Source organism: Glandiceps talaboti, chromosome 3 (genome assembly GCF_964340395.1).
Source record: "Glandiceps talaboti chromosome 3, keGlaTala1.1, whole genome shotgun sequence".
NCBI classification, from domain to species: domain Eukaryota; kingdom Metazoa; phylum Hemichordata; class Enteropneusta; family Spengelidae; genus Glandiceps; species Glandiceps talaboti.
The window spans coordinates 11,826,670-11,889,378 of NC_135551.1; the positions used below are offsets into that span (position 1 = coordinate 11,826,670).

Below are 62,709 nucleotides of genomic sequence, written 5' to 3' on the forward strand. Positions count from 1 at the left end.
GTTTTCTGTTGGGAATGGCGTTCGGCAAGGTAGCACTCTTTCCCCTTACCTGTTTAACGTTTATATGGATGATCTTAGTAGTCAGCTGAAGTCATGTTATAAGGGCTGCAATATTGGTGGCCGAATGATAAACCATCTTATGTATGCTGATGACTTAGCTCTTATATGTCCATCAATTGCTGGTCTACGCTCTCTTGTATCTATCTGTGAAATGTATGGTGTTGACCACGACATTATTTTCCACCCAAACAAGTCGAAATGTATTTATTTTATGCCTCGTAAATGTTTAATTAGAGTTGAATGTTTACCTTCAGTCCGTGTTGGAGATAAACCACTTAGTATTGTTCATGAACATTCTTACTTGGGTTATACTTTGACAGACTCTATGTATGATGATAGTGCAATCAAGCGCCAAATGAAATGTTTTTACAGCCAAGCCAACATGTTACTCCGTAAATTTCCACACTGTACAATTGAGGTTAAGGCTACATTATTTAGAACTTTTTGTTCGAATATGTACTGCTCACAGCTGTGGTCATTGTACAACAAGAAATGCATTAACAACCTTAGAGTTGGTTATAACAATGCGTTTCGCATTCTGATGGGGTACTCACGTGACTGCAGTGCCAGTTGTATGTTTGTGCAGCACACAGTCCCCACTTTTGCGGCTCTAAGACGTAAATTGATGTACAACTTTTTTAAACGTATCGAAAACAGTCAAAATAGTTTAATTGCAGCAGTGCTAAATTCCGATACAATCCTCTATTCGGGGATTCATAAACTGTATAGAGATTTGTTGTATTTTTAAATGCTTTTATTTGTCCATGTGTGTTTTTGTCAGATTGTCTTTTTAAAGTCTTACTTGTTTTAAATTGCCGGTTTTTTAAGTATAGTTTTTATCTATGGGATGTTTTCGAGCGTGTTTGCGTTCCTTTTCTTTCCCGAAATAAAGTTTAATAATAATAATAATAATAATAAGTTCAACACCTGCAAAACCTAAAGAATGTTCAAGAAATGAGAATGCGTACAAGGTTAAGTCAGAAAAAGAGAAGAAAATCAAGCCGTACCAGGACTATAATTGGCTTGACTTAGTTGTGCATGGAAAGTTAAGCTCTCTTCAGGTTGCTGAATTAGACAAGTACTTGAAATATCAGCAACTAATACATACATGGTAGGAAGGATGACAAGTTGAAAGCTGTTACATGTGATGTGTTAAGAAGAACTTCAAGAGAGCAACAGAAGTCAGTGATTGAAAAGAACACAGGTGATGAAAGTGAAGAGGAACTGTGTGACAGTGAAGAAGGAGATATTGTTTTAGAAGAAATTCGTAGTGATAGTGACACCGATACATCAAGTACTAGTGACAGTGACAGTGAGAGTGACAGCGAATAAAATGAGTCTAGCCATCAAAAAGACCAGGATGGCTCTCTTATTGTTCAAACTAGATCAGGTAGACTGGTTGGATCATGGAAACTTGCCTTTATATAAATTCAAGATTATGAATAAAGGGATTGTATTGCAAAGGCTATTCATCATTGACACTGCACTTCAAGCTTAATGTGAATGGTTTAGAAAACTGTGAGTAATACTCATCTGATCACTGTACAGTGTATTGAATACAATTCTGAATTTGCTGTCCCCATCTTGAAGACACAAATGCCTGACACTATAGGTTTAAATATGTATGGTTTTGGAACTGGAAGCATATTGATTACATCTAAGTATTCCACAACATTCTGAATTTCTTTGCACTTTCATGAAGTCACAAATGTCTTACATTTACATGTGTATTGGTAATGCATTTGGTGTAGGAAAGTGAAAGCTATATTTGTCAGACCTCAGTGTGCATAAAATCCTTAGTTTGCTAGCACTTCATGACATCACAAATGTCTGATAGTTATTGTGTTATGAGTATAAATAGATATTTGAATACAATATGTAGGTGATGTGATGTCCTTCGATACTCCCCACAAATGTCCCCACTACAGTTTTTCACAAATCACGCATGTGAATGTGTGTTTACTCTGTGTCTGTGTTTCTGTGTATGTATCAGTGAATGACAGTTAAAACCACCACATCAAATGCCTTGGTATTAAGTGATGACTACTTATGGTGTCTAGTTGGGAAATAAACAAGATTATACCACATGTGTATGATTACATGTATAGTCAAAATGTTTTATTTGTTTTTGTTTTCTAAAAAACTTCCTCTACAACTACTAAGTTGTTTGGGCTGAAATAGTAACATAATAGTACTACCAAAAGAAATATTACAGTTGTGCTAAAGTAACAAAAAAAATTGTACTCTTTTTAGTTACTGTAAGGGGCAGGATATTGTGCACTTTTTTCTCTTTTTTTTTTGGGGGGGGGCCCATGAAATTTTTATACTTTTGAAAGAGGGGGGGGGCTGTGAAATTTTGGTCACGACTCACAGTGGATGGGGGGGGGGGGGCAGGAAAAAAACCAAGTCAGAGATAATTTCTCCCCAGGCCCACCCCCTGCCGTAAATTATGTCCGGTCCCTTAGGACAAGCGCCAGCGTGTACGAAAATGGCTTGGCTTAATATATAAAATGTAGTGAAAATTGTGAATACTGAAGTTAGGTCATCAGTAATCCGATCCTTTATGTATATAATTTAATTACAGGCACTTTTTTCTCGAGATATGTTTCAGAATACAATAAAATATCGATAAATTGAGATACTTGGCATATAAATGATATATACATGTATGAAAGGGGTAAAACAACACGGGTTTCTAGGATCGCGTAAGTCCACACACCACGAAATATAAACGTTAATATTTCTCGTTGTGTGGACTTCCGCGATCCAAGAAAGTTGTGTTATTTTACCCCTTTCAAATATTATTTGCCAAGTATCTCAATTTATTGATATTTTATTGTATTCTGAAACATATCTCGGGAAAAAAATGCCGGATGCGACATGTGAAAGACGATATGCCTACTACATGGTGATACTAAAACTGGACTTATGCCCTTTATCTGTCATAATGTTGACACATTGTTTGACATGTACGGGATTAGCAGTCCTCTACCGGAGCTGATATTAAAGTTTGTGTAGCGGGTTATAACCAACTCCTTGTCTGAGTTGCTGCTGAAGTCTTATCAGTATTGGATAGTGTAAGACAAAGGGGGATTTAGAAGGTGTGAATTGGGTTGACCTTTGTAGTTCAAGTAAAACCAGTCCAGCAAAGTCAGAAACCATATGCCTGCACATGGAAGTATATGGGAAGCCTCCATGGTCTCAAGAATGAAATGCAAGAGGACCAAAATAGTTTGCCAAAATTACGAGGAGAACTTAATTAATTAAAAATAGTTGTGGCTAGTATTAAAAATAAGTCATATGAATGGAGTATGTAGTGACTGCACACACTCATGAAGGGCACAACTGTTACCATTCAAAAGAAAGGTAAACATTTAAAAAACGAATTTTACACATATCTTCATATGAGCTACACTATAACATAAGACACGTCTCGTTGTTCAGCCCTATCAGGGCTTGTGAATGTTGCATGGCTTATTTGTTTCGCCGTGAACACTGCATGCTGTGTGTGTCCCCATCCGAATGTGTACAATTTTATCTCAGTATTATCATCACCTAGCCTGGCAAGGGGTGAGACAGTGTGTACTTTATCTTAATCTAGTCTAGCAAGGGTGAGATGGACTAATCCTGCTATCCTGTGAACTTGTCGGGCATAAGTACAATAGACACCGGTGGAAAGATAAACAACGCGGCTCCGCCTTGTTGTTTATCTTTCCACTGGTGTCTATTGTATACTTTGTCTCCGTTGCCATGGAATCAGCCTCTTGTATTGACATTAGTATGTGTGTTTATGAATCAGTTTGGGGTTGTAAATATAAAATTCAGCCAAGAGGATAGACTGTCGACAGTCGCTTGCGCCTTTTTTCCCTACGTTTTATCTAATAAACTTAAGAAGTCGTTGCCGCGCTCCGATCCGGCGCAATACTAGTACTACAATCGCATACTGATGTCGAGGATATTAGGATGCGATTATAGTAGTGTTGCGCCGGATCGGAGTTAAGATACTTGACGTAGGAAAAAAAGGCACGAGCGACAGTCTATCAAGAGGATCGTAGACAAGTGTTTATAATACAGATTTGTACATGGTATGTGTAATGAATAAAGGCAGCTGCGACTAGCATAGCGTTGCATCGTGTAACTTTTTATTTTTTGAAATCAGTTTAGAACTGTATTAACAATGAATGCAGCTTTAATATTCAAAAAGTAACTCCAATAACAAAGTACACGATTATACATTGTAGCGAAGTAGTGGTAGCACTAGCAGGGAGTAGTGTTGTTCAGCCACTCATACCAACCGTGGTGGCAAACTAGATAATGTACAAAACGTGGACTATGAAACTTTTAAGTTTTATTTACCAGGATGTGTGCATAAAGGTGATTAATTATACCTCTCGCCTGTCACCAATATCGCACTCCGATTGGTCAAGAGCTCTGCAAATAAGGCGTATTTTTCACCAACAGCTGTATTTTTGCTTGTTGTATCATGTGATCACTGCACGACCCCGGCCCCTGGTTTACAAACAAACCGAGCCACAGGCGCTGAATGGAGAGAAACACTTGCGTGACGTGGTTCTAATCACAGTGGCGTGTAATGTTTCATAGATTGTTGTTTTCCAGGTCTACAGACTAAATATAACAACCTTTTGACTATATATTCCTACCTCTGATACATTTGTAGCAGCAAGATTCGTACGATATTTTCCTACGACAACGGCATTCTAAGCAATAAGAAAACAACAATCTATGAAATATTACACGCCCCTGTGGTTCTAATGGGCTGTACAATTTTGTAATGTGACGTCAGAGGTCATCAGCTGGCCGTGTGCTCAGAATGGTCGCGACATGTGTGGATGCCTGGCCCAGCTGGCGTATTTCTCCACATTTCGGGATGTATGTGCAGTTATTAACGAAAGTATGATACATTATCCTTTCTACAACTTGTTACGGTATGTCTGCGTAAGTTACTTGAGATAGCATGTGCATTTTGTGTCATTTCACTGCCGATGAATACCGTATCATACACAGGTACTCGAATCAATGTGTTTAATTGTTTTAAAAAAATGTATAGTGAATAAGAGCACAGGTACTCGAATCAATTATGTGTATGATTTAAAAAAAAAAATGTATGTAAGATAAGACTTATTTATATACAATACATTTTTTTTCTACACATTGATTCGATGAGTACCTGTGAATAAGAGCCTTCTCTTATTCATATACATTTTTCCTCCCCAAATCATACAGATTGATTCGAGTGCCTGTGGTATCATATGTTCATGTTTATTTGTCACTACCTGAAAATGTACCAAAAAGTGACTGTTTGCAAACCAAAATGCGGTTATTTTCATGCATTTCCTGCCGTCCAATATTATTACTGGGAGAGGATTTATAATCTATACGATACCAGGTAAGTTGATGGTAAGGTGTTTGGATTAAGAATTGTTCATGACATGATGATCCCATCAGTGGTATAACCAGATTTAAACTGAATGCCTTCCGTAAGGATTTATGCAAGAAATTTAGCTGGTATTAGGACAGTGTTCTATGACATACATGTGTATATCCATTTTCGCCGTGATACGATCCAATATGGGTGCGTGGCAGCCATTTTGTTTGTGAATTTTCCATGTCCAAAGCCATAACTCAGACATGCTTAAACAGATCTCATTCAAAGTTGGTATTAGGACAGTGTTCTATGACATACATGTGCATATCCATTTTCGTTGTGATACGATCCAATATGGGTGCGTGGCAGCCATTTTGTTTGTGAATTTTCCATGTCCAAAGCCATAACTCAGACATGCTTAAACAGATCTCATTCAAAGTTGGTATTAGGACAGTGTTCTATGACATACATGTGCATATCCATTTTCGTTGTGATACGATCCAATATGGGTGCGTGGCAGCCATTTTGTTTGTGAATTTTCCATGTCCAAAGCCATAACTCAGACATGCTTAAACAGATCTCATTCAAAGTTGGTATTAGGACAGTGTTCTATGACATACATGTGCATATCCATTTTCGTCGTGATACTATCCAATATGGCTGCCTGGCAGCCATTTTGTTTGTGAATTTTCCATGTCCAAAGCCATTACTAAGACATGCTTGAACAGACCTCATTCAAAGTTGGTATTAGGACAGCGTTCTATGACATACATGTGCATATCCATTTTCGTCGTGATACGATCCAATATGGTTGCCTGGCAGCCATTTTGTTTGTGAATTTTCCATGTCCAAAGCCATAACTCTGACTCCATTTTCATTGTGATATGATCCCCCATACCCAACCAATCCTTTATTGTTGGAGGCATATTCCATGTCCAACAAGCACACACAACATATCTAAGTCTGTTTGTTTTAGGTTCACAAATGTTGTTGCGTGATCAGAGTAGTGATAATTCCTTAAAACCCAATTATAGCGGGGACTATGTCATTCTCAATGACTTGTTAAAATAATGTTTTCAGCACTTTCATAAGCTATCAACATAAAAATTAACATTTATTTCAACACTGATGTAAAATCTTTCTAAGTATTTCCTTTTCCACGATATCAATATATTTTCTTTCCTTCCTGATCCACACCAACTATTTTTCTCCCAGTATGATTTGTTTATATTTTCCTAGTAGTATTTTCAAATAAAATGACTGTTGTAAAATTTGCAGTTGATTCAAACACCCAAAACCTGAAAAATCATGCTGTAATTTACTATTGATGAACAATATTCAATGAGTCACTGGTCATTCCAGGTATGTTTTCTTGATAGAGTAAACAAAGTATGTCAAGGACAGCTGGTCCAGATTGTTTTGAAAAGTGATCAGTCAAGAAAGACATCTTCTCAATATTGATACAATGTTATAATTTTCCAGACTTGTTGGCACCATGGTTATACAATGTATCCAAAATCCTATCAGACATGTGCAGTGTCTGATAAGTACAGCATGAACACAGGCAAAAACATATCCCTGATCAATAATCATAAGAAATTCTCCTTGCCCCTTGGGACAAGTACTTTTCAAAACAACTTGCCCAAGCCTTGAAATCACTTGCCCGGGGCAAGTAAAAGGCCATTATTTCGACCCCTGTACCGGTATATCACATCAAAACTTATTGTGTATGTGTGTAGTCTATAACAACTTACTTATACCGGTATATCACATCAAAACTTATTGTGTATGTGTGTAGTCTATAACAACTTACTTATACCGGTATATCACATCAAAACTTATTGTGTATGTGTGTAGTCTATAACATCTTACTTATACCGGTATATCACATCAAAACTTATTGTGTATGTGTGTAGTCTATAACAACTTACTTATACCGGTATATCACATCTAAACTTATTGTGTATGTGTGTAGTCTATAACAACTTACTTATACCGGTATATCACATCAAAACTTATTGTGTATGTGTGTAGTCTATAACAACTTACTTATACCGGTATATCACATCAAAACTTATTGTGTATGTGTGTAGTCTATAACAACTTACTTATACTGGTATATCACATCAAAACTTATTGTGTATGTGTGTAGTCTATAACAACTTACTTATACTGGTATATCACATCAAAACTTATTGTGTATGTGTGTAGTCTATAACAACTTACTTATACTGGTATATCACATCAAAACTTATTGTGTATGTGTGTAGTCTATAACAACTTACTTATACCGGTATATCACATCAAAACTTATTGTGTATGTGTGTAGTCTATAACAACTTACTTATACCGGTATATCACATCAAAACTTATTGTGTATGTGTGTAGTCTATAACAACTTACTTATACCGGTATATCACATCAAAACTTATTGTGTATGTGTGTAGTCTATAACAACTAATACTTATACCGGTATATCACATCAAAACTTATTGTGTATGTGTGTAGTCTATAACAACTAATACTTATACCGGTATATCACATCAAAATTTATTGTGTATGTGTGTAGTCTATAACAACTTACTTATACTGGTATATCACATCAAAACTTATTGTGTATGTGTGTAGTCTATAACAACTTACTTATACCGGTATATCACATCAAAACTTATTGTGTATGTGTGTAGTCTATAACAACTTACTTATACCGGTATATCACATCAAAACTTATTGTGTATGTGTGTAGTCTATAACAACTTACTTATACCGGTATATCACATCAAAACTTATTGTGTATGTGTGTAGTCTATAACAACTTACTTATACCGGTATATCACATCAAAACTTATTTTGTATGTGTGTAGTCTATAACAACTTACTTATACCGGTATATCACATCAAAACTTATTGTGTATGTGTGTAGTCTATAACAACTTACTTATACCGGTATATCACATCAAAACTTATTGTGTATGTGTGTAGTCTATAACAACTTACTTATACCGGTATATCACATCAAAACTTATTGTGTATGTGTGTAGTCTATAACAACTTACTTATACCGGTATATCACATCAAAACTTATTGTGTATGTGTGTAGTCTATAACAACTTACTTATACTGGTATATCACATCAAAACTTATTGTGTATGTGTGTAGTCTATAACAACTTACTTATACCGGTATATCACATCAAAACTTATTGTGTATATGTGTATTATAAGGAGAGGATGTCAAAGGTGCAGGTGTTTTGATGGCATGAAGTAAATAACTAAAATCAGTTTGCAAGATCTTAGATCCATGGTGAAATTTCAACAGTCACTCACTGTGATCTTTATACAGTTAGATGTGAATGATAAAGTCATACGGTACTACCGTAGTAGCTGGATGGTCTCAGAATGAATCGTACTTACTGTTTATGAGCCCATTGAAAGTCTCAAATACGGTCTCAGATTCACTCTCATTCACTGTTTACAACCCCCTTTGAGAGTCTCAACAGCAGTCGCAATGACGGTCGCACTCAATGTGTACTTCAAATTGGGACTCTCAGTTTTAGTCGCATTTACCCAGTTGAGGGGGTTGTACATACCTGCTTTAATAAGAGGGTCAGCCAAGATGTGAAGTGGTTAAGGCAACAGATTGACAAATTATCAAATTTAACCCCCCATGTGCCATGACCACCCCTTTAACCTTCTTATCAGGTTTTGTGACAAATATGACTAAATGAAGGTTAGTGAAGGAAATGTGTAAATTTGTGTTTTTACAATTAGATATTAGTTTCCCTTGCTGAAAGGGGTATCCAATATAACTCGGGTAAAATGATGAGGACCACAAATAGCCTGATAATAGAGGAAAGAGGTTCAACCACACAGCCAATGCTAACCCTAATAGTATTTAATATTATTCTATGTTATCATTGTTTTCTCTTCTAGGCATGCCTTGAAGTATTATGAAGACAACCAGCATAGTCAAGTTCATACATTTGAACTATCATTGGAAGCTTCTATGGTCAGGAATCTGTATACTAAGTAAGTCTTACATGGTTTGTGGTCAGGAATCTGTATACTACTAGTGAGTCTCACATTGTTTGTGGTCAGGAATCTGTATACTAAGTAAGTCTTACATGGTTTGTGGTCAGGAATCTATACCAAGTAAGGTTTGTGGTCAGGAATCTGTATACTATTACTGAGTAAGTCTTACATGGTTTGTGTTCAGGAATCTATACCAAGTAAGGTTTGTGGTCAGGAATCTGTATACTATTACTAAGTAAGTCTTACAAGGCTTATGGTCAGGAATCTGTATACTAAGTAAGTCTTACATAGTTTGTGGTCAGGAATCTGTATACTACTAGTGAGTCTCACATTGTTTGTGGTCAGGAATCTGTATACTAAGTAAGTCTTACATGGTTTGTGGTCAGGAATCTATACCAAGTAAGGTTTGTGGTCAGGAATCTATACCAAGTAAGGTTTGTGGTCAGGAATCTATACCAAGTAAGGTTTGTGGTCAGGAATCTGTATACTATTACTAAGTAAGTCTTACAAGGCTTGTGGTCAGGAATCTGTATACTAAGTAAGTCTTACACGGTTTGTGGTCAGGAATCTGTATACTAAGTAAGTCTTACAAGGTTTGTGGTTTCAGAAACAGCAACACGTGCGAGTATCGAACGAAGTAAAAACAAGATTTTAAATTTTGAGATCGTATGAAATTATGTCAGTGGATTCTCCAGCATGATTGCCTGCAGATGTGATCTTACGGCCAACCATAACATGTAATGTGAAGATTTTATAGAACATTGTAGCATAGCTCACACCGTAGAAGGAGCTCCAATAGTCAAGTAGAAATTTATATACTAAGTGCATGCCCCAGACTTTTACCAGACATAGACATACGTTTCCCCTTGTTATCAGCATACTCAGAAGCTATTACGTCTGCCCGTGAATGGAAAATGTTGATGTTGATGGTGATGCCTCTATTTGCGTAGAGAAAGAACAGGTAATTTCATACCTTTTAACCTTCAAAGTCAGTATCATTATTATTTGTTTTGTCCTGTAGTATACAACCTAATGTATGGAGACTGGAAATGAGAAGTCCATCGGATAATATCAGTATTTGTCAGCTCAGTGCCAGACCAGTCTTCAATCATGTCACATTTACAGAATCACAGGGTAGGTACTCAGTCTCTTACGGAATCACAGGGTAGCTAGGTAGTCAGTCTCTTACAGAATCACAGGGTGGCTAGGTAGTCAGTCTCTTACAGTATCACAGGGTGGCTAGGTAGTCAGTCTCTTACAGAATCACAGGGTAGCTAGGTAGTCAGTCTCTTACAGAATCACAGGGTAGCTAGGTAGTCAGTCTCTTACGGAATCACAGGGTGGCTAGGTAGTCAGCCTCTTACAGAATCACAGGGTAGCTAGGTAGTCAGTCTCTTCCAGAATCACAGGGTAGGTACTCAGTCTCTTACAGAATCACAGGGTAGCTAGGTAGTCAGTCTCTTACGGAATCACAGGGTGGCTAGGTAGTCAGTCTCTTACAGAATCACAGGGTAGCTAGGTAGTCAGTCTCTTACAGAATCACAGGGTAGCTAGGTACTCAGTCTCTTACAGAATCACAGGGTAGCTAGGTAGTCAGTCTCTTACGGAATCACAGGGTGGCTAGGTAGTCAGTCTCTTACAGAATCACAGGGTAGCTAGGTAGTCAGTCTCTTACAGTATCACAGGGTAGCTAGGTAGTCAGTCTCTTACAGAATCACAGGGTAGCTAGGTAGTCAGTCTCTCATGGAATCACAGGGTAGCTAGGTAGTCAGTCTCTCATGGAATCACAGGTAGCTAGGTAGTCAGTCTCTTACAGAATCACAGGGTAGATAGGTAGTCAGTCTCTTACAGAATCACAAGGTAGCTAGGTAGTCAGTCTCTTACAGAATCACAAGGTAGCTAGGTAGTCAGTCTCTTACAGAATCACAAGGTAGGTACTCAGTCTCTTACAGAATCACAGGGTAGCTAGGTAGTCAGTCTCTCATGGAATCACAGGTAGCTAGGTAGTCAGTCTCTTACAGAATCACAGGGTAGCTAGGTAGTCAGTCTCTCATGGAATCACAGGGTAGCTAGGTAGTCAGTCTCTTACAGAATCACAGGGTAGATAGGTAGTCAGTCTCTTACAGAATCACAGGGTAGCTAGGTAGTCAGTCTCTTACAGAATCACAGGGTAGCTAGGTAGTCAGTCTCTTACAGAATCACAGGGTAGCTAGGTAGTCAGTCTCTTACAGAATCACAGGGTAGATAGGTAGTCAGTCTCTTACAGAATCACAAGGTAGCTAGGTAGTCAGTCTCTTACAGAATCACAAGGTAGCTAGGTAGTCAGTCTCTTACAGAATCACAGGGTAGCTAGGTAGTCAGTCTCTTACAGAATCACAGGGTAGCTAGGTAGTCAGTCTCTTACAGAATCACAGGGTGGCTAGGTAGTCAGTCTCATGGAATCACAGGGTAGCTAGGTAGTCAGTCTCTTACAGAATCACAGGGTAGCTAGGTAGTCAGTCTCTTACAGAATCACAGGGTAGCTAGGTAGTCAGTCTCTCATGGAATCACAGGGTAGCTAGGTAGTCAGTCTCTTACAGAATCACAGGGTGGCTAGGTAGTCAGTCTCTTACAGAATCACAGGGTCGCTAGGTAGTCAGTCTCTTACAGAATCACAGGGTAGCTAGGTAGTCAGTCTCTTACAGTATCACAGGGTAGCTAGGTAGTCAGTCTCTTATAGAATCACAAGGTAGCTAGGTAGTCAGTCTCTTACAGAATCACAGGGTAGCTAGGTAGTCAGTCTCTCATGGAATCACAGGGTAGCTAGGTAGTCAGTCTCTTCCAGAATCACAGGGTAGGTAGTCAGTCTCTTACGGAATCACAAGGTAGCTAGGTAGTCAGTCTCTCATGGAATCACAGGGTAGCTAGGTAGTCAGTCTCTTACAGAATCACAGGGTAGCTACAGGGCAGATTGTTCTGAAATTTGATAGGAACATTCTTAGGGGTGTTTGATTAAGAATTGTTCATGCCATGATGATCCCATCAGTGATATGCAAATTTGGACTAAAAAAGTGTCTTTTTGGTCAAAAATCTATAATTCCAAAACTACTGAGCCAGATTTGTCTGCAATTTGGTGGGAACATTCTTTGGGGTGTTTAGATTGAGAATTGTTCATAACATGATGATCCCATAAGTGATATGCAAATTAGGTAACAAAATATGCCTTTTTGGTAAAAAAAATCTATAATTCCAAAACTACTCAGCAGATTCAGCTGAAACTTAATGTTGATGCCCATGGAGATGTGTACGTGAAAATGTTATTCACAATGTGATGATCCCATCATTGGCAGGGTTTTACATGACACAATATATTGCGTCTTTTACGCATTATTATGACCTTGTGATCCTCATAAAAATCAGGACTGTGTCCTATCAGATGCAAGAATTTCGGCACAAGATTTAATATTCCTCTCCATTTGAAGTGATTACATTAGATTCTGATTACAAAATGTTTGCGCACCAATTGCAAGAGAAGTGCCTACCCAATGATCAAATATTAGCAATTGATGGAATATCTATGCCTTTTCCATTCCTCTGACGGTAGTATTCCCTGCTCAAATCACAAAAAGCGTTGAAATCAGACCTTTTCAAGTTCGAACTGCAACATTCAAATAACCCTCGTTAACACCGCCATATTTGATATCGTTGAGTGAGATGAATAATTACCCAGAGACACTTGCGCCGACGTACATAAGGAGAAGTGATTAAATTTACGGTAGAACTTGAAAAGTTCCGATTTCAAGAGTTTTGGTAACCCGCAATGGAAGTTTTGCAGTCAAGATGAGGTAAACAGACAAATAATTGATTTATTGCTAATATTTTACCTCCGGGCGATTTTAATCCTTAGTTACCAGAATTTTTAGTAAGCCTGTGTTTCACAGCTGACTCTTTGCAGGACGGAGAAATAATAGGGACAATTGTCAGAACCGAGTCCCGGATTACTCCATATGCAAGCAGGACTAGCATCATTGTAATTGCATCTTTTACGTATGTATTTTGTCTTCTGGGTGTTACTGCTTATCTCACCGGTAACAACCGGAAGTCAAAAGACGCATGTATAAGAAGCAATTATGAGGAAGTAAAGGTAAATAAATGAAATGTAGCCTATCTACACATTGGGTAACAAACGGGAGGAAATCTCAAGAGATGAGTGACAATGTAATATCATAGTCATACCCAACTCAACTGTGAACTGTTAACATGTTTATGTTATGATATAATGGCTTAAAAAGTTCTCCCTTGTGATCATGTATAAATACCGATTCCATGCATGTTCAAACATTGAATGGTTTATTGACTATTACAAACAGCCCCAGATTGTCAGGGAGTTCAAAGAATGCATTGAACAGGTACTTTCAAAATCTCTAGACGAATGATAAAAATGTAAATGCACGGTATATAACAAAGTTCCTATCTCATCATGGATGAATAAAGACTGGGATTAAACCTAATTATTTGTATTTTCATTTGCCCTCACAATTTCATTCAAATCAATTTAATTCTGTTCTGGCTTATTTCAATCGCTCCATTGTACTATTTCCCCATCTTACAGACATTAATTGCTTGGTTTTGTGATTGACCCCCAGATTTCCAGCTGTTACCCCAAAATTTTCAGACCCTGGGTCACAAAGAACCCCCCCCCCCCCCCCCCATAACCAAAAAATGAAAACCCTGCATCATCAGATATGCAAATTAGATCTAAAATGCTTCAATCTCAATGACAGAGATGCAGAATGCTAGCATCTTTCAACGGTACGTCATATGCGTCAAGCGAAAGGTACTAGGTCTACCGTCTCCTGAATAACTGTCCCTCGCTTTTGAGCTGCTAGGTTCATCGACTAAAATAAACCATTATTAGGTAGAAGACATCACAAAATACTATTATTAACTTTTTATCATTCGTTTTTGAAAATTCACAATGTTTCACCGTTATTTTCCATGTCCAAAGGCATAACTCAGACATGCTTGAACAGATCTCATTCAAAGTTGGTATTAGGACAGTGTTCTATGACATACATGTATATATCTATTTTCGTCATGATACGATCCAATATGGCTGCCTGGCAGCCATTTTGTTTGTGAATTTTCCATGTCCAAAGCCATAACTCAGACATGCTTGAACAGGTCCCCCCCCCCCATAACCCTACACATCCTTTATTGTTGAATGGTTTATTCTATCACATCATCTTGAAGAGTAGGTATGTCCCATGTCTAACGAGGAGACACAACATGAGTAGGTATGTTCCATGTCCAATGAGCAGACACAACATATCTAAGTGTGTTTGATTTAGGTTCACAAGTGTTGTTGTGTGATCAGAGTAGTGATATCAAGAAAATGACGACATAAACTGCCTTAAAACCCAATCATAGCGGGGACTATATGTCATTCTCAATGACTTGTTGATTGTGACTCTGTGGATTGCTTGACTGTCTTGCGTCTACTTTATAAGATCCCGGGTATTAGCACTATCATAATTGTAATTATTGACTACACAGGGTAAATATATTCCAAAAGGAGTTTAATAGCATCTTGACAGTGAAATGTGGGGTGTGGGGGGGGGGGGGAGCTTGAGAAGGGAATGTGTACATGTCTTATTGGGGGGGGGGGGGGAGACCCCCTAGAAGCCCTGGAGGTTTTTTACTCCGAAAAGTCAATTTTGAGACTATTCAGACCCTTTCAGACAATAATTTCCAAACTTTACAAGACAGCACCAACATGTAAAAAGAAAAAATATTTTTGAAATATTAAGTTTGATAGCATCTTGACAGTAAGCCAATTTTTATAGGCTATTCAGACCCTTTCAAGCAATAACTCAATCCATGCTTTACAAGACAGCACCATCAAGTATCAGAAACTATTCTTTATAACTTACATAGGGTTGAAATATGTTCTTAAAAAGTTAAATGGCATCATTATATACATGTAGTAAAGGTCAGCACATCTAATGGTAGTATATTGGTAGGGCAGATTTGGAGTTTAAGGCAATTTTAGACTATCTTGGCAAACATTTCACATCTTTAAAAGACAACATCATCTCAAATTAGAATTGGGTGAAAATATTTAAGAAAAGTTCAATACCATTATGACAGTAAAAATGTTGTTGGTGCATCTGATTGTTGGTGAATTGAATGCATGGGTGACCTCTGGGGGTGAGGGAGGCCTTGGGGGTTTTCCCCCTGGCAGATCTGCAGTTTTTTGCTTCTATTAAGGCAATGTTTAGGTTATTCATAACCTTTCAGGTAATATTTCCAAGCTTCGAATAGCTAACGTAAATGTTTTAAATGAGATTCCCATGTCACATAAAAATGGCCCCGTAACATTGGTACAGTGGCATTAATATTGCATGTATAGTAAAGTCACTGGTATATTAGAGAACTTTAAGTGGTCATACCTAGTGTATAATAGAAACTGGAATCTGATGAGATGTGGTGATTTGTAGTGTCAATAACATGTAGTGTCCAAAATAGAAAGTGTATTAATCCCTTCTGACAAGTTCATAGTAACGAGTAGGGAACATTATAGATTAACTCCTTTTATAAACTATCTATGAAGATTACCATTACGAAACCTTCAAGTTCACCTTTGCCCAAAAGTGCAATATAAGTGAAGCACTGATTGTGAAACAGCCAAGCATTTACATGACATGTTCTATAACTAGTGTGGTAGCTAGGTAATACATGTATATGTATATGTATAGTTATGTTTGAACTAATAAGTAATATTAAAGAATTCATGTAAGAAACAGGGACAAGAACAAATATTGACATGTACCACATTTCAGACAAGGCTATATATGCCATTGTAAAAAAAGGATTTTTTCTTCCATCACAATCCAAAACACAATGAACCCCCTATCCACAATTTTGAAAACAGCATGACACCCCTACTGCCAATTTCAAAAACAAGGTGACACCCCCTCCTAATTCCCCCCCCCCCTCCCCATCCGAAGAAACTGACCGGTCCCTAAAACAGGACCACGTCTATAACAATGTCTATTGGTATTAATTTTTTAAATTTTACAGTATCTAGAGGTCAAATGACAAAAGTTGTAGTCATTTGCATAATTACTTATTAATAATTACGCTATATTTTAAGAAAGCTTAATTTGATACATGCATTGATACACTTTACTGATGTAGTTTTTTAATTGCAATCAGTCATTTGTATAATTAATGATTTGAGAATGCAAGCTTTAAATTCCATGAGATTTGGTATACACGTTGATGATAACAAATTGCATCTGTCCCATAAAGCTAGATTATTCATTTGTATAATTAATGATTTTCAGTAATTAGGCAATCTATCTTAGTATTGTAAGTATACAAACTTAAGATTTTTTTTTATACTTTGATGTAACTATTTGTCAATTAAGGGGAATGATTGATAGCTGTAGCCAAGGTTTGCATTTCTACAATTATTGTGTGGAGGAATGAAAATCTAAAGACTTTGTCCTTATAGAAGGCATTCAGTTTAAATCTGGTTGATGAAGTACTGGTTCCATTCTATATGTATAAAGTGTGTTGACCATTGTCCTGAAACAAGTTCTATTGAAATAATTATATCATTTACATCTCTGAACAAAATTACATCACACAATTTATGTTTGATTTCACAGACAGGACATATCATTCACATAACTGAAACATATAGTCTGTTTGATTTCACAGACAGGACATATCATTCACATAACTGAAACATATAGTCTGTTTGATTTCACAGACAGGACATATCATTCACATAACTGAAACATATAGTATGTTTGATTTCACAGACAGGACATATCATTCACATAACTGAAACATATTGTCTGTTTGATTTCACAGACAGGACATATTCACATAACTGAAACATATAGTATGTTTGATTTCACAGACAGGACACATCATTCACATAACTGAAACATATAGTCTGTTTGATTTCACAGACAGGACATATCATTCACATAACTGAAACATATAGTATGTTTGATTTCACAGACAGTACATATCATTCACATAACTAAAACATATAGTATGTTTGATTTCACAGACAGGACATATCATTCACATAACTAAAACATAGTATGTTTGATTTCACAGACAGGACATATCATTCACATAAATGAAACATATAGTCTGTTTGATTTCACAGACAGGACATATCATTCACATAACTGAAACATATAGTATGTTTGATTTCACAGACAGGACATATCATTCACATAACTAAAACATATAGTATGTTTGATTTCACAGACAGTACATATCATTCACATAACTAAAACATATAGTATGTTTGATATCACAGACAGTACATATCATTCACATAACTAAAACATATAGTATGTTTGATTTCACAGACAGTACATATCATTCACATAACTGAAACATATAGTATGTTTGATATCACAGACAGTACATATCATTCACATAACTGAAACATATAGTCTGTTTGATTTCACAGACAGGACATATCATTCACATAACTAAAACATATAGTCTGTTTGATTTCACAGACAGGACATATCATTCACATAACTGAAACATATAGTATGTTTGATTTCACAGACAGGACATATCATTCACATAACTGAAACATATAGTATGTTTCATTTCACAGACAGTACATATCATTCACATAACTGAAACATATAGTATGTTTGATTTCACAGACAGGACATATCATTCACATAAATGAAACATATAGTCTGTTTCATTTCACAGACAGTACATATCATTCACATAACTGAAACATATTGTCTGTTTGATTTCATCATAAACAGAACATTCTTGGAATGGTATAGCTGATTCAACATATTCTATATCACAACAAAGGCAGAATGGGATGAATTGATGTCACGGGAATTGTCAAGCAAGATTTCAAAATGAAAACAGGTAGGTACACTCTGCAAGGACATTGTGATACTTCAAAATGGGTTTAAATCTACTCAAGCTGTAACTAGAATGTTTTTAGCACAACTGATCTGAGCTTCAGTAGTGCTATAGGCATGGTGTGGTGTCTGTCTGTCTGTCTGTCTGTCTGTAGATGTATGTATGTATATATGTGTGTGTGTGTGTGTGTATGTGTATGTGTGTGTGTAAGATTTAACTCCAAAACCACCAGACCGATTGACTTGTGAAATTTAGTAAGGATATTACTTGTGGTGTCTAGTTGGGAAATTGTTCAAAGTAAATGATTGCATCATTCTATTGGTTTGTGATTTGGGTATAAAATGTCATTTAAAAAATTAAACTAAAAAACTACAGGTTAGATTTGTCTGAAAACTTGGTGAGAACATTCCTAGAGGTGTGTAGAATAAGAATTGTTGATTACATTATGATACCATGAGTGACATGCAAATGAGGTATAAAAACATGTCTTTCTGGTCTAAAATCTTTAATTTCAAAAGTACTTGAATGATTTGGCAGACATTTTACAGGGATGTCTCTGGAAATGTCATGTTCAAGGGAATTGATTCCATGATGATCCCCTGAATGATATGCCGATAAGTGCTAAAAAACTGATGTTTTTGTGTCAGATTTCTCTCATGAATATTTAGCCAGATAGGGTTGTACAGAAATGTTATTGTTAATCTCATTAAATCATTAAAACTTTTATGGGGTACTTAACAAAATGTAACAAGTGTGCACGTTAGTGGCACTTGAATTATCCCTCCTTGAGGTTGCTTGGAAAAATTAGCAAAGTTTTAACACAAAGTGACCCAATGGCTCACATTAAAGTCTGTCAGTGAAGGAAAGGCAAGTGAATAAACATTCCAAAAAATGTATGCAGATATGCCTAGCATCAAGACCACACCCATAGCAATAGTTAAATGATAGTTAAACCATCGTGTATATTGTAGATATAACATGGATGGGTAGGAATGGGAGAAAATCTTCAAGTAATGTATGCAAATATGTCTTGCAACAAGACCACATAATCATAGTAGAATTTAGAAAATTGAAGTTTTTTCTTTTATTACTGTACATACATTTATATCCACAACACGCACATCTTCATCACAAGGACAATAGCTATACAATTACCAAGTTTTCTTTTTTTCTTTTATTTACACTGGACAAGAAACAATGGTTATTTTCATGTTCATGTTCATACACATATACACATACATTTACATGTTATAAAGTGAGTCAATATTTTTCTGATGCAGGAAGAAATTCAGACATTCATGATGTTAAATTTTCAAAATATATTTGACCAAAATAGTGCTGAAGCTATATAAATATTAGCAATCTCATCATATTGTTTACTTCCCATAGTTCCTTGTATCATTTTCCATTTGGTCTTTTCCTGGTCAAAGTTGCCAGTCTACTTTGGAGAGTACATGTGATACTAAGCTGGTTGAAATGAATTGTCTGGCTTTCCTACTTATGACATCACTGGATGTACATTTTCCCCCTTTGATGCTTCAGCTACCTCATTCAGGCATGAGAGAGTGCATTATATATAAGCATAAGGAATGCCTGGATATTTCAGGCTAGCCATTCCAGTAAATAGAGACATTTTTATAACCTCTGGGTTCTGGAGAGTCATTGCATGGCACCTACAATTATTTGGGATTTCAAAGAAACATCAAGTTGATCTTGTGCATTTACACGTATAGGGTATCTTTGCTATGAGACATTGCATCATGGGAGATAGCAGAAATACAATATTCATTGGTTGAACATTTGATATTCATGACAGCTGTTTCACACTGAAGTGTATAGCATTTTGTACTCATGAATATTCAGTGTTCAACCATTGAACAATCATGAATGTCTGCATGCTATCTCCCATGATGCAATAGCCTATAGCAAAGATACCCTGTAAATGAGTGCACAACATCAACGTGATGTTTCTCTGAAATCTAAAATAATAGTCAGTGATGTAAAATCTTGAAATGACTCTCCAGAACCCATGTCTTATAAAATTGTCTCTATTTCCCGGAGTGGTGTCCCACTTTAAATGAAAAAATAAACCCTGTATAGTAGTTTTCATTATATATGTCAGTAAACTTTCTGCCTCCCATGCACACTGAGTCTGAGAACTAATCATGATTGACTGCTTACAATTCTGCATGTTATTCTGCAACTACACAATGCTTGATTGGAGGGATAATAGGTACATTTGTTGGAAATACAATGATATAATATTTATATTGATAAAGAACTTGACAGTTGAATTTATCACATATTTCTGGACTGTACCAATAATAAGTTGTTTTGTTCTTCATGGCAACACATTTAAAAAATAACCACATTTCATTTCTAATAAAAGATGGAATAGAAATTCACAGTTTAGTATGATGTGGGAGGTAAGAAACCATTGGTCTAAGTGATAAAACTGATTTTTGGCACAAATGAACTGAGGTTCAGTAGTACATTGTAGTGCTATAGGCTTCGGTATATCATTGTGTGTTTATGTGTGTGCGGATGTGTATGTAAGCGACTTAAAGTCAAAAACTGCCTGACTGATTGCCTTGGTATTTGGTGGAGACATTACTTAGGGCATTTAGATGGAAAATTGTTGAAATGAAAATGATCACATCAGAGATATGTATTTTGGGTCAAATGTTTATATTTCTCGGTATGTGGATCTACGCAATCTTAGAAACCCATGTTATTTTACCCCTTGTAGCAGAATCACTGGTTCAGCCAGTAAACTGTCTATGACATATAAATACAGAAGTATTCAAATCCTCTACAGATGAGATGGTAAATATAATATGTACAATTTACATTACAATCCAGTGTAATAGGCCTACTACATAAAACTGGACTTTGTCTCCGTTGCCATGGAATCAGCCTATTGTATTGACATTAGTATGTGTGTTTAATAATCATAACATGACTAGAGGGTAAGCACAAGATGTCTTGGTTTCACATCCATGGTTTCACTTACAGCAATATATACTCACATATGCAACTCTGGTTGTGGCACTTGACATAAGAATTTCAACCCAAAGTCACAAAGCAACTACAAATGTACATGTATGCCATGATAGTTTGACCTTTGACCCTTGTGAAACAACAATGAGTATAGCTAGATGCTAATTAGTCTTGGTCTTTCAACCAATCAAAAACCTGGTAAATCTCAGTTTTCAACTTGAGAGTAAATGAAACATGTAAATGTACTATCTGCAAAGTACTTCTGGGTTAAAACCATTTGATTGGTGGGGGTGGCAGGGCTAGAGGATTTGAACCCAACAAATCAACCACCATGACTGTAAAAATGTTTTTGCTAAGTAGGTGAACAGCTGATTTTTTTTAAATATTTGCTTTAATTTGACTTTTCGTTGTGTTGCCTTACGTTGTGTCACGTCGTGTCACTTTTTATCTTTGAAATTGTACTTTCTCATAACAGAAGACATACATGATGAATGTAGTGTATTTCAAAAGTAAAAGCTAACAATGAATGTAGCTTTTAATATTCAAAAAGTAGTTAGTAAAAGTAGGTTTTCTGGTGGTATTTTAACATGTAGAGGTACTAATAATATGAGGTAACATTTGAATCAAAATACAAGAGAGCAGTGTAGGGGTGGGTACCCCTAGAAACTTTAAGAACTAAAAGATTGTTTTGTGGTGCTATTTAACATGTAGAGGTACTAATAATATAAGGTAAAATTTTAATCAAAATACAAGAGAGCAGTGTAGGGGTGGGTACCCCTAGAAACTTTAAGAACTAAAAGATTGTTTTGTGGTGCTATTTTAACATGAGGTAAAATTTTGATCAAAATACAAGAGAGCAGTGTAGGGGTGGGTACAGAGTAGAGACTTCTCCACTGTCTATGATCAAAGGTACATCTGAAATAAATCACCTAAATGAAAATACAAGGAAAACAAACTTGTTGACATTTATAATACTTTCAGGCCTTAATTATTAAATAATGAAGAAAGGTATGTGAATTTTATCATCTGTGCATATTTTTATCATAGACCAAAACAAATTGTTTGATTCTGGTCACCCGGCCCAACCTTGTTTTTTACTGCTATTCTTGACTTTTTTTGTAGGTAATTTGAAAAAAAATCAACATTTTTAAAATAATGAGAAATTGTGAGATTTGAAGATGTCATTGCCTCATGTGATCAAAACAACATGGTAGAATACAGCGTACCTCACAATTTCATGCAGAAAGTGTGATTACATTGAAGAGAAGGCTCTATTGACCTCTCTTTAAACATGAAGAGAACATCTGAACAGATCCACAAAGATAAAAATATATTATTAATAACAATGTGTGTGTGTGTGTGTGTGTGTGTGTGTGTGTGTGTGTGTGTGTGTGTGTGCGTATGTGTGTGTGTGTGTGTGTGTGTGTGTATATGTAACCCTACATGTACCTACTCACCCTATTTTGAAATTGGGCATTATTGGAATATCACAATTTTTCTTTTTGCCTCATATTTAGCCTTCCAGTAGTGGGCGTGCTGCAGAGCTCCTTGCCAGAGATGGTGGTGGTGCTGTAGGATTTGTTGGATTTGGTAGTATGGCAGGTGATCTGGGTTATGTACCAACACAAGGTGCTGATGATATCGATGTGTCTGTAGATGCAGATTTTAGAATGGTGATGAGAAAGATGACCAAGAAAGATGTCACCACAAAACTCAAAGTAAGTCAGAGATAAAATAATACAGGTGAATTAGAGTTCAAGGGGAATATGACTCCAGGAAATAAACTTTGGGTTCTGGAGGATCATTGCATGATTTTACATCACATACATTATGCATGATTGCAGAGAAAAACTGAGTTGTTTCTCATTATTTGTTCAGTACAGTCCTTGAAATTAGTATGCATTGTCTTATGGGAGTTATAACTGCTTAACATAGATATTCATTATGAAGAATCATACGACACTGGTAATCCAACCTTTGGTTTACTAAGATAGGCTCAAACTAAATATATTGTTCTTCAGTGTGGTAGATTACACAAGTGGAGGATTACAGTTCCTCTGTTGTGTGATTCTAATCACCCTGTGATCAATACACATAAGTGTAAACATTGGAAGTCCCAAAACAGCACTGCAAGTTCATGGAACTCTAAATAGACTAGTTTTCAGAGACACCTCCCTACTGAGACTATAGTATAATTAAACCAACGTCCATTCAATAGCTTATCACTGTTTTATCAACACGTTGCAACAATACATGTAGATTTAGTTTGTGTCTATCTTAGAAAATGAAAGGCTCAACTACCAGGGTAATATTATCTTCAGATAAAACAAAACATGGGATGAGTTCATTGTAGCAATATGTATTCTATGATATCATAATCATGCTGTCATTTCATTTCAAACTGTGTACAATTTTAATTTGTTAGGCTACTCAAGAGTTTACAGCAATGTGTAAAGAAAAAGATGAAGATATTGTCAAAGGTATACTACCATACTGGCATCGACTTTATGCAAAGATAGCTAATGTAAGTACTACTAGTTAATAAGTTATATTTGAAGTGCTTTGTTGTCAGTAAACCTGAATGTCATTCTCGTAAACCAGAGCTGTCATTTCTTCCAAAAACTTCGAAATAACAAGACCTGTTCAGACAGCATGTTTTGGACGGTGTCGTAAAAGAGGCCATGGTTTGCGACGATGCTGAATGTATGTCTTTTTTAAGTGTTCACTTCCAATGTCATAGATATTTGGGTACTAAATATGAATGTGATTACAAGTGATTTCCTGTAAAGACCAGTAGGACTACCCCACGATGATTGAACGCTAGATGGTTTTGTTACAAAGTTGTCTAAGTTACTTAGTACTAGTTTGTCACCTAAGATCATATTGATACAAGTATACTATATAGTTAGAAGTAAGTCTGACTGGACTTTTTTGATGACACATTAAGTTACCCTACACCAAGTGCATTGCCTAAACACTGCCACTAGAGGGCACTACTTATTTGAAAGGTGTATTATCATTGAGTTAATGGCAATATTTTATATTGATAGGACCATGATAGGAGAGTTCGGGAAGCCATCCAACAAGCCCATGAACAGGTTGCTGTCAAAGTCCGTCGTAATTTAGCTCCACATCTGAAATATTTGATGGGTCCGTGGTTAGTAGGACAGTGTGATACGTATGGTCCTGCTGCTAGTGCTGCTAAGTCCGCCTTCAATGCTGCATTCCCACCTACCAAACAAACTGAAGCTATTGCCTACTGTAAAGAAGACATTTTAGCTGTAAGTTTGAAACTCTTTGTTTTGTTGTGAGATATATTCCTGACTGAAAACTGACAAAAGGGGGACTGAGTCAGAAACAGCTGACTGCCTTACAGTCTGTGATACCCCAATACACCATATTCCGGTTATAGGAAAGATAAAAGATTTCATGGTTTGGCCACTAGGAGTGCTGTTCACAAGTTGTTCGATGGCAGCTCAGATCACTAAATATTGGTTAGTGGTCTGAGATGGCAGGGAGTGAATGCCAGCTTATTATAGCATAATGACAGCAGACACACACTACTGTAATACTCTGTTATGGACATTCAGAGTTCTTTCATACACATTTCATTCACTGCTAAGTGTCATGGCCACTGGTTGCATGAAGCACTGCTAGGGAGGGGTAAATTTAACATTGCACTTATGCACTACCACTCACTTTTGATCAACCTATAGAGAATTAATGTAATTGTTGTAAGGAAAATACATGTATAATGCATCCATTGATTGTTTTACTTTGATTCTATTGTTTTACTTTGCGTCTATTGTTTTACTTTGCTTCTATTGTTTTACTTTGATTCTATTGTTTTACTTTGATTGTATTGTTTTACTTTTGATTGTATTGTTTTACTTTGATTCTATTGTTTTACTTTGATTCTATTGTTTTACTTTGATTCTATTATTTTATTGCAGTACTTAAATGACAACCTGTTTAAACAAATACTGTCAACACTAAGTGATCCCAAGTAAGTGAATAGTCAATACACTAACTAACATTCTGGTAAGAGGTTTATTTTACTTACCCCAGGTGATAAGATTCAATACATTTTGCAGAAATCTGATTGAACATATGACATTCAATATTGTATATCAGGAATCATAAATTTTAGGTTTATAGTTAATAAGTTAGGAGTTTAACACATTTTAATAAGTTAGTATGGTTAGGGGCAGTGTGCCCTCTAAGTCAGTTTGATGTGCCACTGTTGCACACAATTTCTAGTGTCACACCAAAATTTGGTGTTCCCCTATCTCTTACTATGTGGTGACTCACAAGAAATGCCAGTTTTTATCATTTTGATTCCCAACAACAAAATTTGGCTATCACTAGAGGGCACACTGGTTAGGGCTGTGAATAACTGTCAAAACAAATCAATAGTTTTTGACCATTACTAATATTAGTGATGATGTGATTATTATTGAGGTAACAAAAAAGCAGAAATTGTCACATTCCTTCTGATAGTAATCATAATGAGAGCAAAGGGGTGGTTGGTAAAATATGGAAATTAGTCAGTAATATCAAGAAATGAGACTCATAAATCTGCCCAACGATGGAAATATACTTGTTAGAACAAAATATTTTAAAACAAATTCCTGAAAAAGTAGCCAGCAACATATTGCAGAGTAGGGGGTTGTGTTTGTTGGCTGTCAGCCCATATCGACATTCCTTGATCAGTCTGTTTTTCAGGATCACTCTTTTCTATAGCTCTAACAGATAACAGTTTTTTCACACCTAAATTGGAATACTAATCTGCATTATCACTAGGCCTGTAGTTTATCAGCACCTGTTACAGTGCATAATAAAATATTATGTGTTTGATTGTTGCACAGATCAACACCACCAGAAGAAATGGAAGCCAAGTATAACCGAGTGATAACATCATCACTGCTAGCATTCAGACATTTCCTCCTTGTCTTACCAAAACAAGAACATGAAAACCTACAAGAAACATACCGGGGCTTCCTTACAGAGCCAAAGTTGTGGAAGTATGCCAAGAACAAAGCACCACCAGTAAGACATTCTCTTTACATTGTCATATTTAAGCTAATAATGTAAGCCTTTCAAGTGATAAAATAGTGTAAGTAATGGTAAAGACAAACCAATTCAATACAAACAAGCTTTACTTGTGTGGATATGACTAAAGTACATAATTATACAATTATACCTGTAAGCTTTAACAAATTATGATACCATGGTATTTAACTTGAAAGTAAACAGTGTCTTGTACAAAATACAACTAAAACATTGAGGGATCACCAAACAACTGTGCCTATCATACACATTTTATGTTCCCCAAGAACAATTTAGATAGATAAGAAACAGACTTCCCACAGACCACTCAATACAAATATAAACACATCATCCGACCCCTACTGATACCCAGACACACACATTGTCCTTGGAACAAACAAGCTATTTAAAACCATCACATTGCAGGCTCAGATTTTGACACATACAAGTGTATTGATTCAAAGTTACAAGTGATATGTGTGTGCACATACAGTGCCTACTTGGCAGGAGTGTGGTGTTGTTTATATTTGTAATGAGTGGTCTGTGGGAAGCCTGTTTCTTATCTATCTTATAGTTCTTTGGGAACATAAAATGTGTATGATATGCACAGGTAATCCCTCGATGTTTTAGTTTTAATTTCATGCTGACACCTCCATTGTACTTCATACCATAGAGACCAAAGAGATCGATGAAACCAAGAAAATTTGAGGGGATTTACTAGCACAAACTACAATGGAAAGATACACTACAAACCGTTCTAATAGCTACCAGATACCAAACTGTAGTTATGTTCAAAAACTCGTTCTTCCCATGAACAATAATAGACTGGAACAATCTTGAAGATAGCGTAGTTAAAGCTGGATGTGTTGTATGATGCCTTCAAGACATCCATCCAGAATGATTAAGATAAGAGCCCTCTCTTTCCCTTGATTATATACCAGTTGTGTGGTCATTTGATGTATTTATACAGATACGGATACATATATATAGGATTTGTTCTGACTCTGATACACATTTTTGCATTTGACATATTTTCTTATTCCAGATCAGGGGAGCATTTTTCTCTGTCATTTCAGCAATGTGCCAGGCAATACCTCAAGTGGTTGATAATTATGCATGCAAACTTTGTCCAGCTGTTCTTGGTAATATTGATGACACAGATCCAGCTGTTTGTCAAACTCTTTGGGAGGCAGTGTTGTATGTAGTTTCCTCCATCACTGTAAGTTGTCATGCATAGACCTATCCAAATAAACACTGCCCTCATGTGGTAGTGTTGTTATTTCCTCATTGACAGTATTTAATAGACCTATCCAAATAAATGTGATAGTGTAGCAATTGCTAGTACCATCAAGGTAAGCTGTTGTAAATAGACCTATCCACATAAACACTGCCCTCATGTGATAGTGTAGCAATTGTTACCATTATGGTAATCTGTTGTGAATAGACCTATTCAAATTAAAACTGCCGTCATGTGATACAGTGTAATGGTTTTGTCCATCACTGTAAGCTGTTGTAAATAGACCTTACCAAATAAACACTGCCCTCATGTGATACAGTGTACATGTACATGTAGTATTCTATGGTTAATTCTGAAAAAATCCAAGTAAAATGTGCTTTATCTAGCTGGAAATAGGAAAACAGCATATTACACATATAAAAACAATGAAACAAGTTCACACTTCAAGACTAACTTCCATGTTATGTTTTATCACCTCAGGATTGTTGGAAACACATCAACACAAGGAAAGCCTTCCTATCAAAACTGTGGGTAATATTCCGTAATGCTGGTAATGGTTCCGCCACTGTCATCTATCCCAACTTACTACCACTACTTAGTAAAATACCAGTAGATGTCATTGGACAGGGAATAGGATTTTATAATGAATTCTTTACCAACATGAAAACAGGGTAAGTTATTTACAACTTTATTTTGGTTCATTTATATGCAAAGAAAAAGAAGTCAATAGAGAAAACATGAGAACGTAGTCACCTAAAGGTAGAGATATTACAGTAATTACTGAGGGCATTATGGCTAGCAATAGGTTCATATACAGATGCTGTTTATGTGGTCTCTATAACATCTGATTGGTTGTAGTGTTGATGTACAGAGCCGTTGTGATAAGTAGTGCATTTTATATGAAATGAACACCTCTTGGCTGGTACATTTCAGACGGTGCCGTACAGAGATCTGTGGTTCATGACATTGTAACAGCTGCTTGATTATGTTCACTTCATCAGCCCCCATGTTAAGTTTTGTTGCTTGGATCCTTGCAAAAATTGAGACTGTTTGAATTGGGTTAACTTTGGATATTTGGATTGTATGTGTATGGAGCTACACTGTATGTATACAGCGACACTGTATTATGCACTCATTGCGTACAGGTATGCAATCCAATATTGCAGTGTAGTGTAGTGCAGTGCAGACACCTAGTATGTGCACTTAATCATTGGTACATACTTGCATTCACTTTAAATTTGTATCTCATTTGTTTTTCTCTATTTAGGTTGACAACTGACAGAGTTCACAGCAGTAGTAGTGAATGTGGAGCTGTGATCACAGCATTCATGGAGTGTCTACGATTCTCAATACTACAACATTTACAAACTACAGAGGGCAGTATAACAATACAAGATCATCTCATTTTAGACCAGGTAAACTCAAAATATTTAAGATTCACACTCAAGTAACATTAAAACTACAGATCAGTATAGGAATACAGGATCAGCTCATTTTAGACTAGGTAAACTCTAGATATTAAAGATTTACTCTCACGTAGCATTTAGAGACTACAGTGTACAGAGAGCTGTATAACTCTACAGGATTATCTCACTCTGGACTAGGGTCCTCATAAAATATTGTTTATGTCATGTCATGTCATGTTGTATTTTGTCATGTTAGATTGTTGATACTGTTCTGTTGTATTTTGTCATGTAAGGTTGTATGGACTATTATGTTGAAATATGATGTCAAATTTATTCTAGCCTAGGGGAGGTTGAAATACTATGACAAATTTGTTGTAGCCTCGGGGAGGTTGAAATACAAATTTGTTGTAGCCTCGGGGAGGTTGAAATACAAATCTGTTGTAGCCTCGAGGAGGTTGAAATACAATGACAAATTTGTTCTGTTCCTTTGTGTTTTGTATTAATGTTTATTCTGATTTGAAACTTCATTCCCAAAATTTGGAAAGAAAACTATTGACAGTATTTCCCCTCCTTTATATTTCACCATCAGCTGATTCCATTACTGGAAGCCTCTATCCGTGAAGAGAAAACACAGCTGGCATCATCTCCCCTGTACAGTCATACTTCAAGTCTATTAAATCACATGGAGAAGAACATTCAGTCTGATCATCCACATAAGGAAACATACCTCAGGGTTTTAGATATATTCTGGACCAACTTTTCACCAATATGTATCAGTGTTGTTGATGAGTTAGATGAAATGTCCAAGGGACAACCATTGGAAAATATTGCATTCTTACTGGAATGTGTCAAGTCACCAAATGTTGTGCGAAAAGCAGCTGCAAAAAAATCCACCAGGGTTAAATTTACAGATGGACCAGGTATTGGTACTGGTGCTAGGAGTAAAGTGAAACCTGTTGTTGAACAGATGAATAGAGAAGAAACACCAATCAAACAGGAATTAGATGACTTAGTTGATATACAACCCATAAAAGAAGGACCACTACTTAGTCTTGTCTGCAAAGTATCCATAATGTCTCATCAATTTGCGCAGCAAAAACCATCTCAAATTCATCAAAAGTTTTTAGCAAAGCTTGTAAAAGACTTTGCATCTTCAGAGCTATTTAAAGCACTCACAGAAGTTGATACATCAGATGTCAAAGACAGTGAAGAAACAGAGGGAGAAATAAGCCATGGAGAAATTGAAAACAGAGCCTCATATGCTGGTAGTTTTTTCCACAAGATATTACTTCCATGGATAGAACAACTGGAAAACAGAGACTTGGCAAATTATGGGATAGACTGTTTAGTTGATATGATTCTTGCTGTGGTCCAGTCATGTGACAATGAAGCTGAGAAAATACCACTCTTGAATGAAGTGTTGGAGAAATGCAGTAATACCATAGTGTTACATAATTTAGTCAATAAGGTAATTGAGTCCTGGTAGATCTTCCAGAATCTGGTAAAAATCAGTTGAGAAGCTTTGTATTCTTTTGTTTTGTTTTGTATTCTTTTGTTTTGTTTTGTTTTGTTTTGTTTTGTTTTGTTTTGCAAGAATGAATGTTCTTTGACTTTGGGTTCATATTTACAAATGAAAATTTCTAAATTACAAACTTAGTAATTTACAAGATTTGTGGGTAGAAATTTTCATTTGATTTGCTTTATTTTTAACCTCTTTCATATCAACTGTGCATGGTCTGTATGTTCTCTTTGTAAATATGTTATAATACTAAGTTGCGTGTGCCTGACAACTGATCAATGTGATCTGGTTTGATGTGAAAATAAGAGATGGGGATGCAGTTGTATAATGAATGTCGTCAAATCAACTCCACAAAGAGCCATGGTATTAGTAGGATATATAACTCTGTATTAATTCGCCTCATCGCTAATGCCAATAGGGAACTTGCAATCCAGACTGAGCATGCTCAGACGCAAAGGACTATGGGATTATCTGTCGTTATCGTAATGCCTAATCTGGAGCTACCGATAAAATAAACCTCTCGCAATGGTTAGGGTGACTATGAATTGATTATTTGTGGTTACAAACAATGTAACATTATTGTTTATAATGCTAATTGATTAGTATTTATTATTGCATTTCCCATGATGCAATATTCAACATGGCGGGTTTGCAAGTTCCCTTTTGTGATAAAAAGGCTGTAACACAAAGTAGATTGATATCAATGACCTTATGTGGCCAAAGTATACTGGACATGATACAGAAAATTATCATTTCACAAAAAGTAGTGTTTGTAATTGTCCACATTTACTACATCAATAATTGTCTTCTTTTTTCAATCTTCAGGCTGTTTCCACATCAAGTGATGCAGCAATTATGAAATGGTTGAAAGGACCTGAGTTTGGAAGCAAACTAGTCCAAGTCACAAAACAGCTATGTCATGACAGTATGACCTCTGACCCTTCTGAATCAACCAATGAATGCAGCTGGATGTTAATTAGTCTTGGTCTTTCAACCAATCAAAAACTTGGTAGGTCTCAGTTTCAACTTGAAAGTAAATGATGCTTGGAATGAAAATGTTCATGTACCATTTGCAAAATACATAGTTGATCATAGATAAATTTTGAATAGTTGTTGATGTCATGGTCAATATAAATTAGGGGATCCAAAACCCCTCACCTAACCCAAACCACAGCTCCCTAGCTCAGATACAAATATGTATCTATTGTAGAGTTGGTAGAATCACATTAAAGCTAGGGAGTCTAACTCTATTCCCATCCCTAATCTAAGTCTAACCTTAACTCCCTAGTTTGAAGTTAAAAACAAAATATGTATCTATTATACAGCCAGTCCACTGCTGTACATTCTTGTCCAATCAGAAATACATGAACCTGGAAATTTTCCACATAAATTCTAGGTGACATATATTATGTAATGTCTTGAATCTTGTGCTTTCTGTTTCAAGTATTGCCAGTCATTTCCTAAGTAAACCATATCTACTACATTGTACATTTCAGAACCTGTCATAGCTGGTGAATACATGGAACAGATATTGAATACATTTCATCAGTCACTACCCAAATCAAAAGATGAAATGTCTGTCAATCAACAACAATTAGAGAGGTGTGTCAGTTTCATCTGTGATGTCATCAGTAACTTCTTCCATGCCCTTCAGGTTAGTAATAGATTTATGATGTCATCAGTAACTTCTTCCATACCCTTCAGGTTAGTAGTAATAGATTTATGATGTCATCAGTAACTTCTTTCATGCCCTTCAGGTTAGTAATAGATTTGTGATGTCATCAGTAACTTCTTTCATGCCCTTCAGTTTAGTAATAGATTTATGATGTCATCAGTAACTTCTTCCATGCCCTTCAGGTTAGTAATAGATTTGTGATGTCATCAGTAACTTCTTCCATGCCCTTCAGGTTAGTAATAGATTTGTGATGTCATCAGTAACTTCTTTCATGCCCTTCAGGTTAGTAATAGATTTGTGCTGTCATCAGTAACTTCTTTCATGCCCTTCAGGTTAGTAATAGATTTGTGATGTCATCAGTAACTTCTTTCATGCCCTTCAGGTTAGTAATAGATTTGTGATGTCATCAGTAACTTCTTTCATGCCCTTCAGGTTAGTAATAGATTTGTGATGTCATCAGTAACTTCTTCCATACCCTTCAGGTTAGTAATAGATTTGTGATGTCATCAGTAACTTCTTCCATACCCTTCAGGTTAGTAATAGATTTGTGATGTCATCAGTAACTTCTTTCATGCCCTTCAGGTTAGTAATAGATTTGTGATGTCATCAGTAACTTCTTTCATGCCCTTCAGGTTAGTAATAGATTTGTGATGTCATCAGTAACTTCTTTCATGCCCTTCAGGTTAGTAATAGATTTATGATGTCATCAGTAACTTCTTTCATGCCCTTCAGGTTAGTAATAGATTTATGATGTCATCAGTAACTTCTTCCATACCCTTCAGGTTAGTAATAGATTTATGATGTCATCAGTAACTTCTTTCATGCCCTTCAGGTTAGTAATAGATTTGTGATGTCATCAGTAACTTCTTCCATACCCTTCAGGTTAGTAATAGATTTGTGATGTCATCAGTAACTTCTTCCATACCCTTCAGGTTAATAATATATTTATGATGTCATCAGTAACTTCTTCCATACCCTTCAGGTTAGTAATAGATTTATGATGTCATCAGTAACTTCTTCCATACCCTTCAGGTTAGTAATAGATTTATGATGTCATCAGTAATGTCTGTCATGCCTGTCAAGTTAGTAATTGAATAGCTTTGTGATGTCATCAGTAACTTCCTTGTGTATTTGCAGATTCCTAATTCCCTTCTTGCCACTCAGAGCAATTCTTTTTACTCTGTTCCCCCTCTAGAGGGTGCTATATTACAGAAAGGTCCCTTCTGAGTTAAATTCACTATATTTTTTAGTGGTAGTCATTTTGTATTCACTTGTACAGAGTTTAATTACATGTGACTCAATATTTGTGTGGGAAACTGGAAGGACTTTATTCACCAAGGTAGAATGAGGTAGAACCATTGAGAAATTTCTACTCCATAGTCTGTGATAGAACCATTGCCAAATTTCTACTCCATAGTCTGTGATAGAACCATTGCCAAATTTCTACTCCATAGTCTGTGATAGAACCATTGAGAAATTTCTACTCCATAGTCTGTGATAGAACCATTACCAAATTTCTACTCCATAGTCTGTGATAGAACCATTGCCAAATTTCTACTCCATAGTCTGTGATAGAACCATTGAGAAATTTCTACTCCATAGTCTGTGATAGAACCATTGCCAAATTTCTACTCCATAGTCTGTGATAGAACCATTGCCAAATTTCTACTCCATAGTCTGTGATAGAACCATTGAGAAATTTCTACTCCATAGTCTGTGATAGAACCATTGCCAAATTTCTACTCCATAGTCTGTGATAGAACCATTGCCAAATTTCTACTCCATAGTCTGTGATAGAACCATTGAGAAATTTCTACTCCATAGTCTGTGATAGAACCATTGCCAAATTTCTACTCCATAGTCTGTGATAGAACCATTGCCAAATTTCTACTCCATAGTCTGTGATAGAACCATTGAGAAATTTCTACTCCATAGTCTGTGATAGAACCATTACCAAATTTCTACTCCATAGTCTGTGATAGAACCATTGCCAAATTTCTACTCCATAGTCTGTGATAGAACCATTGAGAAATTTCTACTCCATAGTCTGTGATAGAACCATTGCCAAATTTCTACTCCATAGTCTGTGACAGAACCATTGCCAAATTTCTACTCCATAGTCTGTGACAGAACCATTGCCAAATTTCTACTCCATAGTCTGTGATAGAACCATTGCCAAATTTCTACTCCATAGTCTGTGATAGAACCATTGCCAAATTTCTACTCCATAGTCTGTGATAGAACCATTGCCAAATTTCTACTCCATAGTCTGTGATAGAACCATTGCCAAATTTCTACTCCATAGTCTGTGATAGAACCATTGCCAAATTTCTACTCCATAGTCTGTGATAGAACCATTGCCAAATTTCTACTCCATAGTCTGTGATAGAACCATTGCCAAATTTCTACTCCATAGTCTGTGATAGAACCATTGCCAAATTTCTACTCCATAGTCTGTGATAGAACCATTGCCAAATTTCTACTCCATAGTCTGTGATAGAACCATTGCCAAATTTCTACTCCATAGTCTGTGATAGAACCATTGCCAAATTTCTACTCCATAGTCTGTGATAGAACCATTGCCAAATTTCTACTCCATAGTCTGTGATAGAACCATTGCCAAATTTCTACTTCATAGTCTGTGATAGAACCATTGAGAAATTTCTACTCCATAGTCTGTAATAGAACCATTGCCAAATTTCTACTTCATAGTCTGTGATAGAACCATTGCCAAATTTCTACTCCATAGTCTGTGATAGAACCAATGCCAAATTTCTACTCCATAGTCTGTGATAGAACCATTGCCAAATTTCTACTCCATAGTCTGTGATAGAACCATTGAGAAATTTCTACTCCATAGTCTGTGATAGAACCATTACCAAATTTCTACTCCATAGTCTGTGATAGAACCATTGCCAAATTTCTACTCCATAGTCTGTGATAGAACCATTGCCAAATTTCTACTCCATAGTCTGTGATAGAACCATTGCCAAATTTCTACTCCATAGTCTGTGATAGAACCATTGCCAAATTTCTACTCCATAGTCTGTGATAGAACCATTGCCAAATTTCTACTCCATAGTCTGTGATAGAACCATTGCCAAATTTCTACTTCATAGTCTGTGATAGAACCATTGCCAAATTTCTACTCCATAGTCTGTGATAGAACCAATGCCAAATTTCTACTCCATAGTCTGTGATAGAACCATTGAGAAATTTCTACTCCAAAGTCTGTGATAGAACCATTGCCAAATTTCTACTTCATAGTCTGTGATAGAACCATTGCCAAATTTCTACTCCATAGTCTGTGATAGAACCATTGCCAAATTTCTACTCCATAGTCTGTGATAGAACCATTGCCAAATTTCTACTCCATAGTCTGTGATAGAACCATTGCCAAATTTCTACTCCATAGTCTGTGATAGAACCATTGCCAAATTTCTACTCCATAGTCTGTGATAGAACCATTGCCAAATTTCTACTTCATAGTCTGTGATAGAACCATTGCCAAATTTCTACTCCATAGTCTGTGATAGAACCATTGCCAAATTTCTACTCCATAGTCTGTGATAGAACCATTGCCAAATTTCTACTCCATAGTCTGTGATAGAACCATTGAGAAATTTCTACTGATGTATAAGTATCCCATAACAAGTCATACTTTAGGGATTATCGCACACAAAGCTCAATAAATGAAAATACTACTGTATAACTGGAAACCCATCACTGTATCTCACAGAAGTAAATTTTTATAAAACTTTAATATCAAAATCTCAGTAGTATATACAGAAGCTGTAAGCATTGAAGATGTGAACTAAATTTGGTTAGAAGTGCGAAAATGAAGTTTAGCAATCGCATTTACACTAGACCCCCCCCCCGTCCAACAAACAAAGTTTACTTATTGAGTTTGTGTGACATTGTGTGATCATAATACATTCTAGTACTTGTAAATTAATCATACAACTTTCTATTCTGACATTGTATCTATTCAGGGTTGTTTTATGATACCAGCAGCTGAACATCTTCTGTTGACTTTATTTCAACTAAATTGTTGTAATAGTTATGGTTTGTCAGGTGAGTAGTGTACATATACATATAATTATTATTTCTGTTTGTTTTGTAATGTAATATGCACGGGATGATGGGACAGAGAAGAGATACTCTCCTGGTGAAATCTGTAAAGGCTTGGAGTGAATCCTACCTGATCTATTTTAAGTGTCACTTTGACATCTGAAATATCTCATCCACTTGTGTCTTTTTCCCCCAAAGATGTAGTAATGGAGAAATTAAAAGAGACTTGGCAAGTTGGTACAAAGTCATTGATAAGTCACAGAGGAGGTCTATTGAATGAGACAGGATTTCTATACCAGGCTGCTACTTGGATCAAACAGTCTACACTAACAACTACCTCATCTACCAGGTATAATGTGAAATCCCTATATCATAGTAGAATTTGGAATGATTCTGTAGTATTTTATAGTCTCTGGTATATCACATTTTACTTCAAGGAGAGAGATTGATAAGATAACACATTCTCACAAACTGGAGCTGATATTTCTTCTGTGACACTGTGAAATATCATCTTGATGGTGTGTGTCAGAGAGTGCTGTAAAAGGGGCTTTGGTCAAAGTTTATGAATGTGTGAATATCATTGACTTTTGTTGTCCACAGTTAAAGTGTATTTGGTCTTAAATAATTACCAGTAGTTTAAAACACCCACTAACAACAGTTATCATTATATTCTATATTACTGTCAAGTGTAAGTGCTTAGAATGCTAATATTTTATTCTTGTTTTCACAGTGTGAGGGCGCTAGCAGAATCAGCGGTTGAATTATGTGAAATAATTATTAACAGTCTTCCACAAGATGATAATGATAATGATGATGATGATGATGATAGTGATGAGAATGAAGAAAGTCTAAGAAGAAAGTCTCCTATCATTTATGCCTTACTAGAACTGATGATGCCAACAGATGATGAGTGGGATGAACATCGAATGCAGTTGCCTAGCAATGTAAGAGTTCTGTTTTTACCATTGATCATTGAAGTCAGTATACACAGTGTTTTTGGTATAGCTGACTCCACAATGTCATAGTTATTGTAATAATAGCCATGCGGTAATGGAGATAGTAAGATATTGGTGTTTCTTAGAACATTATATTGTGTACATTGCTTATTCAATATGAAAAATTTGTATTGAATAATTTCCATAATAGCATTGAAATCTTAAAATTGATGCCAACATTTGAGTGTAAATGTAATACTTGCAATTTTTTTAGCAATTTAAAAACTCTTTTTTCCATTTCTATTTTTTGCCTCAACTACAAGCTATATAGACTATTGACCTTACCATTAGGGTAACCCTATTTTTATAATGTTTCTCATTACTTTTTCATGGCAACTATGGGTTGGTTGGTTGATGTAAAAAAAAAATAAACAAACAAAAAATCATCTTCATGTTTCTCTGCCTCTCCTTTTCCTCCTCTCTATCTTCTTTTTATTGGATTCCTGGTAACAAGCCCTTTCCCAGCTTCTCTACACAATTGGCATGTTCTCAGACCCCCTTTCTTGAATAATTTCCATCATGAAAGAAATACTCTGTTCGTGAACAAGTGTCATCATCACTGCCATGACTGTACATGACATCGACAGTCTAGACACTTGCTTATTCTTGCCAGAGAGGGTGCTGTTCCATAATGAAGTGGGTGAAAATAATTTTTTTTTTTTAGATGATGATGTCAGAGCTGAAAATTTGGGTTGGTTGGGAAATGAGAAACAACAAAAATAGTGTTACCCTTATCAGTGTTTATCTAAAATATGTTATACAGTATTTGTACTAATTCTAGTAAACTCAAAAAATCATGAATTGATAGATGTATTCAACACTGAAAACTTGTTTTTTTTCTTATCCCTTATACAGTGGAAATCTACATTAATGTTGAAGAGGGTCATGACCTTTACTGATATCCCACAATCCTGTACAACTTCCTGTGCAATAGTACCAAGGCACACTTTACTTGCCATATTCTCATCTGTATTGTTGCAAAAGTGTTGTCATGGTAACAGCATACAGGATGGTCTGGAAGGTGGAGAAGCAAACCTGGAAGCTATAAATGATGCAATTCTAAAACTTGAAATGAAACATACTGACTGGACTATGGATATAGGAGATATGAAAACACAACTATTGGAGTGTGTGTATGGATTAATATGGTGTAGTAGTGAACTTGGTCTTGAACTTGGAGCAGGAGAACAGGTATTGTCAACATTTGGTAGATGAATCACAGGGGATTGTTATTGCAAAACAAGTGTAAATCTGGCATGGAACTATATACACAATGAATGAGGAACAAGTTTCAAAGTAGTATTTCTTGAAACTTTTCTTCAACTCAATATTTCTTAGATAATGTAAATGATATAAAATCACAAAATGACTCTATATTCATGGTTCCACTCCTGTCAATCAAACAGAACTCTTAGCCAATCACAACTCAGCAAAGTCACGCCTGCTTACAGCCGCCATTTTGTCCCACATTGATCGACACTGTACTAGTGAACGTACGACACGTACGTGATTGAGCTGCAGTATTGCCTTTCCAGTTTGTAACTGTGTTTTTGCGACAATTCAAACGAAAATGGTGAAAAGATGTGCTTGGGGTACTTGCAAATCAGATGAGCGGTATCTGGGCACCCAACCTACTATCCACTTTGTACCATTCCCCAAACCGAAAACGCAACTAGAAAAATGTCTGCGGTGGAGAAAGGCGTGTGGCAGACCACACTACCAACTAAATACCGACAAAATCAATAAACACAAGTATGTCTGTTCTAAGGTAAGAATTATATATCTATACAAATTTATAAATGGTTAAAATTAACTGTTACAGTGTTCTTATTTTGCATTTTTCGCCTCGTGCAAGATTGTTTGTACTGAACTTTCTGAAGCTGAACGACCCGGCGTTTGCAAAAATCGAACCATGGCCTCGATCCAAAGGGCAATGTTGTCTGCTTGAACTATTCTTCTTTTTGGTTAACATTTAAGTTCCTGGTTCAAATTTAAACTAACCCAGGGGTGTTTTCAGTAATTTAGACCCCTCAATCGACAGTTTACTCTAAAATTACTTGTCAAGATGTATGCGATGTGCCGTATTTATGGACTAATTAGAGAATATACTTCGTTCGTTGAATTAGATATTCAACTTACAGCTGTTTTTGTTTATTTTTAAAAACAGCACTTTCCGGGTTCTGATGGCCCAACTGATGTGTGTCCTGACCCGCTGCCAGCAGATGGCAGTTCATATACACCAACAAGACCACCACCGAAGCGAAAGGACAAGTGTGATGGTGATTTATCTATTGTGCAGCCGTCAAAGAGAAAATGTCTAGCGCACATATTCGACAATGATCCAGTGTAAGTGAATGTTTACATTTTCGTTTAGTAGACATGGTTTATGATGGTTCTGTTCGTCATTTGTAGTATATGTTTGTTTAAAAGTTTCAATAAAAATAAATTACCAGTGTATTAATATTCAGAACAATACAAACAATATAGATGAGTGAGTTGTATTTTCCAATGTAGAGAAAACATACATTGTAATTTGTACATCGTCATTCATTGACTTTGTGTCATTTTATGTATATAATGGACAATATATCTTATCTCTTCACTCCCCCCTCCCCATTCAATATGAATGCATATATGTAATATATACTATAAATCATTTTTTTTTCATAGTGTATCCATACATCCGCCATTGGTTAGCAGCAGTGGCCTTGTTACAGAGAGAAATGTAGGAACTCAGACAGAATGTGCTTGTAAGTACCAATGTTATTAGTCTAGTTCAAGTATAGTATACAACAGAGTTGTGATTACTACGATCATCTCCACTCACTACGTATAGTCAAAGGTACCAACAAACCTGTTATCTGGCTAACCCGCCTGCTGGGCCAAGAGTAAACAGTGCATGTCAGTAGTAATCCATCACAAACATACAGACAGTTGTAATTAGATACTTCCTTTAGACAATTGCTAATATCTACTATGGAACTCTTCATAACGTTGTCATGTTTACATCAATACTGTTGGGGTAGCACAGATTTCTTTGCTAGAGTAATGACCTCTATACATAGTGAGTGGAGATGATTGTGGTAATCGTAACTATATTGTATAGGAACTAGCCTTACAATGTTATTATATTGTGTATCAAACTGTACAATTTATAGCTCTCTTCTAAAAAAAAAACATGGAGTTGAGCAGGTGTCCTCTTACATTTGTAAGAGGACACCTACTCAACTCCATGTATGTCAAATCTATTTCAAATTTCTGTACCACCATACATTGACAAAAAAACTTGTGTCATAAGATTTCTACCCAACCGTAAATGTGTCAAAAGATAAACAGTACTTTCTTTACTGACACAAGTAGCATTCTAGACATCAATCTACACACATCATTTTTGTAAACTTATTAATCAGAAACAATCACAATCAGTTTTATTATTCATATATTTTATTGGGGCTGCAAACAAGTATGCCTGGGACACATACTATTGTGAAAGTCACACTATTACATACTATTATTACATATTACTTTTTGCAAAGGTATGGTTTTGCATACTTTTGGAAAAATGCACAGAGCTTCTGCAACATCTCCTGCATGTACTCAACATCTGGCAATATTCGTTGAATAAAAACATCTATCTGTGTAAATACAACAAAATCACAAAATTCTGCTCCTGTTACCATCAACTGGCCCTGTACTTGAGCAAAATATGGATGGGTTCTTTTGAGCACTATTTCACCATCAGGTCCTCGATGCAACATGAAATTTGGCACTTCATTCACTGCCTGGTCGATGGTAAGGTTTCTTGCACAGTATGGGCACTTACATTCCATAATTCCACACTTTCCATGGTCGCATACTTTTCCATCTGGGGTCCCACCTAAAAAGCTAAATTCTGTATTTACAACAAGACCACAGTCATGGATATGTCTGCATGTGTGTACTTCAAGGTATTTTGATTTTGCTTTTGGCTCATTGCGTTTTCCATATTCTAATGAAGCAGCTGTGATCGATTTATGTTGGAACAAACTATTCAGAAACTTTTCAGATGGAGCAGATTTCCTGTTTAAAATTCTACCAAAATTTGATGCTGTTAAACGACATGCTCGTGATTTAATCCAGGTTTCGTTGTTTGCTTGTCCCCTTGTCTCTATTTCAAGTGTCTCTGGGTCAATTTGAGAATGTTCTTTATTCAAGGTACGATACTCCTCTGGTAGCTTTATTGGTGCTGTTTTTGGGAGAGTTGTTGGTCCACAACCCATACCATCAGATACTTTAGAGGTTTTCATGTTGTTCATCTGAAAGAAAGGGCAATGACAAGTTCATTATAGATTACAAAATTAAATATTTGTGTGTTTTTATCTTACAGGGACATCACCTCTTGACCTACTTGTGCAAACTGCTGAAATGTCGAGATTAGAAAACAAACTGAAAGAAAAGGATGCCACAATAAAAAAACTTCAATCTGAGATAACAGAAAGGGACCTAAAAATCAAGAAACTTCAGCAGGATGTCACAAATAATTGTAAATTTGGTGTTGATTGTGTACTGAGAAATCAAAAGAAACTTAAGGGCCTTTTTAAATACTATACTGGAATTAGTTATGTTAGATTTTTAGCCTTGTTATAATTTCTTTTACCAAATGATACTGTGTTATCTTACAAGAAAGTTAGGACAGATATAAAAAACCTACCAGGTAAAGATTGTCTCTTGTTATGTTTGTGTCGTTTACGGCATAATTTTGGACTGCGAGACTTAGCAGTAAGGTTTGGTTTAGGACTACAGTCAGCTGGGGATGTCTTTAATACATGGATTGACCACATGTATTGGAAGTTAGGTCAAATTAGTATTTTGCCTCACAGGAGTATTATTATGAATAAAATGCCTGCAGATTTTAAAAGGGACTTTCCAAGAACTGTCATACTGATAGACTGTACTGAATTAAAGACACAACAACCCAGTGCGTTGGCCCTTAAAAGTCAGTTGTATAGTGATTATAAGTCAAGTACGACACTTAAGAGTTTAATAGGATGTGATCCGTGTGGATCATTACTATTTGTGTCTGAGTTATTTACAGGGAATATATCAGATGTACAAATATCTGAACAGAGTGGATTTTTAAAATTGTTGAAACAATTACTAGATAATGGATATCTTAACCCAGGTGATGCTATCATGTCTGATAAAGGATTCACAATTCATAAAGAAATATCTGAACTTGGCTTACAACTAAATATTCCTCCTTTTATATCATCATCTTCTCAGATGTCAGTGGCAGATACACAGATTACAGAAAAAATAGCAAAACACAGAATCCATATTGAACGCCTCATTGCTAAGATAAAGACTTTTAAAATTGTTTCAGATGTTATACAAGCCACTCTTTTTGAGAAGATCAACAGTATTTGGTCAGTGTGTTGTTATCTGACTCTATTTCAAGATGTCTTTGTGAAAGAGAAAACACAATAAACAAATAACTGTCAGGACTACTATATACACTCTGTTAATTTGTGGTGTCTTTTATTTACATATCACATCACATATTAAAATATATCCATCAAAGAGTTGTTGATTATTTCACATACCTGATAGGATAACATAGATCCCAGCTGCACTTCCCCAAAAGATGTATGTGTTGTTGGTACATCATCTGATAGAGTATATGCCAAGGGTGTTCCTTTCAGATTCTGTAATATACCTATGTCAGTTGAATTTACTTTTGGTAACCTGAAACATTTGCAAAACACAATTATAAGAGTTAATTACCCGAGTATTTAATCTGATAATACACATCCTCTTGAAGAAACCCACAAAATGTTTCTGTGTACTTGCATCAAATTATGTATTTGCTGCACAAGTGTGTGGTGTGATTCAATTAGTATTTGATGTGTTTAAACGAGACTGATACTATAGCATATTGTAAGACTTGTGGCTAGCAAAATGGCTATGACACACACATATATATGACAGATTTTAATAAATCATCCAATATTGACATATCCTTTCTAAAGAGATGCCCTCAGAAATGAAATCAAAACATTTTAACTTTTCCCAAGTATACAAAAGTTTGCAACATGAAAATGTAATGACAAAATCAAACCATAAATCATGATGGTGTACTGTTTCTTACTTCTTATTACTGTCAACCTGACAGACTATTGGTCTTCTCTTTCTTGTTTCAATGGTTGGTCTTGCAACTACAACATGATTTATTGGGACTGGTTTTATCTTTGGTCCCCTTGGAACACGCCACTGTTGTGGAATGCTGGTACAGCTCAGCTGTGCTGGTACATTAGTGAAGTTGTGTAGCTTCAATCCTTGTAGTGACTTTATCAAACCGATGACGTGAACAGTGGCCACTTAACCTGAAATGAAAATAAACAGCAGTCAGTGTTCAGTTGTTAACAAAATGTATAGACAGTATACAACGCAACGACAAGGATCGTGCACGTACAGGATCTAAGTACGGTGGCAGGATGTTTCGGATACGGGTAGACATGCAGTATGGTCGAGGTACTGGTACTTACACATACATACAGGCTGACCCTCCATGAAAATATCGACTTCATTCAACATACCGGAGTAATAATAAAATAATATCATGAAAAGTTTCCAACCAAAATCAACTCCTTTCATTAGTAGTTAGCGGAAACTATATTTGTATGATTCATGAATATGTCAGGCCAGGGCGAGATGAAAGTGATACGGAAGTTGCGTCTACGCAGTGTTTACACAACAGGCAAACACAAAGTTCAAAGTTGAAGTACGTTTGTTCATATACTTTCCTACGTACCGTAGAGGCTTACGTAGTTCTTTTATGATAACAGCTACAAATAATACAATTTTAGCAATACTGGTGAATTGTTTAAACATTTAAAAAAAATTAACTTACCCTGCCTTACAAGAACAGTTGGCATTCGTCACTTTCCTCAGTACTCGTGAAATGTCAACTTCAATTTTGTGCGGTGACTCGGACTTCCTCATTGATCGCCAGCAACGCGCCAACACTTTCAAATCATTACTAGCGTTATTTATCTTAATGTCATGAACATAACCTTGAGTAAAATAATTGAGTCCTTTATCCTGTGCCTTTGTGGAAAGACTTGAAACTCCAGGGAGGTAGGCAATTGAGATATCGTCGGGTACGCTCTGCAGACGAATTTGCCGCCATGTTTTATTACCAGAACAATGTCCCACAAACTCAAAGCTTGTGGGGCGTAGCAACAGTAACCATGGTGGGCGGGGCTTATTACGTAATGTGGAACCATGAATAGAACCCAAAGTTGACACACATTCCTTTCCCCACTATTGCTACATATAATATTATTAACATGAGAGATATTTATGGAAATACTTCATTTTATTTTGACTAGGAGCTGAAGAGAGTGTCTGAAAAACAACCTGAGATCTCCTCAGCCTGGAGATTACTGAATTCAAGTTTATCCAAAATGTTATCGGATCTAAAGGCAGGACACTGGGAAATACTGTTATCATCAACTCTGGAAAGGTAGAGTAGATCTTAAACAATTCTGTAAACACTGTGTTTTTGAATTTTATTCAACTGATATGATAGAATATGTTCAAATGTCAATAATTATACCCTTCTTGAGTTCATGTAGTTTTGTTTTGTTTTTAATTTCATTTTGAATTAACAGCTTGAATTTTTTTCTTCAACTTTCCCCTTTGTTACTGTGTTTGTAGACTATGAGTAGGCTGAAATATGTTTGCAAATGTTTTAATAAGTGTGTAAAGACGTGTGTGTGTGTGTGTGTGTGTGTGTGTGTGTGCATACATACATACAGCCAGCTGAGGTAGGTACGTACATGTATGAGCAAGTGAATGAATGAATTAAGTCGTGCACGTGTGTGTTTGTGCGTGTGCATGTGTGTGTATGTATATATGTGTGCGTCTGCGTGCATGCGCACGCACGCACGTGCATGTGTGTGTGTGTGTGTGTGTGTGTGTGTGTGTTTGTGTGAAATCATGTGCCTTTGACGTTGATTTAATTCAGAAAGTCTAACTTACTTTAATATTGCAATCACAACTTTTTCCAGGTCTCTGAAAAATGGAAGTCTGTGGTCCATGTCCTTAGGATACATGCTATCAAACTGTAAAACCCTGAATAAACTAGAAATAGATGTCTTACAGTGTGCTGGGTCAATGGATAGGTTAGTATTATAGTTACACTTTATATCATGATATGTGAACAGCTGGTGCATACAGAATACTAGGAATGTATTAAACCAATTACCAATGAATCACTCACCATGGTAAATACGGTAAAAAAATATTTCAAAAATTGATTTCTGATCATGTTCTTAGGTAAAATAAATGTTTTCAAAAAGTGTGCAAAAAGTAAATGGACACATGATCTTTTGATGGTAGATAAAGTTATACTAGTTTGTCTCAAATAGTGCTTGCACAGTTCCTTGTAGCGTTTGAGTTATGGTCAACAAACAGACATAACTATGAGAAAAGATTTCATATGTAAATGCAATAGTTCATGTATAGCAGCTTAACATAGTTGTAAGATTTTGCCTCTCTCTACTGATTACTAGGCATATTTCAGTAAATAGTAAAACATATACTGAGTATTTGAAGTAACTTTTCAAAAACAACAAAAATATGTACAAGTTCAGGAACATGTAGAAATGTCATGTGATTTGGTATTTGATGTAATTGGTCAATGTTGTGTTGTAGGACTGTCCAATCTAATCTCTAATTATATTTTACTGTGTAACCTACAGATTTGCTGTACTACATGAATCCAGTCTTCAAACACTTGAGTGTATTATTCCATATTTAAAGTCAGAACACATTCTACAACTAACTGAAATTAACACAGCTGGTATGCTGACCAGTACAGAGGATAACATATTGTCAGTATCAGGTAGGTGTTATGGTTTGAAATGTTATAGTGTAGTCAGTATCAGGTAGGTGTTATGGTTTGAAATGTTATAGTGTAGTCAGTATCAGGTAGGTGTTATGGTTTGAAATGTTATAGTGTAGTCAGTATCAGGTAGGTGTTATGGTTTGAAATGTTATAGTGTAGTCAGTATCAGGTAGGTGTTATGGTTTGAAATGTTATAGTGTAGTCAGTATCAGGTAGGTGTTATGGTTTGAAATGTTATAGTGTAGTCAGTATCAGGTAGGTGTTATGGTTTGAAATGTTATAGTGTAGTCAGTATCAGGTAGGTGTTATGGTTTGAAATGTTATAGTGTAGTCAGTATCAGGTAGGTGTTATGGTTTGAAATGTTATAGTGTAGTTAGTATCAGGTAGGTGTTATGGTTTGAAATGTTATAGTGTAGTCAGTATCAGGTAGGTGTTATGGTTTGAAATGTTATAGTGTAGTCAGTATCAGGTAGGTGTTATGGTTTGAAATGTTATCATAGTCTATCAGGTAGGTGTTATGGTTTGAAATGTTATAGTGTAGTCAGTATCAGGTAGGTGTTATGGTTTGAAATGTTATAGTGTAGTCAGTATCAGGTAGGTGTTATGGTTTGAAATGTTATCATAGTCTATCAGGTAGGTGTTATGGTTTGAAATGTAATTATCATAGTCTGTACTGTCGATTGTTAGTAAAAGCCTGGTGAAAATATAATTTATCAATAGTTTAGTTTTAAATATTTCATTCTCATACCCATAGTTGGTCTTACTACCCAACCACTACAACATTGAAATGTTTACAATTTGTCTATTTTGTCATACTTAGGTAGTCTTACTACCCTAGGTGTCCCCAATAAATGCTTCTAGCAGGATACAAACCTCACCAAAGTACATGTGAAATGTTCAAAATTTATCTATTTTGTCATACTTAGGTAGTCTTACTACCCTAGGTGTCCCCAATAAATGCTTCCAGCAAGATACAAACCTCACCAAAGTAGATTTGAAATGTTCAAAATTTATCTATTTTGTCATACTTAGGTAGTCTTACTACCCTAAGTGACCCAATAAATGCTTCTAGCAGGATACAAACCTCACCAAAGTATAGGTGAAATGTTCACAATTTATCTATTTTGTCAAACTTAGGTAGTCTTGGTGCCATTTGTGTCCTAAATAAATGCTTCCAGCAAGATACAAACCTCACCAAAGTACATGTGAAATGTTCAAAATTTATCTATTTTGTCATACTTAGGTAGTCTTACTACCCTAGGTGTCCCCAATAAATGCTTCCAGCAAGATACAAACCTCACCAAAGTAGATTTGAAATGTTCAAAATTTATCTATTTTGTCAAACTTAGGTAGTCTTACTACCCTAGGTGACCCAATAAATGCTTCCAGCAGGATACAATCCTCATCAAAGTAAATTTGAAATGTTCACAATTTATCTATTTTGTCAAACTTAGGTAGTCTTACTACCCTAGGTGTCCCCAATAAATACTTCTAGCAAGATACAAACCTCACCAAAGTACATTTGAAATGTTCAAAATTTATCTATTTTGTCATACTTAGGTAGTCTTGGTGCCCTTTGTGTCCTAAATAAATGCTTCCAGCAAGATACAAACCTCACCAAAGATCTTATGTCAAGTGTTTTAAATCTACTGAGTTCATGGAGAGAAGAACATGAAGATTTATTTTTGTTTGGTTGGTAAGTCCAAAATATAATCTCCTTTCTGATGAATAGTGCCCTCTAGTGGTAGAAAAGAGAATATTGCTAAAGCACCTTCAGCTCTATTAGTTGATGTAAACATTCTCAAATTTTATGCCCAAGGGTTCAGCAAAGGTCGTTCTCTTCTCTTCATACATAAGCGCATGCAAGAAAATTTCAAATGCCACCATTTTTTGAGAGACAACTGCATAATAATTAATAATACCACATAATGATGATATCAGGATTAAGTATATTATAAGAATCTTTATCATCAATAAAAAGTACTAAGGTGATAAAATTTGTTTATATAGTCACTTTATTATTTTTATCACCAACCATATTGTAAGCCTGTAGTTGATTCAAAATAATCATATTAATGGAATCATAAATTTTTAAAACTAATTCTGAAAACCCTTTTTCTTTCAGCAATGTGAATGATGCCAGTGTCAATAAAATCAATTTCAACATAGAAATAGTTCAGTTGATGTTAAATGCAGTGATGAATATACCAGAGTTAATAATAACCTCACACTGGGATTTCATGATGTGTAGTCTTGTATCATATATTCAGGTATGTATCAGGGTTCTCCCTAACTTAATAACCTCACACTGGGATTTCATGATGTGTAGTCTTGTATCATGTATTCAGGTACGTATCAGGGTTCTCCCTAACTTAATAACCTCACACTGGGATTTCATGATGTGTAGTCTTGTATCGTGGATTCAGGTATGTATCAGGGTTGTCCCTAACTTTAATAATAACCTCACACTGAGATTTCATGATGTGACAGTGTAGTCTTGTATCATGTATTCAGGTATGTATCAGGGTTCTGCCTAACTTAATGACCTCACACTCGGATTTCATGTGTAGTCTTGTATCATGTATTCAGGTATGTATCAGGGTTCTCCCTAACTTGATAACCTCACACTGGGATTTCATTATCTGTAGTTTTGTATAATAGAGTCTTGTATCATGGAGTCAAGTATCTTCAGCATTCTCCCTAATTTTCTTAGACTAGTCATTGAGGTACAGCTTGAAGTGTGACAGGGCTAGAAATTGAGGTTGTGTTTGCATGAATGAAGATATTTGAGATTTGTTTTCAGCCAAGGAAAAAGAAAATATATGAATGACCGAGTCAAAGTGAACTATCATATCATATACCATGTAAATAAATGAATGACTGATGATGATGACATTGATAATGATATTTTCACCTGTATTCTCACAGAGCTGCAGTGAAAGTCTTCAAAGTTCACCATCCCTAGCTACCCAATCATTTTGTTGTGCAGTGTTTGACCTGTTATCAGCAGTCAGTGATCATATGACAAGTAATTGTACAGTTGTATCAAGCGACCAGACAACAGAGTGGGTGGAATTCTTTAGTGATGGCATTTACACAACTTTGTTCCCAATCTTTATCCTAATTGTTGGTAAGTGAACATAAAACTATTTTAGAAATACTCTCCTGTGTGTGTTTAACAGCTTTAAATCTGATTCAGTGTGATTCATTGGCAGCAGTCATTGACTATATCACCTGTAAGTCTGTAGTAGCAGTCATTGACTATATCACCACCAGGTAGGTCTGTAGTAACAGTCATTGACTATATCACCACCAGGTAGGTCTGTAGTAGCAGTCATTGACTATATCACCTGTAGGTCTGTAGTAGCAGTCATTGACTATATCACCACCAGGTAGGTCTGTAGTAGCAGTCATATTGACTATATCACCTGTAAGTCTGTAGTAGCAGTCATTGACTATATCACCTGTAAGTCTGTAGTAGCAGTCATTGACTATATCACCTGTAAGTCTGTAGTAGCAGTCATTGACTATATCACCTGTAAGTCTGTAGTAGCAGTCATTGACTATATTACCTGTAAGTCTATAGTAGCAGTCATTGACTATATAACCTGTAAGTCTATACTAGCAGTCATTGACTATATCACCACCAGGTAGGTCTGTAGTAGCAGTCATTGACTATATCACCTGTAAGTCTGTAGTAGCAGTCATTGACTATATCACCTGTAAGTCTGTAGTAGCAGTCATTGACTATATCACCTGTAAGTCTGTACTAGCAGTCATTGACTATATCACCTGTAATTCTGTAGTAGCAGTCATTGACTATATCACCACCAGGTAGGTCTGTAGTAGCAGTCATTGACTATATCACCTGTAAGTCTGTAGCATCAGTCATTGACTATATCACCACCAGGTAGGTCTGTAGTAGCAGTCATTGACTATATCACCTGTAAGTCTGTAGTAGCAGTCATTGACTATATCACCTGTAAGTCTGTAGTAGCAGTCATTGACTATATCACCACCAGGTAGGTCTGTAGTAGCAGTCATTGACTATATCACCACCAGGTAGGTCTGTGGCAGCAGTCATTGACTATATCACCTGTAAGTCTGTAGTAGCAGTCATTGACTATATCACCACCAGGTAGGTCTGTAGTAGCAGTCATTGACTATATCACCCGTAAGTCTGTAGTAGCAGTCATTGACTATATCACCACCAGGTAGGTCTGTAGCAGCAGTCATTGACTATATCACCTGTAAGTCTGTAGTAGCAGTCATTGACTATATCACCTGTAAGTCTGTAGTAGCAGTCATTGACTATATCACCTGTAAGTCTGTAGTAGCAGTCATTGACTATATCACCTGCAAGTCTGTAGTAGCAGTCATTGACTATATCACCTGTAAGTCTGTACTAGCAGTCATTGACTATATCACCTGTAATTCTGTAGTAGCAGTCATTGACTATATCACCACCAGGTAGGTCTGTAGTAGCAGTCATTGACTATATCACCACCAGGTAGGTCTGTAGTAGCAGTCATTGACTATATCACCTGTAAGTCTGTAGTAGCAGTCATTGACTATATCACCTGTAAGTCTGTAGTAGCAGTCATTGACTATATCACCACCAGGTAGGTCTGTAGTAGCAGTCATTGACTATATCACCACCAGGTAGGTCTGTAGTAGCAGTCATTGACTATATCACCTGTAAGTCTGTAGTAGCACTAAGAAATGATGACATAATGATATTATTACTAATTACATTTTCATACATGTACACAAGTTGTCTTCTTCCACTTTTGATTCAGAAACAAATCACTTGCAATGGCCTTCTTTAGTGTCTAACTAGATCTGACAAAATGATCCAAAGGTATTGAGTAAACTAAAGGTGTGATTTTAAATCAATCAAAAGTGGAAGAAGAGAACTTGTATATGAATCCCGGTGCATACATAGTATTATAGTATATATTTAATTTGTTTATTGTTACTTTTGGGGAAAATACTCCCCTAACTCTGTATCTTCTTTAGCAAAGTATTTTTGGGAATAAAATTTTATGTCATATTTGGTAAAATTAATGTTAGGATTTAATATTTACTTTTCTTTTTAGACCCCGTCATGAATGGCAATAGGATATATTACTAAGGAAAGAGTTACATTTTCAATAAAGTCTAAGTGATGTTAAATTTGTTTGTTTATTTGTTTGTTTGTTTGTTTGTTTCAAAGGTGTAACTACTCCAAAGAGTCAAGCTACTGTTGAAGATCACCTATTACAGTGTCTTTGTCATGCAGTGACTGGAATCTCAGCAGAACAGATGAAATCATCAAAGATTGTTATCAAACTCAGAGCTGATGCATCGGTACATTTACCAGACAGCCTGCAATCTTTACTGAACTATTTATGTGCCATGGTGATGACACAAAACAAAACTGTACAAGTCACTGCATACACACTTTTATTAAGGTGAGTGATTTCATTGCCATGGTGATGATACAGAACAAACCTGTACAAGTCACTGCGTACACACTTTTATAAAGGTGAGTGATCTCATTGCCATGGTGATGACACAGAACAAAACTATATGTCACTGCATACACACTTTTATTAAGGTGAGTGATTTCAATGCCATGGTGATGACATAGAATAAAACTGTCCAAATCACTGCAGACGCACTTTTATTAAGGCGAGTGATTTCAATGCCTCATGGCATAGAAGACAGTTCAAGTCATTGTGGATAAATTTGATTATCTTATTGCAATGGTGATAAAACAACAAAATATCTGTATGTATGTATGTATGTATGTACAAATCATTGCATCTATACATTACACTTTAGATAAAGCCATGTTTTGACATTTCACTTACACAACAATTATTATCTATGGATATGTGATAAAAATAACATAAAACACACCCACCTATCACAACATGTGTTGATATTTCACTGTACAAAACAATTATTATCAATGGATATGTGATAAAAAATAACATAAAACACCCCCCCCCCCCCATCACAACATGTGTTGACATTTCACTGTACAAAACAATTATTATCTATAGATATGTGATAAAAATAACATAAAACACACCCACCTATCACAACATGTGTTGATATTTCACTGTACAAAACAATTTATTCTGTTATGGATAATTCATCACAAGCCTAATCTTGACATGGAAAGTTACAATAATGTTACTCAGTGTAAGTAAATTATGCAAAGTTATCATGTTTGTTTGTTTGTTTGTTTGTTTGTTTGTTTGTTTTCAGGTTAATATCAGAATTACCTAAATATGATGAACAACTGATAAAAGAAGATGAAGATAAAGAAATTATTTTGTAAGTTGTTACAACAAACTATTTTATCTTTAACTCTGCATATTAACCATTTTACATTACTTCTATTACATATTATGTTTATTCAATTCATATCATCCCTACGTGTTTGGTTTCAGAGGATTTGATGGAAGGCTGTATCAGAGATCAAATCTGCTAAAGTAGTACTAAAATCATAATTAGTGGTATTGGTATGGAAACACACTGAAGCAATCACTCCTAAAGTTTGGCAGAAAATTTCAAAATCTTTCATTCAAATGGGGGGAGTGGAATTTTGATAACCAGTTCCAAATACTTAACTAGTAACATGGGTTGTTGTGGATGGGTTGCTAATGGGACCACTTCACCATTACAAAATGGTAGACTGTAAAATTTGATAGTGACAGCCAAGTTTTGTTGTTATGAGTCAAAAGGAGAAATCTGGCATTTTTTGTTTAATAGTCACCACATAGTAAGAGATGGGGGAAAACCAAATTTTGGTGCATCACTAGAAATTGTGTGAGTCAGTGGTGCATCAAATTGGCTTAAAGGGCACATTGGTTTGGACCTAATGAGTTTTAATAACATATTGGTGGAAAGTTGTTTACATTGTGTTTGACAACATCCATGTTTAATACTAATACTAATAAAACTTGACATATGCTAAAAAGCTAACAAACAACATTATAAAACCAAAATAAAGTGTTATCTATTTTCTTTGTCATCAAATATCACCTTCCATATACATATAAATGTACAGTACTTGTATGATGGGCATAATAAAATCACCTTCCATATACATGTAAATGTACAGTACTCGTATGATGGGCATAATAAAATCACCTTCCATATACATGTAAATGTACAATACTTGTATAATGGGCATAATAAAATCACCTTCCATATACATGTAAATGTACAGTACTTGTATAATGGGCATAATAAAATCACCTTCCATATACATGTAAATGTACAGTACTTGTATAATGGGCATAATAAAATCACCTTCCATATACATGTAAATGTACAGTACTTGTATGATGGGCATAATAAAATCACCTTCCATATACATGTAAATGTATAGTACTTGTATGATGGGCATAATAAAACCACCTTCCATATACATGTAAATGTACAGTACTTGTATAATGGGCATAATAAAATCACCTTCCATATACATGTAAATGTACAGTACTTGTATAATGGGCATAATAAAATCACCTTCCATATACATGTAAATGTACAGTACTTGTATGATGGACATAATAAAATCACCTTCCATATACATGTAAATGTACAGTACTTGTATGATGGACATAATAAAATCACCTTCCATATACATGTAAATGTATAGTACTTGTATAATGGGCATAATAAAATCACCTTCCATATACATGTAAATGTACAGTACTTGTATAATGGGCATAATAAAATCACCTTCCATATACATGTAAATGTACAGTACTTGTATGATGGACATAATAAAATCACCTTCCATATACATGTAAATGTACAGTACTTGTATGATGGGCATAATAAAATCATGTTTTTAATACATTTAGTAGATTTACCGGTAGATGTAATAAATACAGTACATGTTTATTGTAAATTAAATCTTCCTTTTGCCTATTATTAGTCCCCGCCGGACGAAGTCCGAGACGGGGACTTATGGATTGGGTTCTGTCTGTCCGTGCGTCCGTCTGTCTGTCCGCAGCCGTTTCTTTGAGATGCCTGGACCAATTTTTTTCAAACTTGGTACAGGGGCAACATACAATGCCATACATATGCACGTCAATTTGTTTCATGAAACGATCCAATATGGCCGCCTGGCAGCCATTTTGTTTGCAAATTTTCCCTGTCTAAAGCCATAACTCAGACATGCTTGAACAGATCTCATTCAAAGTTGGTATTAGGACAGTGTTCTATGACATACATGTGTATATTCATTGTTGTCATGATACGATCCAATATGGCTGCCTGGCAGCCATTTTGTTTGCGATTTTTCCATGTCGAAGCCATTACTCAGACATGCTTGACCAGATATCTCATTCAAAGTTGGTATTAGGACAGTGTTCTATGACATACATGTGCATATCCATTTTCATCGTGATACGATCCAATATGCCTGCCTTGCAGCCATTTTGTTTGCGAATTTTCCATGTCCAAAGCCATAACTCAGACATGCTTGAACAGATCTCATTCAAAGTTGGTATTAGGACAGTGTTCTATGACATACATGTGCATATCCATTTTCTTCGTGATACAATCCCCCATACCCAACCCATCCTTTATTGTTGTAGGCATTTTCCATGTCCAACAAGCAGACACAACATATCTAAGTCTGTTTGATTTAGGTTCACAAGTGTTGTTGCGTGATCAGAGTAGTGATAATTCCTTAAAACCCAATCATAGCGGGGACTATGTCATTCTCTCAATGACTTGTTATTTTTGTCAACAGACAACCTCCTGCATCATTGATGGATGTGTATAACTTGACATCAGAATACATAGATGGTATTCTAACAGACGTCAGAGTTGGAGAATGTGTCCTCATTGAAGGCTACAGTGATGCTTACTACTACTCATTAGCATATTTGTTGTCATGGAAACTCTTACTAGCTTTCTTCAAAGGTGCCACTGCTGAGGTATGACAGCTGTCTCTTGTATATCATTGTTATTTCATAGGTGATAGTGAGGACTGGTATGAGATAATGATGAAGAGAATGAAGATATTGAATTTTGAATTTAAAAAATAATGACTTGATGAGTGGTAGTTAAACGTATGTACTGGACTGGACTACTATTCATTAGCATATTTGTTACAAATTTCCTGAGTCCCCTATTCTGACAGGGCCTGGAGCAATTCTACATGTAAACGGCATGTACACTGCATGTACACCTCATGTACCCTTCATGTACACCACATGTACTTTATATGTACCACATGTACATCACATGCATACCACATGATAATTATAAATTTCGTACAGATCATTCCTATTCTTTTCTGAAATCTTTATTGACTAATTCAGAGCTCCTCATGTCTCCTTCATGTACACAACACGTATACTGCATGTACAGCACGTGTACATCGCATGTACACCACATGTACTTTGCATGTACACCACATGTACACCACAATTTCCACAAATAATTAATATATAATTTATGTGTTCATTATACAATACAATATGGTAATACAATTTTCTGAAATTTTTATTGACTAGTTGAGAGCTGGGTATGCTGCCTATTTCCGTCAACACAAGATGGTGACTACATTACTGAAAAACTTGTTCCGATTGATGCCAGAGACTCCTGTTACTATGGACAGAAGTACATCAAAGACAGTTAATATGTTTACTGTCCAACCTCAATTCTTTAATACAGGTAAAGATAAAATATTTGGTTAATTTGATGGTCAGGGATGGAACGTTTAGGTGATAGAGAGGGGTTAGATGGAAGTCTACAAATACAGCAAAGAAAGTCAATCTGTTTAATGTTCAACTCTCCTGTATATGTGTGATAAGATAGAAATAGGAATGATGGATTTATAATAAGATGGAGGGGGGGAGGGGGGCTGTGTGGAGAATCGCAGGACTGTGGAGGGTGTGGGGAACTGTGTGGAGAGTGGCTAAATAGAGGTGGAAAGAATTACACCAAACCATAGACCCTCCACCAAGGGTCTATGACCAAACTAAAGAAAGTCAGATTTACGTACTAACTATTGTCTGTTGTTCTGTGCATGGATGTGTTACTCCATGGTCTGTTTAACAAAGTAGTAAACATCTGTTGTGAAAGAACTAGCTGTACATCCTAAATTGTGAATGTAAACTTGATATAAAAGAACTAACTGTATATACTAAATTGTGAATGTAAACTTGAAATGAAAGAACTAGCTGTACATACTAAATTGTGAATGTAAACTTGAAATGATTGCAAGTAGAGTTAGAGAGAGATTCTATTTTGATGAACCTTATATACCAACTTTGTCAATGTTAGTTACTGACTTGTTACTTTCTCTGATCCTTAGGATCTGTCCAGTCATCTCAAAACATATGTCATTTGAGTTGTTCAGTCTACTATAGTGCCTTAGAAGATATACCAGCTATGGTTAGACAATGGTGGAATAGTCAGGATAAAAGAGTGGCATCATATGTTGACAAGTAAGTCAGATACGTCAAGTATTTTAAATAATACATTCTTGTACCACAACCATGACCAAAGGTTCTAATTAATTACGAGTAACGTTTCGCCAGTTCACGTCAACAGACTTTGTCAAACTGTCATAAGTAATAAGAACCCTTGGTTGTGGTATATGTTGACAAGTAAGTCAAATGCCTCAGGTATTGCAATAATACATTATTGTACCATGACCATGACCAAGGATTCTTATTACTTACGAGTACCTCAGGTTTTAGAAATTGATAGTCTACATAAAGAATACATCAACAACGCTTTACTGTAAACAACAATTTATGATACATATGAAATTCTATAATCATGGTGAAATGTCATTTCTTGCTCACAACCATCATAATTGTCCTAATCATGGTGAAATGTCATTTCTTGCTTCCAACCATCATAATTGTCATAATCATGGTGAAATGTCATTTCTTGCTCCCAACCATCATAATTGTCCTAATCATGGTGAAATGTCATTTCTTGCTCCCAACCATCATAATTGTCCTAATCATGGTGAAATGTCATTTCTTGCTCCCAACCATCATAATTGTCATAATCATGGTGAAATGTCATTTCTTGCTCCAAACCATCATAATTGTCCTAATCATGGTGAAATGTCATTTCTTGCTCCCAATCATCATAATTGTCATAATCATGGTGAAATGTCATTTCTTGCTCCCAACCATCATCATGGTTAATTGGATAATCATCATGATATAGTTTTAGGTTTACTGAAAATAAATTTGAAAAGATGATCAATATGAAAGCTGTGTGTGTCAACTAATAAGTATGTCATCTGATATAAATGTTATTTCATTGATGAAGAAAGTACATAGAAATAAACTTTTTCAAATATGTTGGTCCCCTTGATAAGCTGAAATCTTCACTTACCAAGATAGTCCAACATAAGGGTCTACAATATCAAGAAATATAATTGTTGTGTATTTTGCTCCTAGTTTTACTTCAAAGTATGCCAGTCCAGTGCTGTGCTCACAAGAGATCCAGTCAGTTCAGAACACAGAACATAACATGGAGAATATGACAGTGAAAGGTAGACCTGTGACTAGAGAAGTCATTGCTACTTATACTATGGAGTTATCAGAAGAGGTGTCAGTAGAACTAGTTATCCAACTACCATCTAATCACCCACTTGGTATTGTAACAGTTGACAGTGGTAAGAAAATTGGTATCAAAGCAGCACAGTGGAGAACTTGGATGTTACAACTAACAACTTTCTTAGTCCATCAGGTCAGTAGTCAAGTTATGGCTTTTATTTGCCCATAACTTCCTCTACAGCCAGAGTTTATATTTTTTAAAGGGAGCACCACTCCAGGAAATTCAGATCAGGTCAGTAGTCAAGTCGTGGCTTTTATTTGCCCATAGCTTCCTCTACAGCCACAGTTTATATTTGAAAAGGGAATGCCACTCCAAACTATGGGTTCTGGAGATTCATTTCATGATTTTGCATCATCTACAATTACTTGTGATTTCTGGAAAACCTCAAATTGATGGTGCCTTTATAGGGTATATTTGCTATGGGCTATTGCATCATGGGAGTCAGCAGAAATAATGTGTCCAAGTTGCACACTGAATATTCAGGAGCTGTTTTTTATATATCTATTTCTTGAGTGGCATTCCCTTGTCTCTAAAATTATATTTAATTCTGCTTTATATCACATGAGTATGGTATGCAAAGAAGTCATACTTGAAGCCAGATTCAAGTAAATGCTTCCAGTATTTTTTGTATTCTGGTTTGCTTTACTTTCAACTCTCAAACTTTCACTGGAAGAGCTGTTCCAGTCTCACACCAAAATCAATCTTATCTCTGAGTCTGTTATTCAGACATCTGCACAATTTGACAATTATTGTCATTCTCATAATGTCATTCCCAAAACTATGGAACTCTTTGTCACTTTACACTTCACCAAGCCTCCAGCCTGGTTTTTTTAACAACAAAAACCCAGCATTCTTATTTGTTCACCAAAGCATATGGTGTACTTTATCCATTCAGCACTACTGAACAGAACATTGCATTGCAGATTATATAGAAATTTGATTGATTGATTGATTGATTGATTGATTGATTGAGTATAAGAGATTGTGTGCCAGTATTGACTTTTGAACTCACAACTTATACAAGTAAATTTCACAACTAACTCTGAAAGATGAAAAGTGATTAAATGTTGACTATTTGCTTCTTTCATAGAATGGTTCTATTCTTGATGGTTTAACTCTTTGGAAACGTAATGTAGATAAGAGATTTGAAGGCATAGAGGATTGTATCATCTGTTTCTCTGTCATCCATGGCAGTAATTGTTCTCTGCCAAGACTCACTTGTAGAACCTGTAAGAAGAAATTCCACTCAGAATGTCTGGTAAGTTTGACCTCATCAATTTCTTACTCTGAGGTTTTAGTTAATGTTAATACTTCTGATTGAAAGAGAAAGTTCAGAAAACTAAGATTTGTATTGTAGTTGTCAACTTTTTATGGTTAGCTCTGCTCTTGGTCTGGATATATCACAAACAAATTGCCAAAATATTATCGTGAAGAAAACCTACCACACTGTGTCTTATTTCAGAGTAGACAATAGACACTTCTCGTTTAGGATGATGTTGTTCTATTGACAATGTTTTCAAATGAATGCAGATACACACATTTTTTCACACTCATACAAAGTCCTTCTGTTTAAACTTTTAGCAAGTGGAACAGTACAATATAGTTACTTTACAAATTTGAAATGAATGCAATGTTTTAATCCGTCTAGTACGGACCTTGATCACGCAATTATTTAATTATTCAGTGTTAATGTTTCTTTGAACTGGAAGCCAACACACACCAACCAATATCTCAACTTCCAGTATATTGTACCGTCCTATTGATTCTTGGAACCATGAACAATATATTCTCCATTGACATTTCCTTTACAGTACAACTGGTTTAGTACCAGTAACCAGTCCACATGTCCAGCATGTAGAAATCTTTTCTAAGATTGAAGATGTTGTAAAATTGAAAATGCTGTGACATTTTTGTGACACACTTAAAGTAACACCATTGATATTCTTCTTTGCAGTACACATGGTTTAGCACCAGTAACCAGTCCACATGTCCAGCATGTAGAAATCTCTTCTAAGCTAGATGAGGATATTTACATGAAATGAAGGATTTTATATGAAATGAAGAAAGAAAAACCTGTATCCTGGAATTATTAGAGATCAGAAATGAATTGTATAATCAGAATCTTTAACTAAAATGTATCATCAGGTCTTTCCTTCAAATGACTGTCTTCAAGTGATGAGGTCAAATTTTATGTATTTTAATGTTTAGGATAATATGTCAATTTTTTCTCAGATATTGCAAACTTCCTTCAGACAGACATGTTATTTTAAATTGTACTAGATGAGTGCTTTGCAAATTGTGTGGACTGTGAAATCTGAGAGATTAACTTTATCGTATGTTTTAAATTTGAACATCAGAATGACCACTGGCATTGATTTACATTGACATTTGACCTGCAAGTAATAAACATTTCTTTGGACAAACAAAAACATAAGTGGATGAAATGAGTACGAGAATATCAACACTCACCTGTATAAATAAATAAAAGTGAATTTGAAATGATCACACACACACCAATGTCTAGCAGTTTCTTATTTTTATTGTATTCTCACAAGTCTTCTAAATCTACAATATGCTCCTAAAGTTATTACAAAGTAAAATATTTCTCTAGTCATATAACAAAATGTGATAAACACTTAGATCTGTTAATTAGGTAAGGATGAGTCTCCTGGTAAGTTCTGGACAGCCATCTGATTGCTTGGAATTCACATTGGCATATACAAAATTAAAGTTATTTTTTTTTTACTGTATTAATCTTCTTTACAATTTAACAAAGTATTCAGAAAAAACAAAAATAATATTCATTATGAAGGAAATATTGAAGTGAATACACTGACATGATTTGCCTGCTTGAGGAAAATAAATGTATGAATGAAAAACATGCCAATGTTGTTGTAGCACAACTGTACAGTTTATGTACAGATTCATCCCTGTTGTTACCTATGCAATGTAAACCATTGACTTACTTCAGTTAAAAGCAATTATATCTTTCTTTGTTTACTTTGGTGATTATATAGATTATTTCAATGTTGATCTCTTTGTATTATCAACCACATTGTCTTTGCCATCTATACCATCATTTAATTGGCTGTTGCTATGGACACAATCTTGTTGCTAACCATTTGGTATTAGACATTTTTTGAGTCAATTCATGTGCCTATCAAAAAATGTTATCTTTGCAAATATACTGCCATTTGACTGTTGCTAAGGCCATGGTCATTGTCATTTGGGCTAGTTGTGTCAATATTATCTCCAGAACAACTGTGGAAACATACCATCAAATTTAGTCCCATCCATACTTAATATACATATTACTGATGAGATCATCATTTGCTGAATAATTCATCTATAAACCCCTAGAAATATAAAAAATGACATTTCAGCCCATTCTGCTTTACAGTTATTGAATTAAGATTTTTGACTGAAATGACTCATTTTTATGCCTAATTTGCATATCACAGATGGGATCACCACATCATGAACAGTCCTTCATCTACACATATCAAAGAATATCCTTACCAACTTTCAGACCAATCTGACATCTGGCAGACAATTTGGGGGTTTATTGGGATGTTATATTTTTAACCAAAAATCACACTTTTTACCCTAAGAACATACCTATTGTGTGATCATTTTCATTTGAACAAAATCCCAACTAGACATCTAATGCAATATCCCCATCAAGTATCAAAATAACCTGCGCACCAGTTTTTGAGTTTAAGTTGTACACACACACACACACACACACACACACACACACAATTCACTATGCCTTTAGCACTATTAAACTAAACCCTATATTACAGTTGCACTAAAATAAACCCCTGATGAACCCCTATACATGTAATACTGAAAAGTCTAACTAACAAATGGCTTCTGCTATTGAAAACCTTACTCTATGCCTTGTATTACATTCACTTTTGTATTTAGTTTTGACAAATGTTGTACAGAGGAGTAAACATATAAGATAAAGTTTGATGCAAATTATACTATTTTCAACAATGTCAAACTGTTATAGTTGGTTTTTAATATGCAACTATTAAAGCACTACAATATCTAGTATTTCAAAAGATAAATGGAAGTAATTTTAAATCTACACTAGCTACATCTGGGACATTTTTACATCAAGCAACATAAGATAATACTAGCTAAGACTAGTATTCACCAATAATTGTTTAGTTACTTAGGAAATGACATTGTACCTAATAGTGGTTGACTTTATCCATATACATGTATACCTGGAGTAAAGTGACAGGCTTAAATCTTGAGTAGTGAAAACTTACTTTTCAATCATGTTAGTCTGACTTGGTTCGATACTTATATATGGGTGTGCTTATCAGGTATATAAGGGTCCCAAAATTGACAAAGTGAGAATAAAAGTTCTCAATGCTCACTTTTGCATTTCCATATATTCAATATCCAGTCGCAAGCTATGCCATGTAATTTCAGTCACAGCAATTGCCATGGATTCTTTCTAAAAATGGTCTCACTGCAACTAGTGTATCTAAAATCTTTCTATAAAGCAAACATAGATCAGAAAAGTGAATGTCATCCACTGACTATCATATTTAGTTTTCTGATTATAACATTGGTGTAAAACATGTGTACATGACTTTGTATAAAGTACACACCAGAAAAATTTCATTCACTGGACTATCACATTTAGTTAGTTATTCTGATTATAACATTGGTGTAAAACATGTGTACATGACTTTGTATAAAGTACACACCAGAAAAATTTCACCCACTGGACTATCACATTTAGTTAATTATTCTGATTATAACATCGGTGTAAAACATGTGTACATCACTACATGACTTTGTATAAAGTACACACCAGACAAATTTCATCCACTAGACTATCACATTTAGTTAGTT

The 62,709-nt window shown here is 35.6% G+C and overlaps 2 protein-coding genes and 1 long non-coding RNA gene across 4 annotated transcripts; 2 read left to right on the plus strand and 1 right to left on the minus strand.

Annotated features, from left to right (window-relative positions):
- The first annotated feature begins 10,034 nt into the window (after nucleotides 1-10,034).
- On the plus strand, nucleotides 10,035-18,293 carry LOC144432935 (uncharacterized). Its single transcript, XR_013480754.1, has 3 exons — nucleotides 10,035-10,056; nucleotides 10,499-10,611; nucleotides 18,279-18,293. It is a non-coding gene; the product is annotated as an uncharacterized LOC144432935 (long non-coding RNA).
- Nucleotides 18,294-18,298: 5 nt separating this feature from the next.
- Nucleotides 18,299-60,730, plus strand: LOC144432934 (E3 ubiquitin-protein ligase listerin-like). 2 transcript variants are annotated; one of them, XM_078121245.1, is made up of 30 exons: nucleotides 18,299-18,390; nucleotides 22,905-23,105; nucleotides 23,813-23,911; nucleotides 24,438-24,668; nucleotides 25,341-25,393; nucleotides 26,256-26,436; nucleotides 27,482-27,655; nucleotides 28,154-28,344; nucleotides 28,941-29,088; nucleotides 29,669-30,547; nucleotides 31,424-31,607; nucleotides 32,095-32,252; nucleotides 36,266-36,347; nucleotides 36,543-36,693; nucleotides 37,075-37,288; nucleotides 38,195-38,530; nucleotides 44,710-44,843; nucleotides 45,391-45,504; nucleotides 46,084-46,226; nucleotides 47,791-47,926; nucleotides 48,356-48,500; nucleotides 49,159-49,360; nucleotides 51,446-51,683; nucleotides 52,489-52,557; nucleotides 54,992-55,178; nucleotides 55,761-55,920; nucleotides 56,564-56,696; nucleotides 57,672-57,963; nucleotides 58,922-59,089; nucleotides 59,786-60,730. In XM_078121245.1, exons 2-30 carry the CDS (start codon nucleotides 22,983-22,985, stop codon nucleotides 59,843-59,845), a joined length of 5,385 nt encoding a protein of 1,794 aa, XP_077977371.1. In that variant the 5' UTR covers nucleotides 18,299-18,390; nucleotides 22,905-22,982; the 3' UTR covers nucleotides 59,846-60,730. The 2 variants fall into 2 exon arrangements, with proteins under 2 accessions (XP_077977371.1, XP_077977372.1); XM_078121246.1 differs by lacking the exon at nucleotides 59,786-60,730 and adding an exon at nucleotides 59,643-59,702.
- LOC144432627 (uncharacterized) lies at nucleotides 40,861-44,253 on the minus strand. Its single transcript, XM_078120890.1, has 4 exons — nucleotides 44,229-44,253; nucleotides 43,467-43,695; nucleotides 42,922-43,063; nucleotides 40,861-41,634 (listed from the first exon to the last, which is right to left on the minus strand). Exons 1-4 carry the CDS (start codon nucleotides 44,251-44,253, stop codon nucleotides 40,861-40,863), a joined length of 1,170 nt encoding a protein of 389 aa, XP_077977016.1.
- Nucleotides 60,731-62,709: the final 1,979 nt, after the last annotated feature.

What these genes read in the sequence shown, in the direction of transcription:
- LOC144432934 (XM_078121245.1), top strand. Translation starts at nt 22,983, where the DNA reads ATGGCAGGTGATCTGGGTTATGTACCAACACAAGGTGCTGATGATATC. An exon ending in TTTATGCAAAGATAGCTAAT is followed by an intron (nt 23,912 to 24,437) that starts GTAAGTACTACT and finishes TTATATTGATAG; the next exon opens with GACCATGATAGGAGAGTTCG. An exon ending in TAATAGTTATGGTTTGTCAG is followed by an intron (nt 36,348 to 36,542) that starts GTGAGTAGTGTA and finishes TTTCCCCCAAAG; the next exon opens with ATGTAGTAATGGAGAAATTA.
- LOC144432627 (XM_078120890.1), bottom strand. Translation starts at nt 44,253, where the DNA reads ATGCCAACTGTTCTTGTAAGGCAGG. An exon ending in AACTGTTCTTGTAAGGCAGG is followed by an intron (nt 43,696 to 44,228) that starts GTAAGTTAATTT and finishes TTTCAGGTTAAG; the next exon opens with TGGCCACTGTTCACGTCATC. An exon ending in CAGGTTGACAGTAATAAGAA is followed by an intron (nt 43,064 to 43,466) that starts GTAAGAAACAGT and finishes CAAATGTTTCAG; the next exon opens with GTTACCAAAAGTAAATTCAA.